Genomic DNA, 52,032 nt, shown 5'->3' with positions numbered 1-52,032 from the left:
AAAACAGGACCTTTCCCAGATGCTGTGTTGCTTTGGCAGGTCACAGAATCTGTCAGCTTCTGTGGTGCACACTCTCACCTGTGCAGACTAAGTTCCTAAGTTCTGTGGAGTCCTGAATCCAAGATGTGCTCCCTGCTCCTGAGGCAGTGGGCTCCTGTGCAGGGCAGACCACTGTCTTCCAGCTGGGAGGGTGCCTGATGTCTGCGGCCTCAAAAGGGTGCTGCCTCAGTGGCTCTGTGGCTCCCGCCTGTCCCAGAAGCTGTCTGCCTCTGTGGTCCTCACTCTCACCTGTGCCTCTTGCCATCTTCTGAAATCTTTTTTGATTTCTTTTTTCAGAGACTTGCAGTTCTTGTCGTACAGATCTCTCCTTTGCTTGGGCAGAGTAACATCAAGGAATTTTATATTATTTGTGACTATTGTGAAGAGTGTCATTTCCCTAATTTCTTTCTCAGCCTGTTTATCCCTTGAGTAGAGGAATGCTACTGATTTGTTTGAGTTAATTTTATATCCAACCACTTTGCTGAAGTTTTTTTTTTGTTTTGTTTTGTTTTTTAAATCAGGTATAGGAGTTTTCTGGAGGAATTTTGGGGGTCACTTAAGTATACTTTCATATCATCTGAAAATTGTAATTTTTTGACTTCTTCCTTTTCAATTTATATCCCTTTGATCTGCTTTTCTTGCCTAATTACTCTGGTTAGGACTTTGAATAGGTAGGGAGAGAGTGGGCAGTCTTGTCTAGTCCCTGATTTTAGTGGGATTGCTTCAAGTTTCTCTCCATTTAGTTTGATGTTTGCTACTGGTTTATTGTATATTGCTTTTACTATGTTTAGGTGTGTGCCTTGAATTCCTGATCTTTCCAACACTTTAATCATGAAGGGGTGTTAGAATTTATCAAATGCTTTCTCGGCATCTAAAGAAATGATCATGTGGTTTGTTTCTCTTTTTTGAGTTTGTTTATATGGTGGATTACTTTGATGGATTTCCATATATTGAACCTTCCCTGCATCCGTGGGATGAAGTCTACTTGGTCATGATGGATGATCATTTTGATGTGATTTTTGGATTTTGTTTTGGAAAATTTTATTGAGTATTTTTTTTCATTGATGTTCATGAAATTGGTCTGAAGTTCTCTTTCTTTGTTGGGTCTTTGTGTGGTTTAGGTATAAGCATAATTGTGGCTTCATAGTAGTGGTCCTTCTCTTTCTATTATATGGAATAGTTTAAGAGTATTGATATTAGGTCTTCCTTGCAGGTCTGATGGCATTCTGCACTGAACCCATCTGGTCCTGGGGTTTTTTAGTTAGAAGACTTAATGAAAGCTTCTATTTCTTTAGGGATTATGGGAATGTTTAGATGCTTTATTTGATACTGATTTAACTTTGGTACTTGATATTTGTCTAGAAAATTGCCCATTTCATCCAGATTTTCTAGTTTTGTTGAGTATAGGCTTTTGTAGTAGGATCTGATGAGTTTTTAAATTTCCTCCATTTCTGTTGTTATATTTCCCTTTTCATTTATGATTTTGTTAGTTTGGATACTGTCTCTGTGTCCCCTGATTAATCTGGCTAAGGATTTAATCTATCTTGTTGATTTCCTCAAAAATTCTTTGTATACTTCTTTTTGTTTGTATTGGGTTAATTTCAGGCCTGAGTTTGATTATTTCCTACTATCTACTCCTTTTGTGTATGTTTGCTTCTTTTTGTTCTAGAGCTTTCAGTTGTGTTGTTAAGCTACCAGCATATGCTCTCTCCAATTTCTTTTGGGGAGCACTCAGAGCTATGAATTTTCTTCTTAGCACTGCTTTCATTGGGGCCCATAAGTTTGTGTATGTTGTGCCTTCATTTTCATTAACTTGTAAAAAGTCTTTAATTTTTTTCTTTATTCCTTCCTTGACAAAGTTATCATTCAGTAGAACATTGTTCAGTGTCCATGTGTATGTGGGCTTTCTGTGGTTTTTGTTGTTATTGAAGACCACAAGCCTTAGTCCATTGTGATCTGATAACATGCATGGAATTATTTCAATCTTCTTGTGTCTGTTGAGGCCTATTTTTGGACCAATTATATGGTCAATTTTGGAGAAGGTTCCATGAAGTATTGAGAAGAAGGTATATTCTTTTGTTTTAGGATGAAATGTTCTATAGATATATGTTAAATTCATTTGGTTCATAGCTTCTGTAAGTTTCATTGTGTCTCTGTTTAGTTTGCGTTTCCTTGACCTGTCCATGGATGAGAGTGTGATGTTGAAGTCTCCCACTATTATTGTGTGAGGGGAATGTGTGCTTTGAGCTTTAGTAAAGTTTTTTCTATTAATATGTGTGCCCTTGCATGTGGAGCATAGATGTTGAGAATTGAGTGTTCTTCTTGGTAGATTTTTCCTTTGTTGGGTGTGAGGTGACCTTCTTTATCTTTTTTGATACCTTTTCCTTAAAAGTCAATTTTATTTGATATTAGAATGTATACCCCAGCTTGTTTCTTGGGACCATTTGCTTGGAAAATTGTTTTCTAGCCCTTCGCTCTGAGGTAGTATCTGTCTTTGTCACTGAGGTGCATTTCCTGTATGCAGCAAAATGATGTGTCTGGTTTTCATATCCAGTATGTTAGTCTATGTCTTTTTATGGGGGAATTGAATCCATTGATATTAAGAGATATTAAAGAATAGTGATTGTTGCTTCATATTATTTGTGGTGTTAGAGTTGGAATTATGTTTGTATGGCTATCTTCTTTTGGGTTTGTTGAAAGAAGATTACTTTCTTCTAGGGTGTCATTTCCCTCCTTGTGTTGGTGTTTTCTATATATTACCCATATGGGGCTGTATTTGTGGAAAGATACTGTGTAAATTTGGTCTTGCATGGAATATCTTGGTTTCTCCATATATGGTAATTGAGAATTTTACTGGGTATAGTAGCATAGGCTGGCATTTGTGTTCTCGTAGGGTCTGTATGCCATCTGCCCAGGATCTTCTGGCTTTCATAGTCTCTGGTGAGAAGTCCGGTGTAATTCTAATAGGTCTGCCTTTATATGTTACTTGACCTTTTTCCCTTACTGCTTTTAATATTCTTTCTTTGTTTTATGCATTTACTGTTTTGACTAGTATGTGAAGGGAGGAATTTCTTTTCTGGTCCAATTTATTTGGAGTTCTGTAGGCTTCTTGTATGTTTATGAACATCTCTTTCTTTAGATTAGGGATGTTTCCTTCTATAATTTTGTTCAAGATATTTACCGGCCCTTTAAGTTGGGAATCTTCACTTTCTTCTATACCTATTATCCTTAGGTTTGGTCTTCTCATTGTGTCCTGGATTTCCTGGATGTTTTGTCTTAGGAGCTTTTTGCATTTTGTGTTTTCTTTGACTATTGTGTCAGTGTTTTCTATGGTATCTACTGCCCCTGAGATTCTCTTTTCTATCTCTTGTATTCTGTTTGTGATGCTCGAATCTATGACTCCTGATCTCTTTCCTAGGTTTTTTATCTCCAGCGTTGTCTTCCTTTGTGATTTCTATTTCCATTTTTTAGATCCTATATGGCTTTGTTCAATTCCTTCTCCTGTTTGGTTGTGTTTTCTTGTAATTCTTTAAAGGACTTTTATGTTTCCTCTTTAAGGGCTTCTTTCTGTTTAATTGTGTTCTCCTGTATTTCTTCAAGGGAATTATTTATGTCTTTCTTAAAGTTCTCTATCATTACCATGAGATGTGATTTTAAATCAGTATTGTTTTTCCATTGTGTTGGCGTATTAAGGGCTTGCTGTGGTGAACTGAGTTCTGATTATGCCAAGTAGCCTTGGTTTTTGTTGTTTATGTTCTTGCCCTTGCCTCTTACCATCTGATTATCTCTGGTTTTAGCTGGTCTTGCTGTCTCTGACTGTGGCTTTTCCTTCCTGTAAGCCTTTGTGTCAGCACTCCTGGGAGACCAGTTCTCTCTGGGAGGAATATGAGTATGGAGAGCTGTGGCACAGTTTCAGCTCTGGAGTGCAGACAAAACCCAGAAGGATCCTGTCTCCAGCTGTTCCTTAGTTCCTGTGATCTGAACGCTCTGGGCAGGTCCCTCTTGGGCTTAGAATTTGAGCAGAAGTAGTGGTCTCACCTGTGTCTTCAGGTGTGTCAACAGTTTTTGGGAGTCCAGCTCATTCCCAGGATGGGTCAGGGGGAGATCTGGGTATGGAGAGCTGTGGCACAGGGTCAGCTCCAGGTGCAGATGGACACTGGAAGGCTTATTTATAAATTTAATGAAATTACAATCAACTAGTCATCTCTGAAAACTTACCTGCAGAAAACACTATATGGACTTAGCAATTTATATTTAGGAATATATAATGTATGTACAAATACATATATGCACACAATAACAATTGATGAAAAATAGCCATGAATTTGAAGGAGGAGGGAAGGGATATATTGGCTGGTATAGCATTTGAAATGTAAATGAAGAAAATACCTAATTAAAAAATATATATATATAAAGAAAAGGTAGAAATGTTGTAATTAAATTACATTCTCAAAAACAAGCAAATAAAACACATAGGAGTTTTGTTCATATCAACACAGTCTAAAGTTCCTATTGTGAGACAAAAGATCCAGGACACCACCCTCAATTTGGAAGGACAAGAAATTCAAAGGTTTAATGTTTTCCAACTTCATGACCCAGTATAAAGTAATTGATTAACATGCTGTGGTAAGATGAGTTTTCAAAACAGGAAAAAAAACATGTGTAGGAATATTAAATGTATATTGTTAAATGGCAGCAGTCAGTGTAATAGTCTATGTGTAAATATGTCAACTACTCTAGATTCTTCAGAGAAAACTATGTTAACAATGAAGACATCAAGTTTAAATAGTGGATAGTGGGAAGGAGTGACCAATATGTAGCATATGTAGGAAATTAATAGCAAGGACAGTTCTCTCAGTGGGACCACAGACATCATTAAGCCTTTTTATAAACATAAGAATGAACAATATAACAAGAAAGAGTCCTAACACTGCTGTGAGGTTTAGATGATAATAAATCACTGTAATTTCTTCAGTTACAAGAAATATACTACTCAGGTGGGAGACATTGAATACAGAAAGGTGACAGATGGATGTGGCACAGAGAATATGGCAATTTCTTTGCTTTTCAGTCTTTTGTTTTTCTGTAAACTTAGAATCTGTCTACAATATAAGCTTTTTAAAAATCCAATACCACAATCTCAATTAATGCTATATTATGTTCAAGTATCTCACTGGCTATTCTGTTTTAGCAATGACTTATTTAATTCATTTGACAACTCATCCATCATATATCCTAGAAAACTATGTTCTCTGTAAATAAAATCTTACATGGTTAATAAAAATGCATAACTAATGAGTCTCTTACAAAAGCCTAACTTAAATCTAATAGAGAGAGTTCCCAAAGTGAGTCAAAGAAAATGTTACTCTACTTCTGATGAGTAAAAGCCTTACTGTCTTTAAAGTAACAATTACATAATGCAATAAAAAGGTCTCACATATACATGTAGAGAAATCAACATTCTTATTAACTATAAAAATCTTTCATATTCTCATATTTTAGTTTTTATTTAAAATTTATTGTAGTATGTGCAAAAAGAGGGAGGAGGGGGTAGGGCACATGTAAGGGACATAGCAAGAGGATGACATGGTCTGGACCATAGCTTCTGTTGTGGGGAAGATTTAAAAAAAAATTAGGGCTGGAACTGGAGTGGAAGAGAGAAAGGGAAGATACTGTAGCTGCATTCCCCCACTCCCAGGAAGGACCTATCCTTCCTGGGAGTGGAATCCTAAGATTCCATCTCTCTTGTTCTGCCCCTGGCCCTAGTAGCTCTTTCTGATGCTCCTGTTGGCTTTTCCCTGGGTTTAACCACCTAACCTTACTGAAAGTATCCCTCTGCCTTCCCTGCTTTTGCTGCTCCTCAATAACACCTTCTCTCTCCTCTGAGGAAAAAAATCACAATTCCCTTCCTCTCTCTCCATCCTCCTCCCAGGACAAAAACAACAACAAAAGAAAACACCAACTCCCCATGAAGGAGTAGAAGACAGTAGGGAAGGGGACAGCAGGAGGAGCACAGGACCTACTAGATAAAGGCTCACAAATCCCTGGGAGAGAGGAAAGACAAGAGGGTCAAAGGTTAAGGGCAATGGCTGTTGCTGTTCTTTGCTACCCTGGCTCACTCTCCAGGGGACTTCAACACAACTCAGTGGATAGGCTCTGATAGAGAAAAGAAAGAAGCAGAAGAAACATCGTTAAAACCTAGCAGATTCCCTTTTGCTTTGTCTAGAGGCTCCTGAGTCAATGGAAAGTAGTGAGGAGTTGTGGGAAGAAGAGACTGTTCCATGAAGAGCTTCTCTCCACTCACCCTTCTCACCCATCAACTTGAGTTCACCAGTGCATGGGAGGGAAGTGGCTGAGGGCTCATGGTACTAAGATATAGCCCAATGCTATGGGAGAGGCTGCCACCATCCTTACCACAGCAAGGTGAGATATGCCTCACATCTACCTAGATTCCTCCAAAATGCCTTTCTAAAAGTCCCAGCATTTCCCACACAGCTTCAATCCTTAGGCAGAAAATCTGTCAAACCAAGATTCCAGCTCTACCCAGGGGAGGTTTTTCTTCAGTCCAAAGACACACCTCCTCTAATTTACTAACACCTGCTCCCAATAACCTCGAGGCTCACATTCCTCTTCCCTGGGAGAGGTTCTATTTGCTTATATTTTAACTGAAAAGGAAAATAATAAATAATCGTCTACTACAAAAGCATCATGAAAATTCATTTTATAAGAAGGATAGAAGTTCTGGATATTCAGCCTAAACACATAGCAAGCACATACTCCCATCTTTTTCTTTCGATTATAGCCAACTACATTGCAGATTTGTTGATTGTGCTATGATTTTTTTTAAAAAGCATTGAATAATTATTGCCAAAATATTTGAATTTATTATCATAATTGGTTACTGAACTGTAGTTTTGTCATCTTATGAAAGTATTCCTAAGAATACTTTAATTGATAAAATTAGGACACTGACTGGTCTTTGGTCACTTAGACCACCTAAAAATTGCTAGAGGAAACTGGTCTCTGGACCAGCTGTAAGTTCCTATACAAGGTGTCCCTACCCTCAAGGGTATGAGAAATGCTTGATCACTGAAATGCCATCTTCTCACATCTGTAAGCAACACTTGCTTGCTGCAGTTTTGTCATACTTAACACTGTTCTCCTTGTTCTCATTTTTGTGTACTCCTATAGCCTACTAAGCTCGCTCAGATATACCCTTCCCTACTTGGTATGGTTTGTTCTACTATAACCTACTAATCTTACTCATATTTACCCCTTTCCTAGTTCTTATTTGTATATACTAAACACAATCTGCTATTATCCGTCTTTATCCTTTTCTATTTGTTTTTATTTGTGTATGCTAATAGAACCTACTAACCTCACCCCAACTTACTCATTCCCTTATGTACTTATTGGTGCACATGCCTTTGTGCATATTCATAACATGTGGAAGTTTGCATACTTATCAACACAGAATCAAGATTAAAGACTTATTTCACCCAAGTATTACTCCTGTCACCTTTGAACAGTATCTATCTTATTACCCCATTCCTTGGCAGTTGCTTCTCTGTTTGAATTTCTAAAATTTTATCATTGAAATATGTAGTGGAGGGTGATAGAAAGTTTACTCATCAGTTAAGAGCACTTGTTGCTCTTACAGAGAATATGAGTTTAATTCCCAACATTCACATGGTAGCTTACAAACATCTATGACTCTGATCCTAGGGAGACACTCTATTCTGACTTCTGTGGGCACCAGGTATGCACTCAGTACACATTTATGCTGGCTAGTTTTATGTCATCTTAATACAAGCTGTAGTCATGTGAGAGAAGGGAACTTCAACTAAGAAAATGTTTCCGTAAGATCAGGCTGTAGGGTATTTTCTTAATTAGTGATTGATGTGGGAAGACCAAGCACATTGTGGATGGTACTACACTGGACTGGTGATACTGGTTTCTTTTATAAAGTAGGCCGAATAAACCAAGAAAAGCAACTTTATAACCGTAGCACTCCACCATGGCTTCTGCATCAGGCCCTGCCTCCGGGTTCCTGTCAGGTTTGAGTTCCTGCCTTGGCTTCCCTCAATAGACTGTGTGATTCAGGATACATAAGCCAAATAAACTCTATCCTCCCAAATGCTAGATGATAGATAGATAGATAGATAGATAGATAGATAGATAGATAGATAGATAGATGCAGACAAAACACTCATACTTTTTTTCTCCTTTTGATGATGATTGACTAAATCTTGGCTCCCAGCCTCGTTAAGCAAGCTACTCTCTCAGCCATAATCTTATTCATTATTGACAATCATATTATTGAGGAATTGATGTGTTGTAGTTTGTTTATACATTTCTCCGTTAAGAGAAATCATAGTATTTCTAGCTCAGGCATACTACAAATTTATGGATTTTTGTATATTTTAATTTTTATATGCACATATTAATTACATAATAGCTGGGTTCATTATGACATAATGTATACATATATGCATGTTTTCATTTTAAAATTAACTTAGTTTGTTCTTCAAAAATTTCATGCTTATAATTAAGGTATTTTTTTTTACAACATCTCGATACATACTCTCTATCTTCCTTTTTGCCCTGCTATGCTCCTCTCCCTAGTTCTACCAATCACTTTTCCAGATTTATGACATTTGGTTTTGTTTCATGACTCATTTACTTTAAAGACATCTGGGTGAGCATTGGATTATAACTGTCAATTGAGACGTGGTGGTGTTATCATTGGATATGAAACTGAAGGCAATGACTCCTTGTCTCCTTGAATCTATCAGTAACAAATTGTTTAACAGTGAGGAAGAGGACTTCTGAGCCCTACCTCTATCTTTGTCTACTGTTCATGGGCCCGTTTTTGTGCAGGCCAAGTAGAATCTCATGAAGTTGTTGTAAGTTCCTAATTGCAAAGGCTATGTATTGCTGAGAAATTGATATTTGGAGCCATTTCCTTAACTTTCAGTTTTTATGTCCCCTGCGTCTGCCTCCAGAGTGTTTGCTAGACTGTTGATGGATAGCCATCAATACAAAAGTCTTCTGTATATTGTATCCTCACATCTTATGCAGGTAAAGCTCTATAATATCTACTCCTGTTCACTGAAAAAAGACTTTTTTTATTAAGGCTGGACAGCATTTGGTTTGAGTATAGCAAACTGTATATGAATCATGTTCATACTTCACTCAGTTACATATAAAATTAATATAAAATTTAAATTTATAAAATTTCTCTAGGATAAAAGCCTGAGACTATACATATCCTACTTTTTGGTATACATTTATACATACATATACAAGTATATATATATATATANATATATATATATATATATATATATATATATATATACACACATATATATATGTATATATATATATATATACATATACAGATGTACACACATACATAAACACATATATGAATATACACATACATACATAAATATACATATATGGACTTACACATATACATAGAAATACAGACAATCACATATAAATGCACCAAACATACAGACAAACAAATATATACACAGACACTGACACATATGTACTCACAAACACAAATAAAACCACTTACACATACACACATATAATACATACATACATACACACAAAGATTCATGCACAAACATGCACACACACACATGCATTGACAAATATGCAGATATACACACATATAAATACATACAGGCACACAGACATACATGTATAGACAGATATATACAGACACACATAGATAAATAGATGACACAAAGATAAACAGAGATACACAGAAACACATACATACACAGACACCAAACACACCCATATATCCACATACATACATACATTCATACATACATACACACACACACACACAAACAACAGGTAAACACACGTATAAATACACATGCTGTCTTAGTAAAGGGGGTTGTGAAATCTCCATCTGCAGTAGAAACAAACCACTATGGCCAAATGTGTGGAAGGGAGTCTCTGCCTGGAGGCTCAGAGAGGCCATTGTGAATCTGTAAAGATAAAGCTTGGATGGTGTTGGAGATGGCAGAGCCATTGGGAACCTGTCAAGGAGAACTAAATATTGGATATGGAACTAACCCGAAAGAGAGAAATGTGTTGCATTCAACAAAGCAGGAAGGAACTGGAAATACAAGGTACCGTCTAATAACTCCTTTCTAAAATGCCAAGTTCTCCTGTCTCCTATAGCTAGAACTTGACCCCTCCATGTGACTTGCATATTCATAATCGTTGAATCCTTAATGGTTTCTAGGGAATAACTCAAGCTTATTCCTCTAGCAGTTTGCAGCATTAACAGGTCTTGACCTGTTGGCACCAATCCCATCATTTCATTTAGTTACAGGTTTTTTTTTTTAAGCTAAAAGCTTTAAATTTAAAAGATTAAAAAAAAAATATCTCCTTCAGCACAGGATATGATTCCAATATTACACTTCCCAGTGCTCTTTTGCTCCTCAAACTGTACATTTTATTTATTTATTTATTTATTTATTTATTTATTTATTTATTTATTTGCCGTTTGTTCCTTTTCATTGTCAATCTACATAAGAGTGATCACTAATAACCACATGATACAGTCAATACTAGGTTGTCTTAAAATCTCTTTGGTCAGTGACATTCATGCAAAGCTCTTTAATTTATCCTCAGGTAGATTCTTAAGACAATAACAAAAAGCAGCCACATTTTTTGCCAAAATATTTTTTCTTAGTTAGGATTTCTTTGTCTGGGTTGAAATACCATGACCAAAAGCAAGTTTGGGAGGAAAATATTTATTTGGCTTATACTTCCACAGCACTGTTTATCTTATTGGAAAAGTAAGTCAAAACAGGAACTGAAACAGGGCAGGACCCTGAAGGCCAGAGCTGACGCAGAGGCCAAGGAGGAGTGCTGCTTACTGACTTGCTCCTCATGGCTTGCTCAGCTTGCTTTCCTATAGAACCACCTCTAAGACTGACCCTACCACAATGGGATGGGAGGCCACACCAATCACTGATTTAAAAAATGCTTTACAGATTGGTCTACAGCCCAATTTTATGTAGGCGTTTTTTTTTTGTTGTTTTTTTTTTTTTCAATTGGGATTTCCTTCTCCTGAATGATTCTAGCCTGTGTCAAGTTCATATAAAATTAGCCAGTACAATATCAGAAGAATGGTTTCTAAGTCAGTTGTTATTGTTCTCAGTCGATATTGCTCTCAACACTACTGCCTCCAATGCTGCTAGGATGTCCCATTAAGCCCTACTTAAAGATTTTCTAGTCCAATAACACGGGGTCTTCCATGTTTCTTCAACAAAACCCATGTTCATGCCTATTCCAGAAATACTCTAGTCCCTCGTACCAACTTCCTTCTTAGGTACTATTTAATTGGTGTGGGGAGATGGAGATACATAACCAAGGTAATTCATTAAAAAAAAAAATTAGTTCAGGGCCGGATTACAGTTTCAGAGGATTAGTTCATGATCATCATGGTGGGGGGTATGACAAGAGGCAGACATGGCACTGAAGCAGTAGCTGAGAGATCACATCTGACTCACAAGTGGTGGGCAGAGATAGAGAGCAAAACTAGGCCTTGGGAGGCCTTTTGAAACCTCAAAGCTCATTCCCAATAACATACCTTTTCTAATAAAACCACACTTTCTAATACTTTCTAAACAGTTCTATGAACTGGGAACCAAGTACTTAAATATATGAGTGTATGGGGACCATGCTCGTTCCAACCATCATAGATACCTACACACTGACACACATAAACTCACACATAAACATACGTACTATACAGGCTGGTTTTGTGTGTCAACTTGATACAAGCTAGAATCATCAGAGAGAAAGGAGCTTCAGTTAAGGAAATGCCTCTATGAGATCCAGATATAAGGCAATTTCTCAATTACTGACTGGTGGGGATGGGCTCAGTCCACTGTAGATTGTACCATGCCTGGGCTTGTGTTCCTAGGTTCTTTAAGAAGGCAGGGATAGCAAGCCAGTATGCAACACATCTCTATGGCTTCTGCATCAGATCCTGACTTCAGGTTCCTGCTCTGTTTAAGTTCCTGTCGTGACGTCCTTTGGTGGTGAACAGCAATGTGGAAATATAACCTGAATAAATATTTTTCTTCCCAAATTACTTTTTAGTCATGGTGTTTCATCACAGCAATAGAAACCCCAACAAAAATACACAAATGGACACAGATACACACAAAACCAAACACATACATACACAGATATATAACACATATTAACACATAGATATGCACATACCCATAAGTGAAGAGATATATAGACATACTTAGATACACATATACACAGACACATTAAACAACAAAAAAAGTTCATTGTAGTATTGGGCTGGAGAAGTAATTTAATGCTTAAGAAAAATTGCTGTTCTTCCAGAAGGTGTAGTCCAATGTGTCCAGAGGGTTCAGTTCAGCATCTACATAGAAGTTCACAACTTTGTCTAACTCCAGCTCTAGGGAATTTGAGGCACTCTTCTGGCTTCTACAGATAATGCATACACATTTACATATAAATGCATGCAGGAACAATAAAAATCACATGCATTAAAAAACAATTTTTATATAAAAGAATATATAGAAAAGAAACATAAGAGCTTATCCACAAGCTTTATGTAAAAAATAAATTTCACATTTAAATAAGAAGAAAATTCCCAATTAACCTAAGTGTTTATACTTACATATTACAAAATCTGAAAAAGAAAATATTATAATCAAAAAATTTCTGGACTCAAAGATTCCAAATAAGGTAAAGCATCACACTGTAGCAATTTATTGTTTCATATCACCACTGTATCTGTTAAATGTAGGTACATTAAATTTAATTAAAATATAGGATTAGCAGAACAGATTTTTAATAGCATAACCCAACAATATGCTGTCTGTATCAGACATAAAAGAGATCTGAAGACACAAATAGTTTAAAGGGTGAAAAGATGAAGAAAGATGTCCTTATTAAGGTATAACTAAAAGAAAAAGAAGATAGACCTTACATCAAAAAATGTTACAAGTCTAAAATTTTCATGAAGAAAGCTTTAAGGTTTGAATTTTATTAGTTATAACCCTTGTTAGGGTGGGTGCTTTAGTGATGGTTTTTTTTAATTACCTTTGCTCCTGTAACTCTTCCATATTCCTGTTAGAGATCCCTGCAAAATCTCAGGGTTCACTAAGCTGGACTTTGGAGTTTAGTGTCAACTTTGGTTTATAATGGGCCCCCCTTCTGGGTTAAATGGGGTGTGTTTTATTTGCCAAGGAAGTATCTCTAAACAATTTATATTTCTAGTTTTATGTTTTAGCTATTTGATATTCAAGGAAACCTCTGTCAGACATTAGCCTGTCAAGGTTGGACAGACTGGTTCAGTCAGCAGAGTGGATCTGAATTTGGATTCTCAGCACATATGTAAATAGTTAGACATGACAGTGAGTACCTATAATCTCAGTATTTAGGAAGCTGAAAGTAACGGTTGGGGTGGGGCTGAATTGCTCGTTAGCTAGTCTTCCAGAATGGGAGAGCTCTAGGTTTGGTGAGAGACTCTTCTAAAACATAATATGGAGAGTAGCTAGAAAGACACCTAGCATTGACCTCTGGGCTCCACACACACTTGTATTTATGCACACATGTTTACATACAGACATATATATAAAAGCAAGCATTAGCTAGCAGGTCAAACACAGCTCAAGCCTTTATAAGAATGAAATAAGAGCATTTTGCAATTGAATTCACAATGATGATTTCAATATCATCAATATTGAGTTTTTGCCTTTTCCAAAAATCAGTATTCTTATTTAACTTCAGATAAAATAAGTTCCCAGTTCTTCCCAAGCATTTTCACTTTAGTGGAAAGAAAATAATTTGATTCTCCTAGTTTTGACTTTTTTTTTTTTCTGGCATGATGCTAAAGAATGAAACAATTTCTCCTCTTTCATGTTTCTTCTTGTTCTTCATGTACACGGTAATGGAGACACAGACATGCTATTTGTAGAAATTATAACAGAAGTACCATGGAGGGTAATGCATAACACATTCTGGCATTGATGGTGACCATGGAAAGTTCATGTCATCCATATCTGGAATGAGTCTGAGCCACAAGAAGCTTAGCTTCACAGGAAATAGATCATGCAATTGGGAATGAAACTTTGGGCAGAGACTGTCTTAGTTATTCTTGTACTGCTGTAAAGAAACACCACAACCGAGGCATTTCTTATAAAAGAAAGCATTTAGTTGGGGCACTGCTTAAAAGTTTAGAGGTTTAGGTCATGATTACCCTGGCACTGGAGAAAGAGCTGAGAAGTGAACATCTTGTTCCACTGGTAGCAAGCAGAGAAAGAGAATGGACCTGGGTTTTGAAACTTCAAATCCTCCTTCCAGGTTATATGCTCCAGTCATAGGGGTATGCCAGGGCCAGAAAACAGGAATGGGTGGGTTGGTGAGCAGGGGGAGGGGGATAGGGGACAGGGAGGGGAAACAGGAAAGGGGATAACATTTGAAATGTAAATAAAGAAATATCTAATAAAAGAAAAAAAATTCCTCCTTCCAGTGACACAAATCCTCCAACAAGGTTAACACTTCCTAATCCTCCTCAAAAGAGATTTTCTCCCTGGTGGCTAAGCATTCAAGCCTGTGAGTGAGTCTGTGGGGTGCATTCTTATTCAAACGACCATGCTGGAAGTGTCAGGCAGAGGAGCCAGCAAAGGCTGGGACAGAAGGACCTGTTGGTGTCTTCCACACATATCTCTCCCAAGCACATTACTTCTACTTTCCCAATTCCCCTCCCCGCTGTACCTACAAAGACACACAATATGGATTTAGTAAGCAGTTGGTTAAAAGGACCCTAAAACACCTTGAAATTATTCCCTTCCCTTCCCTTCCCTTTTCTCTTTTCTATTTCTTTATTTATTTTTATTTTTATCATTAAGAAGAATGTAGGGACATTTGTCTACCATACATGCAATGTAATAAGCTGGCACCCAAAGACAGACCATCAATAATTTAAACAACAAATCTAAGAACAATAATAGGCTGCCACAGTATCCTTTGTTTACCATATATTATTGCACACCAAAAGTAAAATATTCATTGCATTAAGTGCTTTAAAAAACTGGGCAGATAGCCCATGACTTACCTTGGGATTCTGTCCCAACAAACCCAATAGAAGTTGAAAATATCATAAATTTAAAATGTCATGCACTTAACTCACTACACACTCTAGCTTAACCTAATTAATCTTAAACATACTTAGAGTCTAGTTGGGGAAAGTCATCTATCAGAAAACCCATTTAATTACGAAACACTGAATGCGCTTCATGATTTAACGAATACAGTGGACATCGAATGCTGATTATTTGCCCCTATGATAATGGAAGACATGGCTGTCTCAGCTGCTGCCCATCAGGAACCAATGTCTTGTGACGTTATCAGTGACCCATGGAAATATCCAAGTTCGAACTTGAGAGTTCTGCTGAACATGAATGCTTTCATAGCATTGTAAAACTTAAAAGGACTAAGTTGAGTCAGAACTGAAGCAGTAGCTGAGAAATCTCATATGGTCCACAAGTTGCTGGCAGAAAGAGTGAAAGACTGGGCCTGAGGTAGGCTTTTGAAACTTCAAATCCTACTTCTAGTGAAACACCTCCTCCAACAAGGCCATACCCCCTAATCCTTCCTAAGCAGTCTACCAACTAGGGATGAGCCAAGCATTCACAAAGCATGAGTCTTTGAGAGTCATTCTCATTCAAACCACCACACTGGGAAAGGGTCAGAAGGAAAAATATTCCTCAACCTTTTTCTAAGATTTATAGAATTAAAATGATCACTCTAGTACAATTTCTATAGCACCCTGTAATCATGATATCCACTGTGTTTTGAAATGTTTGGCCAGTTGCAATTGAAAAGTAGTACATTAAAAAAGAGGGTCAACTTAAAGGTATGTGAGAAACCAGGAGGTTAAGGAATTGTGGGAAAGGGGCACACAGTATCTCACTGAATGCATCTGGGTTAATGTTTTATGTCACATTAACATAATGTGTTAATGTGCACTCAAGTCATAGCCATTGATTCTTATATATACATATATACATATATACATACATATGTATATACATACATATACATACATACATGTCAATGTTTTTGAAAAAATAGTGCTTCTAGTGCCTCTATTCCATGAATGATGCTATGGGCAGCAAGGTCAGATAATTGAAGCTCACTGAGGAGAAGGATCCAGCACCTATCATAATCTTCGCAAAAACAGCCTCTGCTGTATGAACAAAATGTCCCCTTGTTCAAGAACAGTGTATCAGTCATAAAGATATGTCTGGGCTGCACTTAATATCTGTAAGCAGAGGGATATGTGTGCTCCCCAGCACTGAAAATAAGAAGTTAAATGAGACCTTTGTCTGATATTTCTTGTATTTTCCTGTTAAGGATAAAAAGTTGTTTAGGGTAGGACATTATATATCATTTTCTACATATATTCTCGGTTCTTAGAACACTGTTTGGAATATAAAAAGTAATAGGAGATGTGTACTAACGAAATAAATGATTTGTAATGCACACTTGCTTTCTAGCTCCTAAATCTGAAATTCAGCTCCCACTGACATATATTCTGTGGCTCCAAGTATAAACATATACTCTCAGGAAAGTAGAAAAGGATGTTATAGTGAAGATAAAAGACAAACATGCATCACAAAGAGGATGCTAGATCAGAAATGCATGTGCGGCATCATTGTCTGGTCAGACAATGGTACTCACAGGACTTGGCAGATGAGGACATGTCTGCCAAAAGCCAGACTCAATACATCAGTAGTTGTCATTTTCAACTGCTGCTCTTTGTCATGAAGGACAGTTTCTTTGCCAGTTTTCTTTTAAGCCACTTTCAAGGTCACTGTCACTACTGAGATCTGGGAATTGGTCTAGATCCTGGTATTCCTGGCTTCTCAAAATTAATTAGTTTCCCTAGCCCCACCTCTCCCAGAGTGCCAGCCCTGGCTGCACTCCGGATTCTCATCCCTAAGCCCTAGTGATGTTCTGTGAGGACAACCATATCTCCTGTCTCTCTGTGCTTGAGTCACACTCTCTGACCTTAGCCCCATAAACTGGCACACTGGTTCAGACACTGCATTCCTGATCCCTGCCCTACTGCAACGGAAATATTAGTGTCATCACCTTAAGGAATATTCCAGAAGGAAAAAATGTGTATTAATCTGTGGCCTAAGTTCAAAATCAGAAGTTAATTAGAATCAAAAATAAGAGAAATCCCACCTAAAACACTGAGTGGTTAAATGAATTTCATGTCTGTCTTCTGTTAGTTTCTGTCTGAGCTCAAATAGGGTCTGTTCCATAAATAGATAGATAGATAGATAGATGATAGATAGATAGATAGATAGATAGATAGATAGATAGATAGATAGATAGATAGATAGATAGCAATTAGCTGGTTACAAACCTTCATTATGACAACTATCCACATAGGCCCTGTCCAGTAATAGGGAAGTTATTGTTCACACAGAGAACAAAGAAATGGGAAATACAGTTAAAAGAGCCTCTCTAAATCCAGTCTAAGATGGGAGCTAGTCTGCAGGTTAGCCTAGAGAGGTGGATAGCAGCTGAGTATGGACTTCACCCCGTTAGCTGTCAGATGCACTGTTTCCCTGTTTAATAGACTGGCTTGGTAGATGTAGAAAGAAGTGAGAGAGTGGGCACAAAGCTGAGTTTCAACCTTTTTCCTCACACCCATTCCATAACACCTCTCCCTGAAACACACTTAAAAGGATGTAGAAGCATCCCCATCTACAATATATTCAACTGTTATAAGATAAAGCCCTTTAAAGACAGGTACAACAGATATATAAGTAATCCTGTCACAGAATACTAGATATGTAGTATGCTAGAAATGTAGTGGTATGTATATATATATATATATATATATATATATATATATANGTATATATATATATATATATATATATATATATATATATATATATAAATATATGCATGCAAAAGATCTAAACCTGTTTGAAGTGATAGGCTGAGTGCTTTTATAAGCTAGAGTGCTTGGCTAGCTAGTAGGATGTTTCCTGTGGCTTACACACCAACTTTATTTTAAAGAACTGTGCACCTGTGGGAAAGTTTCATGGTGACCCCAGTTTTAAGTGAAGGGAATATGAATATAAAGCAGAGAGAAAAAGGCTGACTAGTCTAAACCTTCCTAACATGTTTCTACAAAAAAAAAAAAAAACCTAGCCAAGAAGGGCTTGAAATCAACCCCTCTCTGAGGCCGACCAGAGACAGAGACAAGGCCCTTAACTGAGCTTGCATGTGGACACCTCAAGGCTGGGTTTGGAAGCTTCCAGTCTGCATCTGCAAATGAAATCCTCCAAGTCCATTGCTGTCTTCTTGCACCCCAGAAAGATAAAGTGGGCAGGTAGGCTGGATAATGACCTTTAGTCTGGAGTCCTCCATTCTAGGGTAGCAGATGACTTGACTTGGGATGGGAACATGAACTTGGGCAAGTGCTGAATCTGAGCTTGGCTGTTCCCTCGCACCCCGGGCCACACCAGGGCACAGTCCGCAACTCCCGCCCAGCACCACTTTGTTCTGACGTCCTTCTCCAGAGCTCTGACGATCGCCCCCGCCTTCCGCCCTTATAAAGAGACTTTTTCCAATACCCAGATCGATCGCCTCACCCCCTCGGAGTCCTCATCGGGCTCCTTGCCGGAGCCCCCTCCACTCACCTCGAGCCTCCCTCCCTCCGTGTCCCTCACAGCCCGGGACTCAGGGGGCTCCTGGACCCCTAAAGCAGCTCCGGGTGACGCCAAGGTAAGAGCCCTGCGGGAACAAGAGCAGGGCCACACCCTCGGGGCCGCCTGGGAAGGACCGACTCTGCATGCTGGGGCTGTCCCCTCCGCTCAGTTAAGAAGCACTTGTGGCTCTAGGGGTGCTAGCGACTGTAGGAGTCTGGGTTCAGGAGATCCAGGGCTCAGAGGCAAAGGGGAGCAGGGCGCGGGGGAGTTTGGGCGGAGGGGAAATTTGGTGGCTCTGCGCTCACAAAGGCGGAGCCCACCCGGTCCGGAGCGCTCCAGAACATCCCAGAGGTGAGTGCTTGCAGCCAGAACCCACTTGCAAAGCTCAGACCCCCTCCCACAAAAACTTACGCCTGTTAACTGGGGTGAAGGAAACAGCACTGGTTTGTTCAGTATAAGAGAATAGGAATTCCGTAAGATCAAGGTTTATTTTAAAAGTTGACATCAGTCCTCTTCGTTCGCGTTTTCGTATCCGTGACTGACTGTGGTTTATATATTGCCTTATTTTAAAATCCTCTTCTGTAGATGGACCGGGATGTTGAGGCCCGGGGTGGGGGGGGGGGGGGCGGCGGCGACCTCGGGGGGAGACAAGGAAAAAAAGAGGGGGGGGGGGGGTGGGGGTGGGGTGGACATGACATGAACTAAGGACAAAGGAAGATTGAGAGATTGAGAGGGTCCTTCTTTTAAACAAGGAAAACATATTTAGTTATCATAGCAAATTGATTTTTAAAAGGATTTTCCTAGTTTGTTTGTTTTGGGGGGGGCGTTGGTTTTGTTTTAGTGTTTTTGGAGGGGGTATTTTTGCCAGATATTTTATATTGAGTTACTTTTGGACCTGTTTCCTGAGGTCTGAAAGGATAAGTAAAGAATGAAGAATGAACAGAGAGAGAGAGGGGGGGGGAGGGGAGGGGGAGAGGGGGGAAGAAAGAGAGGGAGGGAGGGAGGGGGAGACTTTCTTGGAGTATTCCTTTAGGCTACACTTAAATTAGTAAACAATTATTAAATATTGACTTAGTTTGAAAGGGCAAATATATAAGCATAATCACTGCAAATAATCTATTGACAGAAGAACTGAGGTGTAATACAAAGCAGACTTGAAGAATTTATAAAATACAAAAAAAATATTTTAATTGAATTTATGCTCACTCCTTTTTTTGTTTCTTCGAATGCAAGGCATTAACTTGTTAAGCAGAAACAGAGCAGTGAACTGGACACTTGTTGGCCATGATTAGTATTATGGGATTTCAATGCAAGCTTTTTCAAAGAAGGAAAAAAAAAAGATGTCTGGATCCAGCTGCTTCTTTTTGGCAGCCTGTGTAAGCATAGTGCTTGGCTGCTTAATAATACATTGCTGTATTTTCTACAGAAGATTTGATGAAGTAGCCCTCTGTGGAAGGATCTGCACTGTACCCTAAATAAAAATGTCTTTCCACGTAGAAGGACTGGTAGCTATTATCCTCTTCTACCTCCTTATATTTCTGGTTGGAATATGGGCTGCATGGAAAACCAAAAACAGCGGTAACCCAGAAGAGCGCAGCGAAGCCATCATAGTCGGGGGCCGTGACATTGGTTTGTTGGTTGGTGGTTTTACCATGACAGGTAGGTTTCTCTGTATTCCCTTCCCAAGCTGGTTACTACTCAGAAGGAGAAATCACCCATTGCCTTTGTCCTTTGGAGCTCTTTCAGTCCACAACTTATATTTTAAAGTGACTTCATATTTAATTTAAAACAAAAAGAACATGTTTTAATTTCAGTAATTCTAGACAAAAACAATTTTACAATAAATCACTGAACTTAATATTAGGGAAGCAACATGGTCTCTCTTGACTGGCTAGTGGGTAGGAATGGTAAAAAAACAAAGGAGCGAAGAAATGCTGTGAATCAATGAGACAATGTGATGGTGTCCATTAATTTAAGCATGGGGTTGTGACTGAGCTCTCTGAAATGACAAGTGAATACTACCTGGTTGTAGGATTTTGCCTAAATAGATCATTTTGGAGGCAGTAGAATTCTAATCTAATTATTCCTGTTAGAAGCTTACTTTTCTCATTTAATACCCATTTTCCTTAAAGGAAACAATCTACAGCAATAAAAGTAAGGTTTTCAGGATCCTTGGTATAAAAAGGAAAAAGTCAAGGTGTGTCCTCAAAGGAATTCACAGGCCATCATCTGCATCTCTCTTCCTTTATAATCTTCTTTTTGTTAGGAGCAGCCCTTGTTTGTTCTACCTTTGGTCTCAGAGTGATTTCTGCAGTTTTTCATTTTTGTCTTGGTCTCCAAAAGTAATTCTGAAAACAATATAAAATCGTGTCTTATAAATGGTTGGTAACACTTTGACTAACCACACACTCGATCTGAACCTTACTTAGTATTTTTAACACTAGCAACATGATACCTTCTTGCTGGAACTCTTGATGTCTCATTAGAAAAATGTCTAACTAGAAGTCAAATCCAAATAAAATATCAGTGTCTGTGCAAACCTTTTATTGAAAGACAATTGACGTTGTGTGTTAGCTAGGGACTTTACTCTCCTATGAAGACGGTCTTTCTCTTCTGAACATTTTGGCCATCTGAGATCTACAGTATCCTATATGGACTGCAGTTTTTTTAATCTCTCAAGTAATCGAATTGTAAACTCAGATATATATTCATCCACTGTAGATGGAGCCATATGTACTTTACAGCAGGCTCTGTGAAAGGGGTGTAGAGTAAAGGGAATCTCCATATTTGCTTAGTTAGCACAGATAAAGACGAGGTCTTTTGATGACCACACTCACTATTCCTCCATGCTGTGCTATGTGCAGCTTTCTTACGGGTGTACTATGTCTCTTTAAAAAGGTACTTTGTACACAAGAATAATAATAAATGAACTGTTAAATGCCCAAGCATTTTAATCATTGCTGATTATTATAATATTCTATTATTCTATGACAATCTATTTCATATACTCATACAATGTTGCAGAATTTGTTCTTTCATTTCATGCAGTTTAAAAAAATATGATACACCATTAAAGTATATAAAAATAGTCAAATGAGGATGTTATAAAGTGTTATCATAGTCTAGCTGACTTGTTAACAACTCTTTCTCAAAGCTCAGAAGGCCATTGTTCAATGTGACCATTTATTTAATATCTGAATATTAAGCTTCACTAGTTTCAGCTATTTACATGCATTTCATAAGAAATAAAGAGTGAAACTGTAGGTGCCTTTAAAATATATAGTTGAAAAGAATTTGTGTTCTTGCTCATTTTGTGTGTGTGTGTGTGTGTGTGTGTGTGTGTGTGTGTGTAACAAATTCTGGCCCAGAAAGGACTTTATCAATAACAAAAAGAAAAACTGTTTTTAATCATGGTAAGTGACTAAATTTTCAGTTCTGCATTATAATAAATGCAGGCACTAATATAATAATTACTCTGGCACTAATTTTGATTTTGGGTGAAAGACTGAGAAGCTACACAGAGAAAATAATTGCTAATAAACTCTGTGCTCTTTAAAATCTTTGATCCATTTTTATTCTGAACCAAGGTATTGCTAGCATCATATCAGCTTCGGCCATCTTAGCTCAAAGATGAAATATCATGTTCTGAACCTTGTAAGAATAGGTTTCTTCTGGTCCTTGTTACGTACACTGTGCTGGATAGGGAAGGGGAATTCTAAAAGTTCAACAGGGATGAGAATGAGAAAAGCAATGAATGGTGTGAAGCCTTCTGTGAAAATGGGAGTCTTTGCTGTACATTTCCTGTCCATGTCAGTACTGAGGACATAAATTTCAGGTTGAATGCTCCTAAAATTCATAATCAGAAAGTCTTCTTGAGTTAATTTTTTCTTACATTTTAAAGACTGTAATATAATATATCATTTCTCTCATTTTCCCCCTCCAAACTGTTCCATGTAGCCCTCCTTGATCTCTTTCCAAATGCCTCTCTTTCTTTAATTGTTATACACACACACACAAATAAATACTCATACATATATATTTTTAATGTAGTATTAATCCCAATACACTCTTCTTTGCATGTTGGACAAAAAAAGGGGCTAAATTCTACCATGAAAACAGTCAGTAACATTCTAATGATATAGACAAGATTTCTATACATAGGAATGTATTCTTTTATGTTGCATTCTTGATTGGATTATTCATGCTCTTGTCTGATAAGAGTATTAAGTCTGGGGACCTGTATCATCCCACATGCATTGTACACAGGGATCACTCTGAATCTTCATAAAGTTATTTTCCTAGACATACATACAAAATCTAAAAGTTCTGTTCACTTATCTTCTTCCAGCAAGAATTAAATATTCTGTGAGGCATTAGCAGAAGTCATTGGTGCTGAATATGATAAAAGTTCATTTTAAATTCTCAAGTAATTATTAAAATTTTATATAAAAGAAAAGCAGAATCAGATCTATTGAGAGACATTAGTAGCTTGTATGTCTCTGTTCAGCCAAAGCCTGTTTTGTTTGGTTCTATAAATGCTTTTATGCAGCAATTGTACTACACAACATTTATATGTCTGAAGAAAACATATCTAAGAGAATATCTAAATGAGTACTAACTACATTGTACAGCTTAATATAGACATATGAACCCAATGGTTACTGTGTTGGACAGATGGGCTTAGGGCACAGCAGGTGAACAGTGTTATGACGTTACTCTATTTTATTCCAGCCACCTGGGTTGGAGGAGGCTACATCAATGGGACAGCAGAAGCAGTGTATGGGCCAGGTTGTGGTCTAGCTTGGGCTCAGGCACCCATTGGATATTCTCTGAGTCTAATTTTAGGTAAGTGGGTATTAAGATCTCAGTGACTCACTCAGTACTCAGGATAAAGTACAAAAAATAAGTAAAGCAATGTGAAAAACTATTGTAGAAAAACTTTCTAAGTAGCAATTACCAGAAATTGTTATGTAGCATAACACCAATGCTTGGATTATTAATCTTCTGCTTATGAACTGTGTGAAAACTCTTTGATCTTATAGCCACTAGAACAGTGAATTTCTTAAACAGCTATGATTTATTTCTTTCAAAAAAAAGTAGTATGGATATATCATTAAAGCCTAATCAACTCAGTTGTCCCTGTGTTCTTTTTAGTAAGTCAAACTGCTAAAAGTTTGAATATTATATAAGAGAAATTTCTCACTTTGTTACACAAAATGCTTTTATTGGGCCTTGTGCTTAGTCAAAGTGTCTAAATGTTGAATTGTTTGGCACAAATGCATCAAAGTATTTTAATATACACTGATTTGGTCCATGTTTTTCGACTCATATACCTCACTTATGTCATGAAGTTGCCCAATGGGCTTATGCAGTATTAGACATACTAAGAAATTTATATTAGGTTGCTAAATATTTCTTGGTACTATATTTTTAGACATGTAAGACATGCTCCTCAGTACATGTTGAAGCCCTTGTTTGATTTGTTTTAGGTGGTCTGTTTTTTGCGAAACCTATGCGTTCCAAGGGATATGTGACTATGTTAGACCCATTTCAACAGATCTATGGAAAGCGCATGGGTGGGCTGCTCTTCATCCCTGCACTAATGGGAGAGATGTTCTGGGCTGCAGCAATTTTCTCTGCATTAGGTAAGGACTGAAAATGGTTCTACTGCGTCTTCAATTCCTAATCATATGGTTTGGCCTCTTTAAAAAAATCTTTAAAACCACTCCCCGAGCCATATTTATTCTTATAGAAGCTCAACAGAAATTCTATACTTACTCAAATACCGTAATAGTGGTGGAAGAAATCTAATCTCAACTTCATTTGTTTCAAACCTGAATCACATCATTGAAGTGTGGCCATGAGTTATAAAGATCAGGAATTGTTTTTTAAGGTTATATATGAGTTAGAATAAAATATACTTAATTTTAAGCACAACTAAAACGTAAGTTTGATCAGAAGTTTAAAAACTTGTCCATTAGCCAAAGGTTTATGGAAATCTCTAGTCTTCAATCAATTAAAATAAATGTTATTTTTTTTTTACCTTTAATATACTTCCAGTAACTATTCCGACTTCTGCAAGCACATGTTGCCTCTTCCTATTTTCTCTTCCAATGACTGCCATGATAAAACTGATAAATGCATGGAAAACTAAACTTCTCAAAGATTTTTTTCAAAGCAGTGACATTGTTACATGAGACGTACTTTATTAAAAGCAAATGTAAAACAAAGTGTAGGTGTCAACAGTAAGTAACAGTTGCAGAGAAATGGGACCGCACAGCCTGTGGATAGACTAGAAAGGCATTCAAGCAAAGCCACTAAAAGAATAATACTATGGGTAATCAATGGTAAATTAAAACCAGGAATGATGGAACACAGGGAGAATTCTTTTCGAAGCTTAATTCTTTTTGTTTTTGTTTTTTTTTGTTTTTTTTTTTTTGTCAACATATGAAAGGTTTTCAGTCCCTAGCTTCTCTTCAACCCAGTCTACTATTCTTGGAGATGTATATTTAGAGGTTAAAACAACATGGCCAGTTGTTGAAATGTAGACATCCACAGGCTCCTGTCTCAAGTAACTTGAGATGCAAATCCTGAGGAAGCTGTGCACTGCCTCACTGGCATGGCTACCTCCTTCATTCTACCAGTCTCAGTTCAACTCTAGAGCCATACTAAACTCTTTAGTTCTTCTCCTGAATACTCAGTCACTCTCTTCACCTCTGCCCACCTCTCCCTTCTACCTGCCTAAGCCAGGCCTTCCTCACTGGGTTCAATGCTGAGGTCTCCCTGCTTGCAGTTTTGCTCTCCTCTGGTAAACAGCTCTTTCTAAGTTCAGGCTTTATTACTCTTTTCTTTTAAAATCAAAATTTTCAACAGGCTTTACAGGCATGGGGGAGTCTTTGTCTTCTTTCTCCCTTTCTTTCTCTCTCTCTCTCTCTCTCTCTCTCTCTCTCTCTCTCTCTCTTCCTTCCTTCCTTCCTTTCTCCCTCTCTCTCTCCTTTTCTTTCTTTCTTTCTTTCTTTCTTTCTTTCTTTCTTTCTTTCTTTCTCTCTCTCTCTCTCCCCTTTCTTTCTTTCTTTCTTTCTTTCTTTCTTTCTTTCTTCCTTTCTTTTTATTTTTAATTTATTTTTATTTTTTTACTATGCCTCCTGTATTCGTTCTCCAGAATTGTGAGTCTTCCATCTTGCCTTGGACACTTTACAAATCCAATTGCCTAGGCTTTGGACTCACCTGTGTTTTTAATAGGACTAGGAAAAAATCTTTAGTTTTCACATACTACCTTTATACCAAAGGCATACCTGTCTCAGTTTATTATGTGTGGAGCTCCTTGCTGGGCAGCTGCAAAGTTGAACTTCTGCAGCAGCCCACTTCAATGGTCCAGGTGGCTACATCCTACACAGGACTTCTCATCTCTTCTCCAAATGGAAGGGCAAGTATAGAATCTACAGCCAAGAACTAAGTGGTTAGAGCCATTGGAATTTCCTTTGGTATTAACGTATGCCAGACAATGGGCTTGTCTCCTGGCTTCAGCATTATCATGTGTAACTTCTGTACTTGAATTAGTTCACACCCACTTTGTCTCCCTTTTCTCCTAAATTCCTATATACTCTAAGGTATTTTTCTTGGTCTATGGCCTTGGAAGGAAATGAGTGATGGTGGAAAAGAAAAGAAAGACAATTGGCTGGTTTATAAAATACACAAATACCTCTGAAAAAAATGACAGGCCCCTCTGCTGGACAACGGTCCTCACCTTAAAGCCTAGTGATATTATGTATGCCCCAACCTTGTGCTCATTAGTTAAGAAACAAGGAGACTTTGTTTGCCACAAGTTTGACACTAAAAATTTCAGGTTTAAGTATAGACTACCTGCCACGGTATGACAAAAGGGAGAGAGCTAAGTAACAGCTAAATACAAAATGCCCTCTCTGGCTGAATAAAGATTCTGAATAATAGTCCTACAAGGTGAACAAAATTAATGAGCTGATGTTTCTATGGCATTTTACAAATGCAAAACATAGTAGCTAAACTCTGCACTTTAATATAATTACTTCTGCAGATATTTGTGTATGTCTTTATATGTATTTAAGAGTTTCTGGAAACATGTTAACAGTCTCTCTTTATACACATACATATAAGGTAACAATATATACATATTGCCCACACATATAAGTATATATATATATATATATATATATATATCCCCTTGATAGAAATCTATGTTCTAGCAGCACATGTGTATCATAAAATTATTGTCTTTGCTGGTTATATTTCAAAAGTACTGTACGTAAGAAATAATCCTGGGATATTTAAGAAGAGACAAGAGTAAACTCTATCTGTGCTCATCTTCATTTCACTAGGAATGAGCATGGGGAATGAAAACAGAGGTGAATCTTTTCTCTGCAATCGCTACATTTATTTAAAGTAACATACAGAAGAGATCACTCTCACTGTGTATTCAAGGTAGGAGCAGCCTCTCAGAATCCCTGTCAGATGGCTACGTTCACAGGTTTCATCTGCACTATCACTTCTTTGGTCTTCTTTCACTTTTGTTTTCTGAATAATCTTCCAGACGTGACTCAAGCATTTATCCTTCTCATGTCTTGCCCACCATATTTAACAAGATTTGTTGCCTCATGTTCAGATCCAGCCATCACTGAATGGGTAACGCTGACCTCCTGAAAGTTCTCCAGAACCTATGACTTTTGTTATATCTTCTTCCCTTATTATGTCTTGACATCTACTTGCTGAATCACACTGCACTGTGTTAACATTTAGTACCATTCAATACCAGTATGGTGCTGGCATTATTATTTGACCCAGAAATAAACCAAAACATTTGATAGTATATTAGGGTGCTTGAATAAGATGTCTTCTCATATTTCTAATAATTAAATTCAGTGAGATTTGTTTTATAACATTATACCAACAGATGCAGTTTTTTTCCTCACTACAATTAATGTAATCATATAGGAAATATATATACAAAAATTCAACTCAGATGTGATAAAGAGGCGGTAGACTCCACTGAGGCCACTGAGTTGCAACCAAATGATAGAATCTCCAAAGACTGAACATCTAGTGCTGTGATCTTTGCCTATGATTAAATTGCTTATAATTTGTGGAGTTATAACTTGAAAACGTTATGAAAGCAGAAAACTGCAGCAAAAGAGTGACATAGATCTTTCAACTAAAATTCCAACATTTAAAAACAAGCTTCAGACAAAAGAAGCTTGTTAAGTGTCAATACAGTAAGTCCTGCAATTTTCAAAAGCACTGATGGATATTCGGTGTCTTTTGTATTTGAATCATAGGTTCTTATTATATTTTTCTTTGTATTCAAGGAAATTGTTCTATTCCCATAGTCACAGCTGAAAATTATTTTGTATTAATGTTTCAAAATAACCTGAACTGCTTTTGAAAACAATGGATGTTCCTCCGTGGTAGGTGGTATACACTGTAAGCACGCCAGTTACAGAGTACAAAGCGTTAGAAGTGTTCCAAACTGCCCATTCATAAAATTCTCAGTGTAAAGACAGGCACCAACAAACACAATAAACAATGTCGTAAGGCAAGCAATCAAACAAATTGAAGAGGAAAGCTACTAAAACTATGATTTTTCTCTTTCTTAATTTTAAATTTCTTCATTTTATTATTTTGTGTGTATGAATGTTTTTGCCTGCATGTATGTGTAAACACTGAGAGCCTGGTGCCAATGAAGGTCAGGAGAGGGTGTCAGATCTCCTAGAACTGGAGTTATAGATGCTCATGTGACACCATTTGGGTACTGGCAACTGAGCCAGGGTACTCTACAGGAACAGTATGTACTTGTAACCACTGTCCCATCTATGCAGGCCCTAAACTATGAGGTTTTTTTTCAATAGTATATTTATTGATTATTTCGGAATTTCGTATCAGAAACACCAAGTGTCGTCCTTCCCAAGTCCTCTCAGTTCCACTCCCAACCTTTGCAACCCCCTCCACAAAAGAAGAGGAGGAGGACGAGGAGGAGGAAGAGGATGAGGAGGGAACACAGAATAAAACAAGTCCAATTTGTGTTGCCCATATACTTACTCACTGGAGCATGGTGAAACTCCTGGTGGCCAGACCCTTAAAGAAAACTGAATCCTTCCTCCTCCACCACATGGACCCCGCCAAAAACCATCAGTTCTGAAGAACTGTGCTCCTTCTGACTGTAAAGAGCAAGGAAGCTACATTTGCCACAGTATTGTATGTACACACTCACAGAGAAAGAGGGACATAGAAAGGTTCTTGGACAATCGCTATTCCCTACCCTCAAAGAAACTTACAACCTAGACAGAAAACCATCGAAGAGAACTCCTAAACTATGATATTTTTTAAAACCTGGATTCTTCAGTATGTTGACATCCTGGAAAGAAACCACACATACACCAATTATACATTTTTTTTAGAGATCTGTGACTTCTTTGAGAAAGAAAAATATTGAAGACTCCGTTTATAACCTTTATGGAAAAAATTAATTATAATGACTCCATAAAAAAGGGAAAACTCCGATTATTCATTTTATAATTCTATCCTATAAATTTGACTCAATTCTTTGGTATCTAGTAGAATTTGTCTGCTAGAGTGAGCTAGCACAAGACAAAATAGAAAGAAATATTCATTGTAAATTATGGAAATGGATGCTCATGCCTTTTAGAAAGACTTCTTATGGATGTATGGAAGTCTACTGTACATGTTTAATCAAGTTAGAATTTCATATAATGAAAGCATTACAAGTGCTGAAATGGAATTTACCTATATTTCTAGTTGTTCACTTAGTATCTTACATAAATTAGCAAAAGACCAAGTTCAGATATATCCTGCTATATGTAGAGAGATATAAACTTCACTAAGACGAAATTTCAACACAGCAATTCTTTTTCACTGTTGTCACTGTGCACATCCCACAAGCCCCAGGGATATGTCTGCTGTGGCTGCACTTTGGAAGCAGAATCATTTCTGTTTCTTGCCCACTGAGCTGCCTGATCATTTTCTTCCAGGGGCCACCATCAGCGTGATCATTGATGTGGATGTGAACATATCGGTCATTGTCTCTGCACTCATTGCCATTCTTTACACCCTAGTGGGTGGGCTCTACTCTGTGGCATATACTGATGTTGTCCAGCTATTCTGCATTTTTATAGGACTGGTAAGTGACATCACTATCATTTTCTCTCCTTCCTTCCTCCTTCCCTCCTTCCCTCCCTCCCTGCCTGCCTGCCTTATTTCCTTCTAAAAATATGTATTTTAACTCAGCAGAAAATCAGTGGACATATGATTTTCCATAATAAAAAAATACATAGTAGACTTAGTACTATTTGATATACAAACTGGATAGATCAAAAGCCCTGGCTATTTGGTAGATTTTGGCCAAAAAGTGTGCCCTAACTCTTAACTCTTACAAATATCTGGGTCCTGCTTTCTTACCCCTATTAGTCTGAATCCAATTTTCTTGTAATCCTTTTTGGTAGGCAGTGGCAAAACTTTCATCTCACGACCAAAGTTAAGGTTCCATGGCAAGCTAGGCAAAATATTGCTCTGCTTCTGTTAGTTACTACAGGGTGGCTGATAAGACACACCAAAAACTATGTCATTAGAAAAATCAACGATTCAAGTATTAGTCTTCAGTCTCTAGGCTCTAACAATAAGGAGCTTAATTACATAAGAGATGAACACGGTCTACTGTTTATGTTAGTCCTAGGATAAATTATACCCCACCCATGTCTTACTAAGCAAAGAATATTATCACTATGGAGTATTACTAGTATTAGGATAACAGTGAAAGCACGTTGGGGCATGTTAGATACATGCTAGTCTACTTATGAATCTTTGCATCCTCAAATTTTAAAATGCAAAAAATAATAATTATAATAGCATGAAACACACAGCCTCCATTTCTCACTCTTCTCCTATACACTGTGTTAGAAAATGTCATAAACACATTTTAAAGTTAAATTACAGAATATTTAACTTGTTCAAGAATTCTCACTGTTTATTTTCAAATTGTTAAAACTAAGTAGATGTACAAGACTCTAGATTTTACTCAGGAACATCTTAGCTATCCATAAAGAAAGCAGAAAACCCAAAGGCTGTTCTCCTGGAGTGTCAGAAATGAGGTCAATATGGGTGATATTAGCTTTAATAGTTGATGCACTTGTTATCCCAAGAAACCCAACTCCAGGTGATGAATCTATCAACCAACAATGTAAATCCTGCCTTATTGCTTTACATGAGTTCAGTATGCAAGACGAACAGACTAATGACTCAAGATTTGTAGGTGTCAGAATGGAATGGCAAACATGTGTAGGGATATATTTTGGAAAAAAATTTGCCATAAAACATAACTAAGTAGATAAGCTATAGGGGCAGACTTCTTTTTATTTCTAGATTAAATTAAATCATTTCTGTATATTATTAAGTAAAGAATACTGCATGATTATGGGTTTCTTAATTAAAGCACTATTAAGTCTAAATATACTTTATTTTCATAGCTTTAATTCCTATGCATACATACTTAGTCAATCTATACTTTGACCATACCTTCTCAGATTCTCTAATTTTATGAGTTTTGTAATCATCTTTGGAGATCCAAAGCTGAACACTGGATTCACTTAGTCTTCCCTTTCTGCCTCTGTTCCCTGTTCTAACTCAGAGGCTGTTGAGTCTGCCAGTCTGTTCTTAGGAGCATCTTTCTATTTCATAGCCACTGTTCACATTCCAAACTTTGTCAGGATGTCCTGTGATACTCCCATTTGTTTCTGTGTTTTGAAACACAGAATATCCATGGCACTAAGCTGAAATATGTGAAATATGAAACTCTTCTAGCTTTCAGTTACCTACAAAACAAAATTAAAACTGTTTTGCTTGAAACTCAAGGCTTTCTTCTTGAGTCTTTTTTTTTGTCTCTAATACCCAAAAGCCACTCCATTGCCAGCAAACCTTGATACCCAACCAATATGAACACACACACAAACGCACACAGCATATGCAAATGATCCTTTAATCATGATATTACTGCTTAACATATTTAGCTTTACGATGTTTCAAAAGCCATGCCCATTAGAAAGAAGCTCTATTTGAAATTTGAATGTGCATCTTTTCCCAATCTTGCAAAATTCAGCTCAATCTTCTGTGATATTTAGCAGTGGCAAACAACTGCATTTCCCAGTCAACCACACAATCACCTGGCAACAACCTATACATTTCAGTGTACTTTGCTGCTGAGCAGTAATGTTTGGTCCTGTGAGTTAAAAGTATTTTCTGCTTTAAATGATTTGACTCCACATAGCCAATGGTAAGTTGAGTAATATCTGTATGCTTCTACTTGTTCATTCTGCCCTGAATCCTTTCAGCTCTGCCTCTCTTTACTGGTCCTGGGGCACATCCTTCAATCACCTGTTTCCCTCCCATATTAATGGATATGTATCTTTGCTGAATTCACAAGAAACACAAAAATGTGTGTATATGTGTCTGTGTGTGTATGAGTATGTGGATGTATGTGATGGAATATTTTCTATATAATCAAATACATGAGTATTCAATGACTTTTTTCATTTTTTTCTAAATCAGTGTTTCATAGCTTCACATAGAGAACATGATTTTAGTTCCTTCTCTGTCTGAGAAAGAGCAGCTCTTAAGCTGTGCCAAGTCTGAGAAAAATAAACTAGGAACATGACCCATACATATCCAGGACATTTAAGCTCATAGCCAATGCTCCAATGTTATTCTTTGTTCCAGTGGATCAGTGTCCCTTTTGCCCTGTCACATCCTGCAGTCACCGACATCGGATTCACAGCTGTGCATGCTAAATACCAGAGTCCCTGGCTGGGAACCATTGAATCAGTTGAAGTCTACACCTGGCTTGATAATTTTCTGTTATTGGTAAGTGACACTGTCATCCAAGAAATGTGGTCTAGTTGTTCATAAAAATCAAAGACACATTCAGGATTTCACATGTGTACACAAGGCTTCATCTGCTGACCCATGGTTATATCTGAATTAACTCTTTTCTTGGAAGGATGGAGCCACATGTTGAATAATGGTATCCTACACAATGTAGACAGCAAATGGAACTTTAAAGGTCTAGCACTATATCATTGCATATTCTGGATCCAGAGTTCTGCTATAATAGGATCCCATAAATCATGTAATTCCCAACTGTAACATAGAGGTTTACTTACCTGGAGAACTAGGACACCTGAAGCTTCTGATTTGTGTTTTGGAACAAAGCATTAAAATTTACTTTATTCTAATATAAATAGTACATGAGAAAAGTCATTGATGTACTAACTTACACATTTGAAAATTAAAAAAAATGGTTTTGAAAGAATACAGACTTGAGGAATGGATTTATGAAATTTACAATTTATTTTAAACTGTTTATTTTTTAATATGTGTGACTTGTATGGGAAGAAAAATTACTCTGTGCTATGCTTGACACAAATGAAACAAAGATGAATAAAATAGCTTTGCCAAAGTTAAATCCCTGAAGAAAAACCACAGGTGACATAGCAAGCCTCTTCAACTATTCCCTCATTAATATACTAATTCCTGAATACCAACTTTCCATCCATCTGACAGCTGAAGATGTATCAATACTCTAGGAGAAGTCAATCATCCTCCATTCTTCTCTCGGACAACTGCTCTAGACCCTGAACTCTACCCATATCATATATGCAGTGGTCCTACAGATACCTGGGTACCATTCTTTGTTTACTTTTTGTCAAGTTAGCATCCCCTCAAGAAACTCTCCTCTGCTCGTATGTCCAACTCAGATGTCATTTCTAGAGGCTTTGCTCCTTGTTCTGCAGGCATCTACTTATCTCCTTTCTCTCAATCCCACATAATTGTTTCTCAGTTTTGTTTCCATTCAGACTTCTTATAGCCTATTGTAATGCCACGAAACTTTTTGGTTTTGTGTCTTAAATGAAAATATTAAGTGTACCTCTAGTGTATATATTCACACTTATCAATCGTTTACATATACTGTGCTAAAATATCTGTAATCTAGTTAGAAAACTAAATCATGGGACGTATTCTATAAAAATGAATAAAGACAGAAATTCTGACCCTCTCTTCAGTGCCCGAATGAACATTCTGCAGAGTCCCCTTTAATAAAATACTACAGTACATTCACTCTCCCAGAGGGGTGTGAAAACCATGTCTTTCCACGATTCTCATGTCCACTATATGATTAACATCTATAGACATTCATTGGGACCCATGGTTCATATTTCATCACATGAGTTTCAGAATCCCAATTAGCTTTTACATTTTTTATGACAGTTGGAATCCTGTCCCAAAGTGAATTGAAGACTTCTGGGTAATTTTAAGACACCTAAAAGCAATCAAATTAAGAAAAAGAAAAAAACCTGTCTAGTATAGTCCCAAAGAGAAGTAATTCAAGGAATCCAAGATTAAAAGAAAAAAAATCAACATTGTCACTCACTGACAGGCCTTCTGTGGATTTTTAAACAACTATCATTATTAGATACTTTGGAATCAACACAATTTGTTTGTCATAGTCTGACTATAAAGCTCAGGATTGAGGCATTGGCAAGATATGTCTGATGAGGGCTGACCCTTCATAGACAGCACACTCTTGTTGTGTCCTTACTTGGTAGGAAAGAGAACTAACCTCTCTCAATTGTTTTTTATTGTTTTTTTTTCTTTGCTTGTTTGATTTATTAACAAAAATACTAACTAGATTTATAAGAACCCCATTTTCATGATCTAATTAGTTCACCAAGAGCCAATAATGCTACAGACTCCTCCACCCAGAAGATCAGAATTTAAATTGACAAACACTGAAGTTATACTGCAAACGCAGTTGTAGCAGTTGGGACTTGTGGTCTGTGGAGCACTTTTCACACTTCACAATCTACTAAAACTTTGCAACTGATGCAGTGTTGCAAAACTCCTAAGAAGCAACACTTTCATTTGCTCCCTTCATTTGACTTACTCTGAATCCCTGGGTTCTCATGCAGATGCTGGGTGGAATCCCATGGCAAGCCTACTTCCAGAGGGTCCTCTCTTCATCCTCAGCCACCTATGCTCAGGTGCTGTCCTTCCTGGCAGCTTTTGGGTGCCTGGTGATGGCTCTACCCGCCATATGCATAGGAGCTATTGGAGCCTCCACAGGTAAACATCTTGCATCTTTGTTACATTTCCAAGGTAATGTCCCAACCCCCTAATGGCGTTCTATGCCACATCCCTATTTTCCCAACAGAGTAAATGATTTCTTTCTCTATTACCTGACCATGCCTTTGCTATAGCATTCATTAGAGTTCTAGTTCTGTGTTTGTCACTTAGTGATGAAACAGCCAATTTTGGTGTTTTAGAAATTGCATTCTGTCAACCCAGAGATAACTATGATGCACATTGTATAACCATGGGGATGGGGGTTTAAAAATACTACTCCATTCTGAGTTTAAACGGTAGAAATGAACACTGAAGACCCTCTACAGTCCTCTTGGTGAGCCAAAGAGATACAAATATTGCAAAGAACTGCCTTAGGAGATCATCATTCTTCTGTCATTATGGTCCCCATGAACCAATATGAACATGAGATTTTAGCTCTTTATTTTCAATAGTTTGCTAACCAAGAAGATTTTTCTATTCTACTTGCAGAAACTAAGCATTACATGTATTGGTTAAGATAAAGAAACTAAATACTAAGATAACAGAAAGAGCAATATAAAATTATTATTTCCCTGTTGACCTCTAGGCAACACTTATTTCTTAAGTCTTGCCTTTCATTCTCTTGAACGTAATCATGCCTGTCATTCATGTTTCTTCTATAGTAAGAAGAAGAAGAAGCTAGATTCCCCCGCAACCACACTGACAACTTTCAGGAAGGCTCTGTCTTTGCAACCTAATAACCTCCTTGCCTAAAATCAATACTATCACCTAGTGGACTGGGGTTTCAGAGAACTAGAAGAGGTGTAAACATAAAAACACAAGAACAGAATGACAGAAACTAAAACTTGTGGTTAGTGGAGAATTTTATGAACTTCAGAGCTAAGTTGCAGCTGTCTTAATTATGATTAGAGGTAACATTTGAATGAAAATATGTAATATCTACCTACATTGAGAAACATTCTAAAAGTAGAGCCCATTAAAACATATTAGAAAAAGTTCACCTTTTATCCTGTTTTCTCTTATAAAAGTAATGCTATTTATTGAATTACTTTGGTGTATTTTTATTTTAGTTTTATAGCAGAAACCATGATTCATAGTATAATCTTTCCATTCCATGTCCATTGACATGAAATAATAATTGAATGATAAAAACATTGGCCAAGGTCTTTATCAGCATCTGCTTCTGTTAAAAAGAAAATAGGGTTTGCTTCACAAGAGTTAATAAATCCACTTCCTCCCATGGATATACATGCATGTGTAAGCAGGTTAGCAAAAACAGACATACAGCTTACTGTTTCCTAGACTGGGTGCACGTTTATTATTATTATCTCTTGTAACTAAATTTTTCAGTTCCATCTTTAGCCCTGGCAGCATATAGGCATAGCTTTTTTTTTTTTTTTTTTTTTTTTTTTTTTTTTTTTTTTTTTTTTTTTTTTTTTTTTTTTTTTTTTTTTGGTTTTTCGAGACAGGGTTTCTCTTTATAGCTCTGGCTGTCCTGGAGCTCACTTTGTAGACCAGGCTGGCCTCGAACTCTAGGCATAACTTTAATTGTAACTGTAATGGAAGTGAATAAATGGCAAGAATTAATGTTTGTTGACCCTGGCATTGTAACACCAAGAAAGAACAGCACATATAGAAAAAGACAACTAATGTTCATATACAGGTCCCTTGTCTTCCTCAACACAGGCGGTAACCACACCAATCCCAATATAGGGACAGTGAAATGGTTTGAGAGTGAAGGCATTTGCCACTAAATTTACAATCTAAGATCCATCCATGGCAAGCAATGGTGGAAGGAAAAAATTGACTTCCACAAAAAAAAAAAAAAATTTTGACCTCCACAGCCATATGCCATAACACTTGAGTACTATACATGCATAAGCACACATGTGTGTGAGCACACACACAAAAGCACATAAATAACAAAATAGAAGATATATATTCAAAGACAAACAAATGTTTCAAGTCATTTTATTATACCAAGTCTGAAAACCTACCAGATACCTGAGCCTCATAATTAAAAAAGACTTACCCTTAGCAGAGCCTACCTCTCTTTCTATAATGAAAACTCTACAAAAAATTAAATTACTTAGAAGCAAACTAACTCAAAGGTAGGTCCAAGGTTATACTTTCTTCAGGAAAAGGGTGAATCCGGGAAAATCTGCTATGATTTCAGTATTACAAAGGTTCCTGGGCCCCACTCAGTTCCAATCGATCTAAAGAAAATGCTTTGGTTTAAGAAAGTTTGTTATCTGTCCAATAGATGATTATGAGCATCCACTTCTGTATTTTCCAGGCATTGGCAGAGCCCCTCAGGAGACAGCTATATCAGGCTCCTGGCAGCAGACTCTTGCTGGCATCTGCCATAAAGGAACTAGAGAAAGAATCCAAGGAGCTGAAGGGGTCTGAAGCTCTGTAGGAGGATCATCAATATGAACTAACCAGTACCTCCCAGAGCTCCTTGAAAGTAAACCACCAATCAAAGAAAACACATGGTGGAACTTGTGGCTCTAGCTGTATATGTAGCAGAGGATGGCCTAGTCGGTCATCAATGGGAAGAGAGGCCCTAGTTCCTGTGAAGGTTCTATGCCCCAGAATTGAGGAATGTCAGGACCAGGAATGGGAGTGGGTGGGTTTGGGGAGCAGGGGGAGAAGAGGAGGGGATAGGGGATATTTGTAGGGAAAACTAGAAAAGGGGATAACATTTGAAATGTAAATAAAGAAAATATCTAATAAAAAAAGAAAAAAGTGAAGAAAAAATAAAAGAAAGTTTGTTATCTGTGATTCTGAGAAAGCCCCACTGCACACAAAGAACATCTGGGTTCCAGGGCCCAGGAGGTGTAACTAAACCTGAATGCTATCAACACTCGCTGGACCCAGGCAGGTCGGACATATTACCTGACCAGCATATGGACTTTCCATCTCCGTAGTCCATGTGAGGGCTCTCAGTTGTGATGGTTTCTTCTGCTCCACAGACTGGAACCAGACTGCCTATGGGTATCCAGATCCCAAGACTAAGGAGGAAGCAGACATGATTCTCCCGATCGTTCTGCAGTACCTCTGCCCTGTGTACATCTCCTTCTTTGGGCTTGGTGCTGTTTCAGCTGCTGTCATGTCCTCAGCTGACTCATCTATCCTGTCTGCGAGTTCCATGTTTGCTCGGAATATCTACCAGCTTTCCTTCAGACAAAATGTAAGGCCAGCCTTTTAATCTGTCATTAGTAGTAGTACTAGTAGTCGTCGTCATTGCCAATGCATTTGCTATATTTATTATGCATATAGCATTGCAGGTAGAATCTCTGTAACCTGAAATGTTCAATTTGGAATGTTCCAAAATCTAAAACTTTTTGAAAACCAACAAAATGTTACCAGTTTGCAGAGGAGGGGGTGTCATACTATGAAATCTTGTACTAAACATAGTATATAAGATACGAAACATAGTCAATAAAATCACCTTCAGGCCATATCTACAAGGTATATATGAAACATGTAATTTCTGTTTTAAAGCTGAGTTTCACTCCTAGTGTATTTCATTATGAGCATGCTAATATTCCAATATTCAAATATAAGCCCCTGACAATATAAGACACGTCTACTGTCAAGCATTATGGATGAAGGATATTTAAGTCTGTGTATACATATTGAGACTATATTGAAATCTACCCCTTAGAGTGATTCAAACACATATTTAAATATAGTGTATTTATGTATCCGGCAAATGAATCACAGTAACACATTCCATTGGTTTTTTTTTTCACAGCAAAGGAAACATACTAGCTTAACTTTTCCCAAGAACATGTCATGTTACTATAGTTTATATTTCTTGTCTGTCTTGTAAAAGACAATACAGCTTCAAAAATTTTAGAAAAGCACTTAATCTGCTTAAATATACTAGGGTCCTAGAGATATCTCATAGCCTAAGTCATGGTAAACTACTTAACTTTATTTTTATAACTTCGGTGGCCTTTGAGGTCCACAGAATGCTTTTAACACATAGTAGCCTTTCTATTTGATTTTTCTTATGGAGCTGAAAGGTTTCAGGACAGCTTGCTACTGTAGTCCTTGAAAAACAATGGGCCTCTCTCAAGAGCTTTTCTCTATCATAGAAAGCTTGACTTCTCACCAGGTTGCCTGGGTCATAGTCAGCAAAATAAGTCTATTGGAGCCAACTAGATGGCTTAGTTTAAAAAAAAAATGTTCCTGCTACCAAGTCTGATGGCCCATATTCCATCTGTGGAACCCGCATGATTAGAAAAACTGACATTTGCAAATTCTGACCTCCACACATGTACCATAGCATGAATATTTGCTCAGAGGTATGTGTATGTACACACACACAATTTTAAAGAATGGTCCATTTGTAGTTCATCACAGGTGTTCCCTAAACATTGGATTTAAAACAATAAATATGTAATATTTTTTGGTAGGACTCTTACAAGCATAAGCTATAAGGTTACCCATACTCTCAGTACCTCATGTGAGTGAGATATCACCTTTCCATATTTTATGTGTGATATATGATCTTATTTCATCTCAGCTTCCCCCTGTACATTCAGAGGAAGGCTTCATAGTCTCACTTTCTTCATATGGTAACCATAAGCCTTTGCACCCAAGTGCCATAGGTAGCATCAGCTTTGAACCCAGGAGACTAGATAAGATCAGTTTTAAAGCATAGAAACTTCCCTATTCATCACTTAAAAAGCCAGCACCTTGTTGGCAAAACTGACTGTGCCTTGATTCCTCACAGGCATCAGACAAGGAAATTGTGTGGGTCATGAGGATTACTGTGCTTGTGTTCGGAGCATCTGCAACAGCCATGGCTTTGCTGACGAAGACTGTGTATGGGCTCTGGTACCTGAGCTCTGACCTTGTCTACATCATCATCTTCCCACAGCTGCTCTGTGTACTCTTCATCAAAGGAACCAACACTTATGGGGCAGTTGCTGGTTATATTTTTGGACTATTCCTGAGAATTACTGGAGGAGAGCCATATCTATACTTGCAGCCCTTAATCTTCTACCCTGGTTATTACTCTGACAAGAATGGTATATACAATCAGAGGTTCCCATTTAAAACTCTCTCCATGGTTACCTCATTCTTTACCAACATTTGTGTTTCTTATCTAGCCAAGTATCTATTTGAAAGTGGAACCTTGCCTCCAAAATTAGATGTATTTGATGCTGTTGTCGCAAGGCACAGTGAAGAGAACATGGACAAGACCATTCTAGTCAGAAATGAAAATATCAAATTAAATGAACTTGCACCTGTGAAGCCTCGGCAGAGCCTAACCCTCAGTTCAACTTTCACCAATAAAGAGGCCCTCCTTGATGTTGATTCCAGTCCAGAGGGGTCTGGCACTGAAGATAACTTACAATGACCCAATCTAAAATATACAGAAGAGGGCATTGCTGTAGGGTAGTACTGGAAGAAAGGCTTGGAGCATATCTTACACATGTTAAAATATAAATGTCTAGAGGAAAATAGTTTTGCAGAAATAAAATAACTTATGACAGATGAGTTCAGAAAAAATAACAATTGCACAGTGAGAAGGAATCAAGCATGAAGCCAAAAGCTTTATCTCTCATCATAGCACTTTTAATTTTAAATAGCATTGTTAAGCATATAAAAATGCATAAAGCCCTAGCCAAAGAAGGTGGCCAAATATTGCTTATCTTTATTATGGAAAAAAGGGGAATATATATTAGAGAGTCTATGGGAAGGAGATTGGCTGGTCCTGATCATCTTCACTGGCTAATGCACTGGACACCAGTTTAATTACTACAACGTGGAGGATATGCATTCATTCACAGTCACTACTGTGGATGATGCAGTGAGTTAGCCAGTTCACTTCTCTCCATGGGTAAGCTGTCTTGCTCTTGCCTGATTTGAACTGTGGCTTTTACTCATTTTTCAAGGTGTGCTTCCTTACCCTTTCTTGCCATCTTGCATGTGTACTCTCTCCACCATCCCTTTATCTATCCATCCCCTCCTACTCTCTACTTCTTTTCCTTTTTTCTGCCCTTCCCTTTCTCTTCTTTTCTTCCCTTTCCTTTTCTCTTCATATTTTTTTTGAGGTGCTGGAAATCTATTGCACATGCTGGGTAAGAACTCTCCTACTGAGCTACATTGCAGCCCCACAATAATTTATTTATTTTTTCAGTGATGCCATACATTATTCTAAGCACAAGCAACACAAACCATATCTTACTTAATAGTGACATTTTATGTGTAAATGATAGAAACACAATCTATGTTGGAGTTGGAAAAAAGCACTGAGCTCTTCAAGTATATCTAAGATTGCCATCTGCACAAAGAGAAGGGCTTGAAGCCAAGCATGAAATGGTTGCTGGATGGCATTACAGAAATAAGTCAAGAAGAAAAGTAAAGGAAGGAGAAGAAGAAAAACAGATTTCTATCTCCAGCTTTTAGACATTAAATATTGTTACACATTACAAATACAGTGTCTTGGCCTATCAGTGTTGGAGGCAAAGATGAGCCATCTGTAAAGAGAGATTTCTAACATCTGTTAGAGGTGGCACCTTCTTTATCAGCATGCATTCAATGCATATTTATTACCAGCAGCTTCCAAACACCTCACCAAGAAACTGGAAAACAAACCCTGCTTATTTTGGACATTTATTAACGGAATAGTTTAGTGTTCAGGATCTACTCTTGACACTGTTCCACATAAGCCATTTTTAGGGACTGGACACATCACAACAAGTATGTATAGTGAATATCAAATGTAATAGAAAGAAAACAGTAAAAACAAGTCATAGAAAGAAGAAGCCATCATTTTTAATATCTGTTGTGTACATGGATTTCAAGAGGTCAGTCATTAAATGTAGTTTTGCTTCTCTTTGTCTTGTTCAGAATTACACACAAACCTTGTGCCCCCAAACCCTAGAATTCTTTTTATAGGTTACAGTTATTATCTCTCAAAGCATCAAAAGGTTGAAGTCCTTTGCTTAAGAATGTGACTTAAAGCCGGGCGTGGTGGCGCACGCCTTTAATCCCAGCACTCGGGAGGCAGAGGCAGGCGGATTTCTGAGTTCGAGGCCAGCCTGGTCTACAAAGTGAGTTCCAGGACAGCCAGGGCTATACAGAGAAACCCTGTCTCGAAAAAAAAAAAAAAATGTGACTTAAAAATTCCTAGTATGACTTTTAAAATTTAAAGTTAAATAATTTTACATATTGTAATATCCTACTTTTTAGTGCTATCTCAATTCATAGGCCTCTTTACTGTATGTATATTACATAAGAAAGATAATTCATTTACCCTCCAGTCTATCTCAAAATCAACTCACTAACTATGGACTATTTGAAAGTATGGAGTCTGAGATGCTCAAATGTGAGGTGAGAAAAGAATCAAAGAAAAAAGAAAACACAGATAAAAAATAGAAAACTTTGGGCATGAAAAACTACTAGTGACAAGGATGAAATTTCTGGTAAACATGGTACTTCAGATCCACAAGGTCTTTCAACAAAGACAAAAGAGTGAATTTTGCCCAACTCATCATCTTGTGCCCTTCCATCGGATTGTTAAGGTGTGTTCTAGAATTATGAACATCATGGAGTCTCATTCATACTGTAGACCTTACAGCAAAGCAGGTTCTTTTCATATACAATACATTTTGTAATGTTCTTAGTGAACAACTGCCCAACTAATCTTATAATATTTAAAGTGTTAAAATAGCAAAAAGATGAGAGAAGAATCCTAAAGTATTTATTTATGCATACTCTGGAATGAAGTCCTCATGAATTACAAGCAAGGGATGATGCTTCGAAGTTGTATCAGATGGTGACATCTCTAAGTTATTCCAGATTCAGGCAGTAGACGTCATTTTCAAATCCCCAATGAAATTAAAATAACACAACTGTTTCAGCCTCTTGCCTGGGAAGTAATACCTGTAGCATTGGAACAAGATAGGAGTTTCACTCCCATATATTACCAATGATTGTACTATGTTTCTTAGGTAATTTGTGTTCCTCTCCACATATTCAGAACATCAAGCTTGTAGGTGAAATGATATGTCAACAAGCTATCAGATGCTCAGTGCCAAAATCCAATTTCATTGTTATAAATAATGAATTTTTTGTGAATATTGTACGAACATAAGCTTGAAATTAGTACATTTAATATAACATGTATTGAAATTTTTATTTGTAAATAATGAATTAGCATATATTTTAAACATAAATCATCACTTTCCTTTATGTCTTTCTACAAAATTTACTCTGGTATCGTATGTTATAAGTTTGCTATATTGTATGTTTGCTACTGCATAGATAAATGCATATAATGGTTCCAAAACATATATTTTTATCTGTCAAAATATTATACAAAGTTATAATCAAATAAGTAGATTTACAAGTGTACATGTATGTGTTCAAATGTAATAATACTGTATTAAATTATTCCACTGAAATTCAGGATATCATGTCTAGATTTGATTTTTTGGGGGTCTCTTATTTAAATATAAATAGTGCTTGAAGACAATTATGCAATGAAAGTGAAATAGACAAATACATAGAAAGATATTTAGATGTCAAGTGGGTAAACTGCAACTTGTAACATCTTATAGCAATCTATATATCTTATCTTAGAAGCAATCTATCCACCTTCTCTTAGATTATTTAGGCATTCTTTTGAAATAAATAAATATCAAAGTGGCTATTCCATCACTATAAAGACACGGTTTTTTGAAATAGCTATCTTATCACTGATGATGTAGGACATATAGCCAGTGCACAGTGACAAACCAGTTCTTTGCATTCTCCAAGGTTATACTGAAGTTTCTTGTCTAAACATTTCAAGGAGTATTTAAAAGTGATATTTTACTGAGGTTCAGAAGACCTTTGACTTCTTTGGCCATCACCATAAGCATTACGTACATAAGACAAGTACAAGGTAGAAGGATCTAAAAGAGCTCATTGAAGAATAAAATGTACGTCTAACAAGGAAATATATCATGTTTATCCACCATTGAGGATATTCTTCCTTATGTATAAATTCTGCTTTATCTCAAATATTCTACAATAAAATTATTAGAAATAAAAACACAGAAAGCATAAAAGCAGAGTCAAAGCTGGCATAGCAGTAGTGAAGTCTACCTATTCAGGAGGATAAGGCAAGAGGACTGGAAATACAAGGCCTGTCTAGGCTACAGAGTGAGCCCAAGACCACTCTGAGCAACATAATGAGTTATTATCTAAAAGATGAGGGGTTTTTAAAGCTGGCTGGGGATACAGATCACTGGGTAGTGTGCTCACCTAACCTGTGCGAAATACCAGGTTCAATCACTATTATTAGTGGAATCAGAGTGTACATTCTAGAGAAACCTAGGAAAAATGGTTACCCTTGCCAAGAGTGTACCATCAGTGCAAGAACTCCAACAATAGCACAGTGAAACTAGCCATCCTATCTTAATGTTATTTTTAGAATCTCTCAAAAAACAGATTAAGGTTTTAGAAAATAAATAATAAATTTTCATGATTCTGTTTGGAATCTATTTTTAGTTGGAAAACTATAGTTACCTGTATTTAAAAGATACTGTGTAATGTATTTTGGAGCCAAACTTGAGTGCTGATTTGTTACCTGGAAACAATGAAATACATAAACCAAAGAGGACTTAGATCTAACTATAGGATTTGGAATAGCAGACACAGTGAATGAAGTAACTACAAATTGGTTCCAACAACAACAAAGCAGGTGAATCAACCCATGGAAAATAAGATCTGGGAATCATGCTTATGTTAGAATTATTGAAATTCTAGAGGTCTGTTTCAGCTATGTAGTACTTTTGATTTGAGCAATGTTCTAACAGAGTCTCTCTAGTTTGGTTATGCATTATTTGGTTGGCTAGATCGTAATGTGATAGATAGCCACTAAGCCTAGGGCCACAGGGAAAGGCACATGCCTTGGCAGCTGTATATTCTTTACCAATTACACAATTGTGTCGGTCTCAGTCTTGCTGATAAAAAATGGCATGTACCTCTTATTAGTAAGCTATAAGACACCCACAAGTTTACATGGTAGACAACCCTTTCAATAGGGAGACAGAACTACAAATTCTACTCTTCAACTGAGAAAACTGACATTGCCATCATGGAATATACATATTGGAAGAAAAAAAACTAGAGTCCTATTTTAGCCCTATTGACCTACAGATCACATTTGCTTTACAGACACAGCTGAACAGAGTTTTCAGGCTGCTCCTTGTGCACCCAAATTTTACTCTGTGTATAATCTATAATGATGTCAAGTATGGCATGGCCTTGGTGGGGACAGAATGACATGGTTTCTGCCCCTAGGATAGGGCCAGCAAATGTGAGCCTCCACCAAGACTGTTGATGACTTCTGTGGACAGAGAGTTTGTTAGTGAAATAATTTACATATTCTGCATCTCTCCTTCAAGGAATGTCCTCCCTGTTAACTTTAATGACACCATGATAACAAGTGACAGCATGAGTCTGGGAGGTGAAGGTATAGCTAATAGGAATATCCTGGCAAAATTGGTAAATTCTGGGGACCTTCAGAACAGTCCTTAAGGATGTTGAAAAGGCTCAAAAACATGAGTTTAAATATATTTATATATATATATATATAATTTCTCAAAAAAAGGATGAAATATGAATTATATGAGGGGCTTCATGAATCTAAAGGAACAAAGGCAGCAGCACTGTGAGCCAACTTGTCAGAAAGATACTAAGGAAAGAGATAAAGAGATTTAAGGAGAGATGATCATAGGTGATCCCACCCAGAAAAGATTGTTTGTTTGTTTATCTTTACAAAGACAGACAAATTTCTGTGTTTGGGGCCAGCCTGGGACAGAGCAAGGTTAGGCCCAGGTATGGTTGAAATCGTAATTTCAGGATGGGTCCCACCCAGCCAGCTTATTGTCTGTATTTAATAGAGGCAGGCAGATCTCTGAATTCTTTGCAATGCTAAAAGAAAATGTGTGCTTCCTGTCTCCTAAGAATTAGGGCCTGGGGTCATGAGATTCTGATTCACAGGATAATCAAAAGTAAACCTGGAGTGAATGACTGGATTGGTATATAAAAATAAAGTCTGGATTTATAATCTGCAATAGACAAGTTATCCAGAGAACTGTTAGAATAGCAAAAGAGAACTGCTTGGAGAACAGTCTTAAGCAGATAGTAGCAACTGAAAGTTGTACATATAGAGGGATATCTAGAGATCTCCAGAAAAAGCAGATCAGAGAAAAAGAAAGAACAAAAAGAAAACAGGCTGGAAAGTTGTCTTGAGTAGATAATGGGCTACCAGCTTCAACTTATGATTTGACTTTGAGTCATTTGTTTTCACTGCTTCCAGATATCCATTCCTCAGAATCCCTCTCCAAGCAGAGATCCATCCTTGCCATATAACCATGAGCTTAACTGAGAAGCCCAAGTTTTCCCTCACTGTGTAATTTTGAGTTTTGGTCAATACCACCTGCCAAGCTGAGTACCTTGAGTACAAAGGGAGAAATAAAAACTAAAAAGGGCCCTTGGATATTTGAAATGACAGTGCAATGCTTAGATTTGTTTCTATGTGTGTTTCTGATTGTTTGAATGGAAGCATAAAATGTTTTAAATTTTCTTTTTTGAGACATGAGTCTCACATAAAGCAGGTTGGCCTCAAATTTACTATGTAGCTGAGGATGGCTACCTGCTTCTGCCTTCCTCATGTTTGGATTATAGCCATGCATATAAACTCTTAAAGAATTTTTTTTTTCAAGACAGTGTTTCTTTATATAGCCCTGGCTGTCCTGGAACTCACTTTGTAGACCAGGCTGGCCTCAGACTCAGAAATCCGCCTGCCTCTGCCTCTGCCTCCCGAGTGGTGGGATTAAAGGCATGCGCCACCACGCCCAGCTAAAGAATCTTAAAGAGATGTAAAATATAAGAAATTGATATGGTAAAATTTAAAATTTGAAAACCAACTAAGTAATTTGGCCTTTAAAGCACAGGGAATGTAAGGGTAAGGGCAAGTGCCAATGGCTACAAAGCAAAATTACTTGAATTTAACAAACAAAATCAAACTCAAAAAATACTGGCAATTGTCTAACTCTATGTAGGTTAAAATGCCCCAGACATAGATAGCCATTGGCATGAACTGTGAGCTGTAACTAAGTGCAGTGAACAATAAGAGCTGAACCCATGAGAGAATATGACAATCCCAACTCATTTGTCCTTACTCACAGAGCCAAAGTGCACAGTGGAGACAACATGCCTGAATCAACATTAAGTTCACATTCAGCCCTTAGGAGAAATCTAACCTATATAGGGCTCATTTCATAGCAGATTCCTTGTCATTTTCCTCTAACTCATACAGCTATATGCTTGGTAATGATTTTCCCAAATTTGACTTTTTATAGAAAACTCCAAAGATCTAAAATGTGGACTCTTAAAACTAGAGACAAAAATGTAGCACGAAGAGGAAAGTACATTATTAGAGCTCTATCTATCATCATTGGCTCACCCTTCTCATCCTCTAGGAGAGAAGTCAAGTCATACCCTTAATGAATTCCAGTCACTGGACCAAGAACATGCTATTTTGGGAGAAAGGGTCTGTACTTGTGTTGACAGAAAAGGAGAATAGGCTCTGAACACCTTCCAAAGTGATATGGATCAGATATGACAGGGGGAAGATCACCTGAAGATCTCGAGAATTTTGAGAAAATCAATTAAAACAGGTAAATTGATCTGCTGATTCCTGGACAAGAGAATAGCCTAATAAGTGGCTTAGACATAAAAATGCCTCTAGCCAAAACTTCAGCTAAAATGAGATGATAAATCTTATTAATTATGGGTCCCTAAGACTCTTCCTGCCCTTCTTCATATGGCATAAATGAAGATTTATTACAACTGTTTATTGATAATGTTAACTTATTAGAAAGACCTACTCAAACAGGAAGCAAACTTTCATCTTTACCTGATCTTTGCACACTGCACAATCCATCTTAATGTTACTAAAAAATTTGGTAGCGAGATTCAGATATTGCAGAATGTTCAGCTCTTACAAGATTCATCCACTGGGATGCTGAACTGACTTGATGTTCCAGCCCCCTGCTTCCTGATGCTGTCCAGAAACTTGCTTCCAGAACAGCTTTAGGATTGCTGCTGATTCTAGGTAACCTCATTTCATCCAACATTTCCGATGAATCCAAACAAACTTAAGTCAAGCCCTGAGCCTTCTAAGCATACAGAGACTGGATAACAGATGTTAAAACCAGCTTTCTTAAGTCTAACCAAATTTTCTAATTTTCCTACCCCTACCCCCCTTTAAAGAATTTTCCTTGCCCCTATTAAGCAGGAAGAAGTTGCGAAGGCTTGTCATCCCAATCTTCTGGTTTGGTTGTCTGGTTGTGGTTATTTTATAAATTATATATAGGTTGTCATTTTAAGGAATACTTTGGGAATGGTCATAATTTTGAACAGAAAGAAATAGCTGGGATAGACTACTAATATTAGTCTCCTTTCTCGAACAAAGCATTGTGTAGCTATGATCTTACATTGATAGAAACCTTTATAATTGATACAAATTGAACTTATAATTTCTTACATTGGTACAGAATTTATGTTGATACAGATTTAAGATTTTCATTGGTATAAATTTCTATATTGATTGTAATGGTGTTGATAAAACACTGAGTCCATCACTTAGGAAAGTAAGGGCAGGAACTCAAACACAGCAATACCTGGGAGGCAGGCTACAGATGACTGTAGCATGCTGGCTTGCTTCTTCTGGATCAGTTAATTTGCCTTCTTATATGACTAAGAAGCACCTTTCTAGGCTTGGCCCCACCCAAAATGGGCTTGGTTCTCTCCTCACCTACAATCAGTAATTGAGAAAAATGTCTCACAGGCGTGCCTCAATTGAAGCTCCCTGTTCCCAAAGGACTGTAGGTAGCATAACGTTAACAAAAGCACTAGTCAGCACAGGTCTCAATTAAAAATATACAGTACAGGGACCTAGAATGTTCTTAAATATACTAGGCCTTAACTTAAACTGATTGATTCAAAATATCTGGAAGTGAGGTCTTCAATAAGTATTCTTCAAAATATTCCTCGGATTATTTTCCTTGTTCACCTGAGGAGTTTCTATTGTTATCACATAAGGAAAAAAAATGTCTATTCTAGAAAATAATGTTCTTTCAAAAGAACTCTAAAAAATGTTCAAGTAGGAATGCAGAGTCCACTAGAGCATCTTTGAACCGGAAATAATACAGTGTAACAGAAGCTGGTGTGTTAGTGTGCCATACTTTCACTGTGGTGACAGTCATACAAATATGTGCATCTGCTTTAATTACTCAGGACTCAGGAAAAAATCCATACTCCCTATCACAGATTTGTCCTCTGAGGATTCTGAATGCTGCAACCTGCTTGAAGACCACTTCTCTAGCTATCTGATCAGCCAAAACAGTATAATAAAACTTCTCTCACATGCGTGAGAATGACCAATGACTGTAGCCCACATCAAAGCTGTTTTATTATGGACACTAAAGTGTTAACTTCCCCGCCTATTAAATACATCAGGAAATGAAGCCCCACGACTCTGACACATTTCTAGGTCAAAAATGCCAAGACACATAGGCTGTCTGAATTTTATATTTTATTCAAATATCAAAATTTTTTCAAAATATTTCTACACTCATTACTTTTCCAAGGAGACTCTGGAGGTAAGAGGAACAACTGTCATCTTCCCTTTCATAAAGAAATGAGTCATTCTTCCTGGCCTGGAACCTGGAAATGCTAGGTCCGTACTCCTTTCTACAAGCCATGGTCTCTCTATTGCTACTGCATTTGGGGGACTCTTATAATCAAATTGCAATAACTTCATAACACTCGTGTATCTTTTGTCTTCCTATGATTGAACTCTTTTCATTCACATGCTACTCTTTGGTGTCCATTAATCCCAAATCATGACCAATGAGCCCCTGCTACCATTGGTAGGGTACAGAGGGAAAGAAGAACTGAGATGTTTGATACTGCTGTAATCTTTCTCCACTGCACCTTCTTTGTAGCTCTGGACAATAAGAAACTTTCTGGACCTTTCAATGGCACATCATTTGATGCTTTTCCAGCACCGTTAGCATCCCTACTTCTGCAAATTTACTTTGCAGAATGTTGTATTTCCTCACCCCTTCCTAACATGGCAATGTGGATGTAATTCACATTTCTAGCAGCCATTCCAGTGCAGAGCTCACACCATTTTCAAGGATCCCTTGCCAAAATGTGGAATCATATGCCTTGGGCAGTCTTTCCCATATGAAAGACTTGCCCTCAAGGAGATGGAAAGACTAAGTCAACTAGATTTCAGCCATGCCCAGTTGTCAGCCACCACTGAATATGTTGCAAGAAATGGTTATGTGGTAGGACCAATCATACAGGTTCCCTCTTAGGCTAATATAAATAACACTGCCTGTCTTCACGTTACCTTATTCTTTGAGGAAACCACACACTAATGTGTGGCAAATCTATTCGATTAAGTCCTCTACCCACAAAGAGCAAGCTTTTCATTCTGACAAGATGTAGACTCTGGATGTGATCTGGCTTTCTTAGCAGCATCACCATATAAAGGCTTACTACAACGTGCTTACTAAAAATAATCAAGCCACCAAGTGTTCCACTTTCCAGCAAAGGAAATATAGAGGTAACCCATGACATGGCGTCCAGACTGCCATAGTATAGAAATGGGTCAAAGGAGGGAGAGATGAAGACATTTGAAAGCAGCACTGCAGGGCATATGGTACTCTCTAGAACAGAGCATTCAACTAAGCCAAGTGATTTTATATGGTTTTATGTCACAAGTAAAAAGAAGTGGGTCTGGATACATGGGTTGAGGAAGCAGGTATCTGCCTAGTAACTATTTCTCCTACTGACTCAGTGGGAATCTGTGTTCCTTATCACTGTAGCTCTGAGTTCTGAAGAGTAGGAAATCCCAGCTTGAAGAGTGGAAACATTATGCAAATGTACACAGCAGGAACCCTATTGAGAAAGTGCCACATTTGCTAGCTGAGCATTTTAGGCTCCTTTTAAGACACTCCATGAGAGGCAAAGTCATCATTCCAACTGACATTATTGGTCTTGGTGGTCAAAAAGAGATATAGCTGGTATTACTTGTAAAAGGATCTATTGTCTCTTCATTCTCTCTTCCTTTCTTGTAAGGATACTTGGGCAACTGTAGTGAACTAACATGGAATGAATTGATGGTCTATGCTTGAACAATATATTTGCTATCTAAGAGTAAAGGAAATGTACAAAGAAGAGTAGAGAATATTGTTTTTTCTGGCCTTGACACAGGGGCTGGGATGGCAGCTCTGGTTTATTGTATTACTTCCCTCTTCACAAATCCACTAGAACCTTGAAAGCTCACTTAAAATCGGTAAGTAACTATGAAGAAGATTGTGTTATTCTTCCTTTATTTTCACATCACCTCAATCGTTATCTAACAGTATCTTAAATATCTAACAGTGAAAAGATAGGTAAAGTACATTGTTTACTTTTAACCAAATTTGAACTACTTGTTAAAGATTTAAGCTTGGATATTTTTATGTTATAAAAAAATTAACTTTTTATTAATTTTCCTGAGGCATCCAAGGTAGGATAAGGCATCAAAATGGCATAAAGATTGACATTTATGGTTATCATTGTTCTCTCTCTCTCTCTCTCTCTCTCTCTCTCTCTCTCACACACACACACACACACAAACTTGTGCACATACACACAACTAATTTAAAATATATCATTATGGTACAACACTTTAAGATGATATATAAACTCTAATATATCTGTGTACCTCAAAGTACATTTCAAAATAGTAATTTGAAAATAATTAGGAGTTTCTTTCTTAGAAGCCTCATTTCTAAAGATCTTGAAATACCGGTTTGTTTGCTTTTAAAGAGGTAGTTGTAGTAAAAAAAATCTTTAAAATAGTCATATATATATATATATATATATATATATATATATATATAAATCATTTCTAAAAGTATAGAAATCCTCTTAATCTTGGGAATAAATAGTTCATTATGGGGAGGGTCTAATATGAAATACCTAT

General features: G+C 37.3%; 1 protein-coding gene across 3 annotated transcripts; it reads left to right on the top strand.

Annotated features, from left to right (window-relative positions):
- The first annotated feature begins 18,831 nt into the window (after positions 1 to 18,831).
- Positions 18,832 to 41,997, top strand: Slc5a7 (solute carrier family 5 member 7). Of its 3 annotated transcripts, none has more exons than XM_021149774.2 (9): positions 18,832 to 18,885; positions 20,236 to 20,468; positions 23,541 to 23,654; positions 24,299 to 24,454; positions 29,828 to 29,976; positions 32,565 to 32,708; positions 34,814 to 34,967; positions 37,943 to 38,160; positions 39,715 to 41,997. In XM_021149774.2, the coding sequence occupies exons 2-9, from the start codon at positions 20,291 to 20,293 to the stop codon at positions 40,342 to 40,344; spliced, it is 1,743 nt and encodes a 580-aa protein (XP_021005433.1). In that variant the 5' UTR covers positions 18,832 to 18,885; positions 20,236 to 20,290; the 3' UTR covers positions 40,345 to 41,997. The 3 variants fall into 3 exon arrangements, with proteins under 3 accessions (XP_021005433.1, XP_029327325.1, XP_029327326.1); XM_029471465.1 differs by lacking the exon at positions 18,832 to 18,885 and adding an exon at positions 19,090 to 19,160; XM_029471466.1 differs by lacking the exon at positions 18,832 to 18,885 and adding an exon at positions 19,096 to 19,160 and having other exon boundaries at positions 20,386 to 20,468.
- The last annotated feature ends 10,035 nt before the right edge of the window (positions 41,998 to 52,032 follow it).

The sequence above is a fragment of the Mus caroli genome, chromosome 17 (assembly GCF_900094665.2).
Source record: "Mus caroli chromosome 17, CAROLI_EIJ_v1.1, whole genome shotgun sequence".
NCBI classification, from domain to species: domain Eukaryota; kingdom Metazoa; phylum Chordata; class Mammalia; order Rodentia; family Muridae; genus Mus; species Mus caroli.
Note: the sequence above shows the minus strand (reverse complement) of the source record. Positions and strands in the feature narration are given on the sequence as shown.

Excerpts from the sequence above, each read along its gene's own strand:
- Slc5a7 (XM_021149774.2), top strand. The coding sequence starts at position 20,291 with ATGTCTTTCCACGTAGAAGGACTGGTAGCTATTATCCTCTTCTACCTC. Across the intron at positions 29,977-32,564 it reads TCTGCATTTTTATAGGACTG|TGGATCAGTGTCCCTTTTGC; the intron begins GTAAGTGACATC and ends TCTTTGTTCCAG. Across the intron at positions 38,161-39,714 it reads AGCTTTCCTTCAGACAAAAT|GCATCAGACAAGGAAATTGT; the intron begins GTAAGGCCAGCC and ends GATTCCTCACAG.